This window comes from Chlorocebus sabaeus, chromosome 20 (genome assembly GCF_047675955.1).
Source record: "Chlorocebus sabaeus isolate Y175 chromosome 20, mChlSab1.0.hap1, whole genome shotgun sequence".
NCBI classification, from domain to species: Eukaryota; Metazoa; Chordata; class Mammalia; order Primates; family Cercopithecidae; genus Chlorocebus; species Chlorocebus sabaeus.
The window spans coordinates 8048780-8109827 of NC_132923.1; the positions used below are offsets into that span (position 1 = coordinate 8048780).

A 61048-nucleotide genomic window follows, 5' to 3' on the forward strand; every position below is an offset into this window, starting at 1 on the left:
AAGCCCCTTAGACTGTATGTTTTTAATAAACAAAAACCCTCGACCACTCTTCTTTTCTCTCCTGGGCTGCTGAGGAGAAATCCTGTATTGTGAGACACTAAGAGGGGGAGGGAAAGAGGGTTCGCCTAGCCATGAAAGCATCTTCACAGCCTGACTCACAGGTTGGTCACAAGCCTGGCAGGTGATGTAGTAGAGAGAATGGAGAAGCACAATCAGAGGGATACCAGGCTTCTGGGGATCCGTCTGCGAGTGAACTGAGGGAAGGGAGTGAGATCCACAGGAGGCTAGAAAAGGCACGCTGGCTGGGTGGGAACGAGGCAGCAAAGACAGGAGTGAAAGGAACAATGGGAGGAAGAGGGACATAGATGGAGTGTGTATATATGTGGATTCAAGATCATGTCTGGGTCTACAACTCTATTTCCAGGCTCCAGATTCACACCTCTTCCTCTCTGCTTCTTTCGTTCCCCAGGTTAGGTGCTTTGCACACATCCCTGCCTCATCCAAGAGCTGTCCTTCATTTCCCCCCAAGGACAGGGCTGCTGTCCTCCCCTAGCGACCTTGATGTAGAGGTACAGCCTGACAGAGACTGTGAAATGGCCCCACCCCCACCCTCTGTCCCTTCTCTGGGAGTCACCTGGGTGGTGGTCCTGTCCCTGCTTTGCCGCCTCAGTCACTCTGAGTCTTGGCCCCGCCCCGCCGCCCCCGCCTTCAGCACTAGGGACAGCGACCAGAGCTGCGGTCTGGACCCTCGCCCCCTTCAGCGTCCCTATTTTTTCCTGACAGTCATGCTGAACTAGGCAGGTGCTAAGAAGGAGGTGTGGGGATGGGAGATAGCAGAGCTCGGCTTCTCCCTCAGACTGGCCCCGATACTTAGAATATAATTTCCCAGATCTCCAGCAAGCAGGACTGGAGGAGGCAGGGGTCCCAAACTCCGGTACTTCCTGTGGTCCGGTTGGGGTCCCGGGTTCCTGAAAGAGGAAATCCAGGTCTCTGGAAATCCCCTGATATCTGCTTGCCCCGTCTGGTGCCCCCAGCTTGCCAAGGCACGGAGGACCTCCGGCAGGGGATACCCGCCCAGGAATTCCCAGGCTAGATTGGAGGAAGTGACTCTCCCGCCCCACCAAGGGATCCCTGGGCTGGAAATGAAGTGACCGTGGAGGGTGGTGCGGGCCGGGTCCCGGTGTCGCTGCCCGCGAGGGTGGGATTGATGTACCCTGCCCTCCCGGCCGAGCCCCCAATACCGGAAGTCGCTGTAAGGGTGGATGATCCAGGCCCCCGCTGACTTCACTCTCTCCTGCTCGATTTCCACTGCTTTGTGGCTGCCGAACACCCGAAGGGAGAACTTGTTGACCGTAGGTTGGAGCAGCGTCCCAAGATGCCTTCTCTTAGGCTCAGACTCAGATCCGGGGATCGGACCTGAGGCCGCGGTCGCAGGCCGGGGAGCAACGGGAGGCACCTTGGGGGCCTCCAGCCCAGGGGTCGCCCCTTCGCTGGCCCCCGCAGCCGGCCCCTGCTCCGCCTCCATGGCGCCCACCCCGCTTACACGCTCGGCCTCCTAGAGCCCTATGTGGCCATCAGGTACCCCCAACCCCTCCAGAGTGGGAGTCGGCGCAGCCCCGCGGGTTCCAGCGGAGGCGTCGTAGGCTCGGAACCGCCGGCGCGCGGGGCGGAGGGGGTGTGCGCTAGACTGGCGGGCGGCGGGCTGGCTGCGCGGCGCCCCCTGGCGAGGGCAGCGCGAAGACCGGGCGGGGCTGGGAAGCCGGGATCCTGGAGGAACTCCGAGACGGGCGTGGCTTAGCAAGGAAGGCGGGGCGCGCAGCCTGAGCCAGGGAGAGGCGTGGCCTAGTGTTAGCCTTTCATCCACTGAGAGCCAGGGAGGAGGAGCCTCCTGCAGTGGCGGGAAAATCGGACGCGGATGTGTAGCTTGAGGGATTTGGGACCAATGGAAGAAGTGGAAATGGCTTTTGGGATTCTTCCCCACTCTCGCCCAGGGACTTCTGTCCTGCTTCCGTCTTCTCTCAACACTGTCCTAGGCATATTCTTGTCTTTTTGGTCTCCTCCGAACTGCTTCCCCAAGTATTTAATTCCCTAATTCATTCTGTCAGCCTTCACCAAGTGCAACTCTGTCTGTCATTGAGTGGATATAAAAGTCCTACTCTTAGCATCTCCATGTAGTAATGGAAAACAACACAAAACAAAACAAAAACAAAGGCCTAGCCACAAAGCCACTGCTCATCTGTGCCCAAGGACAGACAGGTAAATTGCAGCGCTATGCGAAGTGCTATAAACTCCTAAATATCTCAGATTCTTCCCTTCATCTCCAATTCTTCCCTTCATCTCCAATTCTTATTGCCACTGCCTCATGTCAAGCCCTAAGGATTTTTTCACCTAAATTACTTCAGAAACCTCTAAAAGAGTCTTCGACTTCTTCCAGGCTAATTCTTCTTCCATTCCCTGCCAGTTACTTTCCTAAAATCCAACTATGGCTATGTCACTTGCTTGAAGTCCATCAGGCTTTCCCATCTTCTACCGGGGTACATTTAAGCTCCTTAGCATGGTGTACCAGGCCCCAAAAATTTGGACCTAGTTTCAACAGTCTGTCTTCTGACCGTCCCCCTCGTGAAAGCCAGAGCCCCAATCATGCTGAAAGACTTTGTGCTGCCTTGTCTGTATGCTTTTGCAAATATTTTCTCTGCCTGGTATTCTCTTCCAATTCACTTTCAAACACTTGGTTCAGATCTCACCTTCTCTAGGAAACCTAGAAACACATTTCCAGCTCTCCTTTCCCCAGGTAGGGTCTATTCTAGAGCCTTCTTTTTTTTTTTTTTTTTTTGAGATGGAGCCTCCCTCTGTCGCCCAGGTTGGAGTGCAGTGGCCGGATCTCAGCTCACTGCAAGCTCCGCCTTCCAGGTTTAGGCCATTCTCCTGCCTCAGCCTCCCGAGTAGCTGGGACTACAGGTGCCCACCACATGGCCCGGCTAGTGTTTTGTATTTTTTAGTAGAGACAGATTTTCACCGTGTTAGCCAGGATGGTCTCAATCTCCTGACCTCGTGATCCACCCGTCTCGGCCTCCCAAAGTGCTGGGATTACAGGCTTGAGCCACCGTGCCCGGCCTATTCTAGAGCTTTTTTACAGCAGCCAGGGCACCACTGTTTTGAGCAGCTCATGTCACAGGGATACCATTATTATTATTATTTTAAGAGATGAGGTCACACTATGTTGCCCGAGCTGGTTTTGAACTCCTGAGCTCAAGTGATCTTCCTGCCTTGGCTTCCCAAAGTGCTAGGATCACAGGCGTGAGTGTGGTCTCATTATTTATTTACAGGTTTGTCTCTCCTGTTAGATTGTGAAACTCTGAGAAACAGGAACCTTGCACCTGGCACAATGCTGGACACATAGTGGACATTCAGTAAATGCTTGTTGAATGAATTAATAATCTAAGAAAATGTTCCAGGACGAGGAAGTGAAATCTTTACTTCTCTCTCCCCGACTCTTCATTGATTGTCCTTCATCTTCTATTCCAGAGAACTTCTCTAAACTATGTCTGGTTATCTGATCTAACTTCCATCTGACTATCCTTCATCCAGCTCCTCTCTAATATTTCCTGACTTTATTTATTTACTCATTCTAGAGTCAGGGTCAGCTCTGTTGCTCAAGCTGGAGTGCAGTGGTGCGATCATGACCCACTGCAGCCTCAAAGCAATCTTCCCACCTCAGTTTCCTGAGTAACTGGGACTACAGGTGTGAACCACTTTGCTCAGCTCCCTGACTTTAATATAGTTATTCTCAGATTATATTATTTCTCTTCCAATTTACCTTTCTGACCACTTCTCAATTCCTTCTGTAGAGTAACTACTTCTCCTTCTCATTTTCTTTTCTTTTATTTATTAATTTATTCATTTATTTTTTGAGAAAGAGTCTCACTCTGTCACCCAAGCCGGAGTGCAGTGGCACAATCACGGGTCACTACAGCCTCGACCTCCCCAGACTCAGGTGATCCTCCTGCCTCAGCCTCCTGAGTAGCTGGGACTACAGGCGGGAGACACCATGACTGGCTAATTTTTATTTTCATTTATTTATAATAAATATTTATTTATTTATTTATTTATTTATTTATTTTTTAGACACAGTCTCACTCTGTTGCCCAGGCTGGAGTGCAGTGGCACCATCTCGGCTCACTGCAACCTCCGCCTCCCGGATTCAAGCGATTCTCGTGCCTCAGCCTCCAGAATAGCTGGAATTACAGGCACCCACCATCACACCTGGCTAATTTTTGTATTTTTAGTAGAGACGGGGTTTCACCATGTTGGTCAGGCTGGTCTTGAACTCCTGTGCTCAAGTGATTCACCTGCCTGGGCCTCCAAAAGTGTTGGGATTACAAGCATGAGCCACCACACTTGGCCTAATTTTTGTATTTTTTGTAGAGTCTGGGTTTCGCCCTGTTGTCCAGGCTGGTCTCGAACTCCTGCGCTCAATTGATCCACCCGCCTTAGCCTCCCAAAGTGTTGGTATTAGTATTACAGGCGTGAGCCACCTCACCCAGCCTTCCTGTTCTTTTTTAAGATTTAGTAAACTGGCCAGGCACGGTGCCTAATGCTTGTAATCCCAGCACTTTGGGAGGCCGACGGGGGAGGATTGCTTGAGCTCAAGGGTTCAAGACCAGCCTGGGTAACAAAGTGAGGCACTATCCCTACAAGAAAAAAAAAAAGCTGGGCGTGGTGATGCGCGCCTGTAGTAAACATATGTGTGTGTATACATATATGTTTTGTTTTGTTTTGTTTGAGACAGAGTTTCGCTCTGTCACCCAGGATGGAGTGCAATGGCATGATCTTGGCTCACTGCAACCTCCGCCTCCCGGGTTCAAGCGATTCTCCTGCCTCAGCCTCCTGAGTAGCTGGGATTACAAGTGCATGCCACCACGCCCAGCTAATTTTTGTATTTTTAGTAGAGACGGGGTTTCACCATGTTGATTAGGCTAATCTCGAACTTCTGACCTCGTGATCCGCCGGCCTCGGCTTCCCAAAGTGTTGGAATTAGACTTGAGCCCCCGCGCCCAGCCTTAGTAAACTTATATTTCTCACACATTATGTAAGCCACTTTAGGATACAGTTCTCAAGTGAGTCCCCTTTTTCGGCACCCGATTCTCTAACCCTCCATTGCTCAAACCTTTCCCCCATGGCTGTGACCCCACCCCGAGTCGTGCATAACTTTTGCTGATGACAAAAGGTGGCAGACTTTTGTTCTGGGGATAGGTAGGTGAAGTGTTTTAAGAAATGGTTATTTTCAGGCTATGCAGAAGAATGAGACTTCACCATCAAGCCTCACTAGAGTCGGGCCTGCAGAGCAGCAACACTGTATTGACAATGACAATTCTTTCTTTTAAACTCTAAACCTAACTAAGCCACACGTCTCCATGCAAAGGGTAAAAGATTGAAGAGGGAGTGGGAAAGGACAGGAGGCGGGGCATACCGGGCCTGGAAGGCTTCCAGCTTGTCCCTGTGGACCCTCCTCGCCCCTATGAACTTCCGCCCCCAGTACCTCCGAGGTTCTGACAGGCTGACGCCTGCCAGCTACGTGAGCACGTGGTGGCGCGCGCGGTCCTGGGGGCGGTGCCCAGGGGGTAGCTGGGAAGCGACGCAAGACGTGAGTCCGTGCGTGCGTGCTCGCTCACGGCGGCGGCGGCGGAGCGGAGAGGCCAGAGCCGGAGACCGAGCTGGGATCGGGCCCCGGGCGGGGGCGGTGCGAGCGGCGCCAAGCAGATCTTAGGGGCGGGGACGGAGCCGGGGCGGGCGGGACTGAAGCGGAGCCCGGGAACGGGGCGGGAGGTCCCAGGGTCCCGGGTTGGGGGTGTGGAGCAGCACTTCGTCGCCGCGGGGGTGCCGGGACTCCGGCCGCAGTGCCGCCGCCATCACGGACTTCCTGTGGGACAAGCGCACGGGCCTCGCCGCCAGAACGGTGAGCGCGCGGGTTGGCTGACCGCGGGGCCGCGCGAAAAGATGGCGACCGCGGGGCGGGCGGGGTTAGGCTTGGATTGGGGGCAAGGGACGGGGGCGAGATTCGGAGAGCAGGAGAGTTGAGACCTACGAAGCGGCGAAGTAGGGAGATGAGGGGAAAGGAGGTCGGCCTGCATTAGATGTACTGAGAAGACCTGTAGGAAACTTGGGCGGAGCCAGACTAGAAGGGGTGATAGAGTAAGGATGGGAGTGGTTCCAGAGATGTGAAGGAGTGGAATATCAAAGTTGGACTCAGGGGTCCAATCAAAGCTGGAGGAGAGGAATACATCACCGTGTCACTTGGAGCATGCAGGAAGAGTTTGCCTGTAGGAGTTCTGGATTTTCTGAGTAAGAAAGGAAAAAGCAAAAGATTTCGAACTTTAGAAAGGTAGGCTAGTGATGCTTTGAGGGGAAAGCGCTCTGAGGCCGTTTGATGGTAGTATGTGGTGAGATGGCATTTATGTGACTATGCTGATTAGGATGGCTGTGCTGGGAAAATCTTGTGTTTGCATCTTGGTATGCTCCCGGCCCCAGTTACACCAAGAATGCATCAAATACCACCCTCCTCAATTTGGGGAGGTTGGAAAGAAGTGATACAGAATGGTGGTCAGACATTGGAATCATTAAACCTTTTGCATACCCGATTCTCATGCACCACCACCAAGACTTCTGTCCCTGGGCCTGTTTCATTTTATTCTGCCTTCTTATTCTCATCTTCCTGGATTGTGACAGTGATTTTTTTCTTTTTTCCTTAAAGGAAAAAAAGGATTTGTGAACCATCCCTTTCCAATTCCATTAACTGGAAGGTGGCCAGCTGTCAGCTAAGTAGGGCTGATATTAATAAAAAACCACTTACTGGCCAGGCGCGGTGGCTCACATCTGTAATCCCAGCACACTGGGAGGCCAAGGCGGGCGGATCACCTGAGGTTGGGAGTTCGAGACCAGCCTGACCAACATGGAGAAATCCTGTCTCTACTAAAAATACAAAATTAGCCGGGCATGGTGGCGTATGCCTGTAATCCCAGCTACTCGGGAGGCTGAGGCAGGAGAATCGCTTGAACCCGGCAGGCGGAGGTTGCGGTGAGCCGAGATTGCGCCATTGCACTCCAGCCTGAGCAACAAGAGCAAAACTCCGTTTCAAAAAAACACACACACACACACAAAACAGTTATTCTCTACATCTCAAGCACAAGAGTGGAGGGGCCAGATGGGATGCTGACTGTATTTTGTGGCCTACTACATTAAAACCTCTCAAGGTAGAGTTGGCCAAAGATGTGAGAGATGATTAAGTTAATTCAAAGGGCCCGACCCAGATCCTTGGAACTGATAGTATTTGGCGTTTACCTGGTATATGTAGAAACCTGGGAGACTGGATTCCTACCCTCAGGACACTGATAGTCTACTTGGGGAGATAAGACGTACTCTTAGTGAGTGTACAACATTTATCATAACTGTAAACCAAAGCTTTATTGACTTGTGAGGAACTCAGCATCACACAGATCTATATCTTAGATCCTGACCGGGGATACAGTGTGGCAGTCTCTATGGTCGTCATACACTTCCCGTTGTAATTAACTGTGTCCTGGACCTGAAAGTCTTCATGGAGCTGTGTGTGAAGAAAATAAAGATAGAACACTTGAACTGGCTGGGTGCGGTGGCTCACGCCTGTAATCCCAGCACTTTGGGAGGCTGAGGTCGGGAGTTTGAGACCATCCTGGCCAACATGGTGAAACCCCATCTCTACTGAAAATTAAAAAATTAGCCAGGAGTGGTGGCGCGTGCCTGTAGTCCCAGCTACACAGGAAGCTGAGGCAGGAGAATTGCTTGAACCCGGGAGGTGGAGGTTGCAGTGAGCTGAGATTGTGCCACTGCACTGTAGCCTGGCCACACAGGAAGGCTCCGTCTCAAGAAAAAAATAACACTTGAACTGAGTGGAGGGTAATGAGGGATGGGTTTGGGGGCTTTCTAGAGTTTCAGCCAGAGTTAGTAGGTGGCTATACTCCAATAAGGAGGAATTTTAAGTACAGAGGAAGACTGAGGAAGTTGTTCGTGGTAAAAAGAGGCAGAAATAAAAGAGGGGAAAGCAGCTTAGCATCTTTGGAGCAGCCAGTCCTTGGAGGAGACTTCTGAAAACTCGGAACTTTCCTATTTCCGCTTTCCCTTCCCTTCCAGATGCCTCATCCTCGAAGGTACCATTCCTCAGAGCGAGGCAGCCGGGGGAGTTACCGTGAACACTATCGGAGCCGAAAGCATAAGCGACGAAGAAGTCGCTCCTGGTCAAGTAGTAGTGACCGGACTCGACGGCGCCGGCGAGAGGACAGCTACCATGTCCGTTCTCGAAGGTGAGGCCTCAGGAAGAGATACTCAAATACAGGGTCACTCACTCATTATTTGTTCAACAAATATTAGTTATATGCTAAAACCGTTGCATTAAATAGTTAGCTGAAGGTAGTGTCGGGATAGATAACCAAAGAAGCCATTTGGGCTGCAGTGTTAAGTGTTAGAATACATAATGAGGAACTGAGGATGTACCCAGCGGGTTTGGTTGGAGTGGGACAGGATGTGTAATTCAGAGAATACATTGCAGAGAAAGCGACATCTATATATGTCTGGAGGACAAGTAAGAGTCAGGTGGGGGAAGTGTCTTTGGGCAGAGGGAAAGCATGTGCAAAGGACTGGGAGCTACGGGTAACTAATAAGCTGACAGATAATACAAAGTTAGATCTTTGTGTTTTTAATATTTTATTTTTTAAATTTTTAAATATTATTTATTTTTGAGACAGTTTCACTCTGTTGCCCAGGCTGGAGTGCAGTGGCAAGATCTCAGCTCACTTCTACCTCTGCGGACCCAGGTTCAAGCGATTCTTGTGCCTCAGCCTCCCAAGTAGCTGGGACTACAGGCATGCGCCATCATTCCTGGCTAATTTTTTTTTTTTTTTTCTTATTTTTAGTAGAGACAGGATTTCACCATGTTGGCCTCGAGCTCCTGACCTCAAGTGCTCCACCTGCCTTGGCCTCCCAAAGTGCTGGGATTACAGGCGTGAGCCACCGCGCCTGGCCCAGTTTTAATATTTTAGTGGCATGTTCAGTGGAAAGAATGGGTTAGGGATGGTTTAGAGCAAGGGTGGATTTCAGTCAGGAAAGCTTGAGGAAAAAAAAATGGCTCTTTGTTTCTTTGTATCACTGCAGTGGGAAAAAGGCCCCAATAGGGAGTGGTTCTGCAGATGCCTTTTTAGAGGTTTTGGTGACATGGCAGATGCACTTGTTACCTCACTTCTCTGGTCCCTTGGTCCTCTCAGTGACTCAACAAAGTGTCTGAGAACAGTTTTCTTTCTTTTCTTTTTTTTTTTTTGAGACAGAGTCTCGCTCTGTCGCCCAGGCTGGAGTGCAGTGGCGCGATCTCGGCTCACTGCAAGCTCCGCCTCCCGGGTTTACACCATTCTCCTGCCTCAGCCTCCCGAGTGGCTGGGACTACAGGCGCCCGCCACCTCACCTGGCTAGTTTTTTGTATTTTTTAGTAGAGACAGGGTTTCACTGTGTTAGCCAGGATGGTCTCGATCTCCTGACCTTGTGATCCGCCCATATCGGCCTCCCAAAGTGCTGGGATTACAGGCTTGAGCCACCGCGCCCGGCCGAGAACAGTTTTCTAGCGTTACTCTTTGTCCTCACTAAGGCAAGACTTTGTCACAGGGTATGGTAGGGAATGTGGTCTGAACAGATACGCCTAATTGGTTTTTGTTATCCAACAGCAGTTATGATGATCGTTCATCTGACCGGAGGGTGTATGACCGGCGATACTGTGGTAGCTACAGACGCAACGATTATAGCCGGGATCGGGGAGATGCCTACTATGACACAGACTATCGGCATTCCTATGAATATCAGCGGGAGAACAGCAGTTACCGCAGCCAGCGCAGCAGCCGGAGGAAGCACAGACGGCGGAGGAGACGCAGCCGGACATTTAGCCGCTCATCTTCGGTGAGTGCCAGCCCAGGCCCTTCCTCTCCCCACTCTTCTGCAGGCCCTCTAGGACTCTGGTAAGTGAGAAGTATCCTTGTTCTCAGCTGAACATTGGGGCATGAACACTGAGGTGGGCACTGAGTTTGCCTACCCTCTTAGGAGCTCTCCGACTCTTGAAGGGCCCTGGAATCTGCTTTGGAGATGGATGGGCACGGAGCATTTGTGACCCCCAGTGCTCTCCCTGGCATGTTGGGCTTATTGTGCTGGGAGCAGCTTCTCCGCCCCAGCGGCCTCCACTCTTTAATGGGGACCTTGCTTGTGAACTGCCTTTTTCCCCCAAGCCCTGGGCTCTGTAGCCCCCTTGGCAGGCGGGCTTGGGTGGGGGCAAGGGGAGATCTGTGTCTGCCCGGAAGGGCATTGTGTAGAGCATGGGGTTGTGGGTGACATTGGCAACAACACCACTTCCCTGCTCTGCCCGTGCCTCTCCCTGTTCCTGTTTTGGGTTTGGGGACTTGGGATTATGCGCCGCTCTCTCTTCTCACACCGATCCACCTTACTGCATCTGACGTGTTCCCTTCCACTGTCCCCCATCATCGTCTGTCCCCCCTGGCTGGGCGCCTGTGACCGGTGACCCCTCTACCACCCACCCCGCCTCCCTCCGGCCCCCGCTCCGACACCTGGCTTGCTCCGACCCCCCCTGCCCCCCGACAGCAGCACAGCAGCCGGAGAGCCAAGAGTGTAGAGGACGACGCTGAGGGCCACCTCATCTACCACGTCGGGGACTGGCTACAAGAGCGATGTACAAGCCAAATCGTAACAATCCTATAGCCTGTAATGGTCCCATAGCCATCCTAACGTCCCAAGCCAACCTGAGTCACAGCCTCTTGCCTTTTCTCAGTGGTGTTGTTTATCTGGGTGGTTTGAGTTGCTGTTGAGAATTGACCTCTGTTGTCCACTCCCAGCTCTCACGGCCCCTGGGTTAAAGGTGGTGGGAATCACGCAGGGGTTTTCTTCCCCTGTGACCATCTGTATCTGTTCCCCTTCCTTCATCTCCACCCCAGGTTGCTGTCCCCATTTTTCTTCCAACTCAGCTCATTCCCCACCTTCTCTCCCTCCCTCTCCCCGACCCTGCTCTCTTTCATTTCAGATGAAATCGTTAGCACCTTAGGAGAGGGGACCTTCGGCCGAGTTGTACAATGTGTTGACCATCGCAGGTAACTGTCAGTCCCTCCCTACTATGTGGGGATAAAGAGATGGTGGGGGTTATATGGGGCTATTTTGCTAATTAACCTAAGGTAGGATTTCTTAGTCCCCCTACAGCCCTGTTCATTTTGAGACATTCTTGAGAACCCAGCAAAAGCCTCTCCTGCCAACTTACAGGGGTGGGGCTCGAGTTGCCCTGAAGATCATTAAGAATGTGGAGAAGTACAAGGAAGCAGCTCGACTTGAGATCAATGTGCTGGAGAAAATAAACGAGAAAGACCCTGACAACAAGAAGTAAGCAAGCAAGAAAGTATGTAGGGAGGCCGAGAGGCCCAGCCCCTACACAGGAGAGACTTCTAGATCTGGTTTAGGCAGACAGGGGAATCCTAGACCTTCTCGTCCATTCATCTTTTGTTCATCATCTTAGAGTAGTAGAACATCAGAGTAGGAATGTGGGGGCCTATGACATGCCTTAATCCATTGCCCTTGTTTTCAGGGAAGTTAGATTGCTCTGTAGTTTGACCCTAGCCTAGAATGGGTTCTGTAGAGATATACACTGGACATAGCCCTAGGACTGAGCATCAACCTCATCGAACAACGAATTAAGCTTTTATAAGTAGAACTATGCTGATAAGGCCACAGACATTTATGCAGTAATATTTTGTTCACATATATTCACAGTCCAAAAATAGAATAAGGACATTAAGCCAAGATATGAGGCCAGTAGGTATAAACAGGAGCCCAGTGGTAGCTGGTGGTGAATGAATATCAGGAGTTGGGCTGGGGTTGGGGTTTAGGATGGACAGTTTGATGATCCAGGATCTGTACTGTTTGGAACTTGGCACTCAACAGCTCTTCAGTAAATAGTTTTTTGAACTATTTAAAATGATGCAGGAAGATATTTTGAAACTTGACAAGTAGTACCATTCTTCTTGGGTCTTGCAGAGGCTATTCCCTAGCTGAACTGAATTTTGGTGTTAGTATTAACTGGCATGGTTTTACACAAGTTTGTGGAATCAACAGCTATGAAGTACCTCCTTGTTGGAGGGCTGATGGGCAGATGGGAGCTCATCAGACAACCCCCCTTCCCCCATCTCTCTTCTCAGCCTCTGTGTCCAGATGTTTGACTGGTTTGACTACCATGGCCACATGTGTATCTCCTTTGAGCTTCTGGGCCTTAGCACCTTCGATTTCCTCAAAGACAACAACTACCTGCCCTACCCCATCCACCAAGTGCGCCACATGGCCTTCCAGCTGTGCCAGGCTGTCAAGTGTGAGTGGGGTGGGCTATAATGGACTCTCGGGCATCCCCTCCCTTCGTTGGATCTCTCTGTCGGTTATGCACTGGTGAAGCCCCTAAACAGTCAGCTCTCTGTTATCTGCAGTTGTTTTACTGTCATCTTGAAATGTCTTCTGACTTAGCTCCTTGACTAATGTCTTTGTCGTCACTGACTGCTCTTACTCTACACCTAACCTAGCAGCAGCTAGAAGAGAAAGCCTTTGGAATCAAAGCACTTAATTACCCTCCCCTTGTCCTTTCCTCCCCATCTTGGGAAAGCATCAGTCAGACAGCAAATATAAAGAGACAAAAATACACTCCTTAGGCTAAAGGCTTACATGTGTCTGGGATGAGATGTTCATTCAAAGCAAAGCAGATGTGAACACAGAGTATGTAGTTCAGCTAAGGGGCAAGGTGGGGAATTCAAAGAAATACATTATTCCTCTGGAGTCATCAAAACAATACAGTTTCACAGAACTGAGTTCACATAATGCCAGCTAGACACATGTCAAAGTGTATACACACTATAACTCAAAGCAAACTTTTTTTTTTTTTTTACATCAGTTGAGATACATATGTATCTTATTGTAGATAGAGCAGAGCTTCTTAGACCAGGCATTCCATTTAGACGTAGAGCAGAAAGCAGCCCTTTTGTGATTCTGGACCTGTCTCCTCACTGGCTTTGCCCTAGGTAACCAGGCCTGGGGTCAGCTGATACCAGTTAGCTCTGGCCACCTGCACCAAGCCTGACCTAGCCTTCTCCCCTACAGTCCTCCATGATAACAAGCTGACACATACAGACCTCAAGCCTGAAAATATTCTGTTTGTGAATTCAGACTATGAGCTCACCTACAACCTAGAGAAGGTAAGATGGATAAGGTCTGCCCTTGGTTACTGGGGGTAGGCAGCTGGGCCACTTTGCCTTCTGCCGAGCCCTTTCTTTTCTCCCTTTTTATTTTGTCCTCCCACATTTTCTCCCTGTCTGGTTCCAAGTGGGTAAAACTAGATAGGTTGAAAGGGAGAGATCTCTTAAGACTTAAATTGGGAGATAACTTGTACAGAGGACTTCAGATAACTTTCCAGTAGAGTGAAAAATTTTAAGGTTCTGTTTGGACTGACTGACTGATTTATTTATTTATTTGAGATTGGAGTCTCGCTCTGTTGCCCAGGCTGATGTGCACTGGCATAATCTTGGCTCACTGCAACTTCTACCTCCCAGGTTTAAGTGATTCTCCTGCCTCAGCCTCTGGAGTAGCTGGGATTGCAGGCACCCGCCACCATGCCTGGCTAGTTTTTGTGTTTTTAGTAGAGATGGGGTTTTGCCATGTTGGCCAGGCTGGTCTTGAACCCCTAACCTCAGGTGATCTACCTATCTCGGGCTCCCAGAATGCTGGGATTACAGGTGTGAGCCAAAGCGCCTGGCCTGGACTTCCTTTTTGAGATGTATATTTCTGTGAGGTAGGAAAGCTTGGCTCCCTTGACTAACTGGAGATGATGGAAATCTCAGACCTAAAGAAGCTCTCCCTCCCTTGACACCTTTGCTGCATGTTATATATTTTCAGAGAAACCCCTTTGCTACATGTTACATTTTTTTCAGGAAAACCATTTGCTACACGTTACATGTTTTCAGAATAACTATATCCGGCACTTGGGTGTAGTCTTCAGATGTTTACAGATGTGCACGCTGTTCTATAATCATTTCTTAATCCTTTTGCTCCCCTACTTCTAAAAGTATTATGCTGGATGTGGTGGAAGCTGTAAAACAGGAAATTTCCCAGGGCTTGTGGGGCCAGGCAGGAGATCACAGTAGCTTTTTTAAGGCTCAGAAGCACGGTAGAGAATACTGGTGGAATCTCAGTCTGGGTGCAGAGGTTCATCCTCTTCCTCCTCTGCTCCTAGAAGCGAGATGAGCGCAGTGTGAAGAGCACAGCTGTGCGGGTGGTAGACTTTGGCAGTGCCACCTTTGACCATGAGCACCATAGCACCATTGTCTCCACTCGCCATTACCGAGCACCAGAGGTCATCCTTGGTAAGGGAGGGCAAGGCTGTCCAAGTGTGTGAGATGATGTGGTGAGGGTGGGGCCACCTAAGCCTCATAACACCTTTTCCCTCCCATTCTCACCCAGAGTTGGGCTGGTCACAGCCTTGTGATGTATGGAGTATAGGCTGCATCATCTTTGAGTACTATGTGGGATTCACCCTCTTCCAGGTAAGTGATGGGATATCTTACTTGACCACCTGGCATTATTCTACCTGGTTGCTTTGTTGTCTGCTGAGGACCTGCCTATTCAGTTCTCCACATTGCCCACCTTCCTGGCAGCTGGTCCTCAGCATGCCCTTTTCAGTCCCATGCTCAGTTCTGTTTTTGTTTCCCAGACCCATGACAACAGAGAGCATCTAGCCATGATGGAAAGGATATTGGGTCCTATCCCTTCCCGGATGATCCGAAAGACAAGGTGAACCTTGAGTGGGCACTAGTTAACCCTTTTCCTTTTCTCTCCACAGAATTGGTCTATTTCACATCAGTTTCTTTTTTCTTTGATGCCTCCTGTCCCCCCAGTTACTTTCAGATGGGGAAATAAGGGAATTGTAACAAGGGTGACCTTCTGATTCCTCAACCTCCCCTTCCCCTCTAGAAAGCAGAAATATTTTTACCGGGGTCGCCTGGATTGGGATGAGAACACATCAGCTGGGCGCTATGTTCGTGAGAACTGCAAACCGCTGCGGGTGAGCCAGGCTCGGGATAAAAAGTGCCCACCATCCAGAAGTCACTTCTTAGGGTGGTTTGCCCCTGGAATGCTCTTCACAAGCAGAGGGTTAGGAAAGGAGGGGAGGAAAGCTGAAAGAAGACATCTTTGGTCAACAGAGCAAACATAAGAGGGAGTGGTTTTGTGGAGGGAAGGAGGTTAGACAGCCTAACCTTGAGACAACCAGAGATCAAAGCAATGTCCTGGATTCTTTAGGTCAGACAGAAAAGAATAAACTACCTTTGAAGAGCTTACATTTTAATGAGGAACTAAAGAAGATTCATGAAGTTGACAAGGATATACAAGTAGAAAGAACTTTCAAAGATTATGGAGTAATTGTGCTAGTGGGAAGGTAGGTTGAGCTATAATATCAGAAACGTTGGTCCTGGTGTGGTCGTGGTTAGGTAGCCTTCAAATTGGTTGCAAGCAGAGCCTTGGTTCTCCAAGAATGAAAGGTAGGGTCTTGAAGAAGGCAGGGTTTATAAGGCATCCTGCCTCACCTTTTCCTGCCCTCCTCCACCAGCGGTATCTGACCTCAGAGGCAGAGGAACACCACCAGCTCTTCGATCTGATTGAAAGCATGCTAGAGTATGAACCAGCTAAGCGGCTGACCTTGGGTGAAGCCCTTCAGCATCCTTTCTTCACCCGCCTTCGGGCTGAGCCACCCAACAAGTTGTGGGACTCCAGTCGGGATATCAGTCGGTGACGATCAGGCCCTGGGCCCCCCTGCATCTTTTATAGCAGTGGGTGTCCAGTCCAGGACACTGGTGCTTTTTTATACAAGAGAACGAGCCAGAGTTCACTCCCTCCTCTTGGCTGGCTGTATACCTGTGAATATGTGAAATAGTGTAAATATGAAAGAACTTGTACCTATCACTTCAACCCCTGCCTTGTACATAATGCTCTTCCATCCACACAGTTTCCACCCTCACGTGCCCCCTCATATGGAGTTGGATGGGGACCGAGTGAGGTAACCAGGTGGCATCTACCCAATGTTTTATAAGGAATTTTGTACAGTCTTTGTGAAATAAAATAACGTGCTTCATTTGACCCCCATCCCTGGAGTTGGAGGTTTGGGAATGCTGGGGTGGAGGGATGAAACGATTGGCAAACTTTCTTGAGTTTTGGGTATGAAGGGAGTCCTTCTTACCCTCCAAAATTAAGCAGAGCCAGGCTACAAGTTTATTTCCCCTGTCCACCTTACAGGGGAGGATAGCGATGGGTGGGGCATTTCTTTCAGATTAGAATAGAGAAGTGTTATATGGTGGCACTTCTCGGATGTGGAATCATGAGAGTTGGGAAAGATCTGACTCCTAGAGTCTTTGGGCCGCGCCCCAGTATAGAGCCAGAAACCCAGGTTGAAAACGTTCTTAACCTGACTCCTAGGGTTTTGGCAGGGCCGGTCAGAAGGCTCCCGTCGTCCATTTCGAGAGACTAGGAAGGCCGAATTCCTACATGAGGCCTGCTGGGAAGTGTAGTTCGTTAGTGGAAGGAAGTCACATGGAAGAGGGGCGGTACTTGGTTGTGGGCACTGGGTTAGAGATATCACGTGGGGGCACTTCCGTCTTAGCTTTTGGCCAAGACGCAGGCGCAACCCACGGCTGCTGCGGGGATCCTTGTGGCCTTTCCGGTCGGTGGAACCAATCCGTGCACAGAGAAGCGAGGCGAACTGAGGCGAGTGAAGTGGACTCTGAGGTCTACCACTACCGCCACTGCTGCGGCAGGGGCGTGGAGGGAAGAGGGCCGCGGAGGTCGCAGTTGCAAACATGGCTCAGAGCAGAGACGGCGGAAACCCGTTCGCCGAGCCCAGCGAGCTTGACAACCCCTTTCAGGTGACTTGCGCCGGTCGGCCTCTTTTGGGCAGTCAGGTTGATTCTTCCCGGTTCTGTAGGGTCGGGCTGCCTTGTATCCCCATTAGTGACATTTGATCCTGGGAAGAGCCGCCACGTGGGGTGACAGCGACTCTAGACCAGTGAGCACTCTGGGGGGCGGGCCCTGCCCCTTAATGGGCTGGTGCTGGCAGTGTTGGATGATGGATTCGAGGTAAATGTTGTCCCAGTCCTGGGACAACGGCGTGACCCCGAAGGTGCAGTACTTGGAGCCACAGGCAGTTTGGGAATGCTCCCCGGGAATTCCCCTAAGTGGCACCGGGCGCCATCTGAGCCCCAGGTCTCTGCCCTCAGGACCCAGCTGTGATCCAGCACCGACCCAGCCGGCAGTATGCCACTCTTGACGTCTACAACCCTTTTGAGACCCGGGAGGTGAGCTACTGGAGAGCACAGGAATTCAAGGAAGGGGAGGGTTTGCCAGTGAGACAAGTCAGCCTGGGTACAGGAGACTTTTCTGCATGCACAGGAAGGAAGAGGCACTGTGATCTTAGTTCCCTGAGAGAGGCTAGTCAGCCATGGGATGTCTCATCCTTCTAGGGCCACCAGGGCCACCAACCCAAATGATTTGAGCTCTAAAAGTCAGTCCTGGGAACATCTGGAGGCTGGCAAGGCTTTAACCAATGTTCTGTATGGGAAGGCTTTCTTGAAGAAAAAGGTTGGGGCTGGTTGGAGTTTAGGTTAGGTGTGCAGTTTGAAAGCAAGGAATGAGGAGGACTACACCTGTTTGTCCCACTGGATTAGAAAATGGTGAGTTGTAAGAATTTAAGGGGTTTTCATGGTACTTAAAACTTAAAAAAAAAAAGGCGGGGGCGGGGGAGCCAAGCATGGTGTGCAAGCTTATAATCCCACTTGGGAGGCTGAGGCGGGAGGATTACTTGAGCCCAGGAATTTGATGGAGACCATCCTGGGCAACGGCGAGACCCCCATCTCTTGAACTGTTTTAAAAATTGGCTAGGTGGCCGGGCGCGGTGGCTCACGCCTGTAATCCCAGCACTTTGGGAGACCGAGGCAGGCGGATCACAAGGTCAGGAGATCGAGACCATCCTGGCAAACACGGTGAAACCCTGTCTCTACTAAAAATACAAAAAAAAATTAGCTGGGTGTGGTGGTGGGCGCCTGTAGTCCTAGTTTCTCGGGAGGCTCAGGCAGGAGAATGGCGTGAACCTGGGAGGCGGTGGAGCTTGCGGTGAGCGGAGATCGCGCCACTGCACTCCAGCCTGGGCAACAGAGCGAGACTCCGTCTCAAAAAAAAAAAAAAAATTGGCTAGGTGTAGTGGCACATGCCTGTAGTCCTTGCTACTTGGGAGGCTGGGATGGAAGGACTGCTTGAGCCCAGGAGTTTGAGGCTTCAATGAGTGATAATTGCACCACTGCACTCCAGCATGGGTGGCAGAGAGAGACCCCCACACCCCATCCCCAGAAGAAAAGGAAAAAAAAAAAAAACAGTTAAATGGCGAGATGTGGTAGACGAGTGATTTGAGTCCTTGCTAAGGAAGTGGATATGAGGGATGATAAGGCTGCTACAGGTCATCATAGGGTTCTCTGACAGAAATTCAACAGAAGAACTAGCTTCCTAACAAATGGGGGAAAGGCTGCTTCCTTACATCATGAGTTCTGGGTCTAAAGGTATTCAAGCAGACTCTAGATTCCTGTGTTATGAGGGACTAGATGATCACTAAGGTCTTTTTCTCAACAGCCACCACCAGCCTATGAGGCTTCAGCCCCTGCCCCATTGCCTACAACCTCAGCTCCCTCTTTGCAGCCCTCGAGAAAGCTCAGCCCCACAGAACCTAAGAACTATGGCTCCTACAGCACTCAGGTACTGGAGGTGTGCAGGTGAGGGCTGGGGAGAAGGGCCAGTCCTCGGGCCCAGGGCTCACATCTCTGTCTGCTCACACTGGGCAGGCCTCAGCTGCAGCAGCTACAGCTGAGCTGCTAAAGAAACAGGAGGAGCTCAACCGGAAGGCAGAGGAGTTGGACCGAAGGGAGCGAGAGCTGCAGCATGCTGCCCTGGGGGGCACAGCTAGTAAGTAGTAGAGTGGGGAAGAGGATCTAAGAGTTTGGGAGGAGCAAAAACAGGTCTTAAGAGCCTGGGCTCGGCCGGGCACAGTGGCTCACACCTATAATCCCAGCACTTTGGGAGGCTGAGGTGGGTGGATCACGAGGTCAAGAGATCAAGATCATCCTGGCCATCATGGTGAAACCCTGTATCTACTAAAAATACAAAAAAAAAAAAAAAAAAAAAAATAGCTGGGCATGGTGGTGCACACCTGTAGTCCCAGCTACTTGGGAGGCTGAGGCAGGAGAATCGCTTGAACCCGGGAGGCAGAGGTTGCAGTGAGCCAAGATAGCACCACTGCACTCCAGCCTTCTGACAGAGTGAGACTCCATCTCAAAAACAAAACAAAACAAAAAAACTAGACTCTGGAGTCAAACTGCTGAGTTTGAATTTTGGAGATACTGCTTACTAATCATGAGCTTTTAGGGAAGTTACTTAATCTTGAGTGCCTCAGTTTCCCTATTTATAAAATGAAAACCATGTTTGCATCTGTTTGACAGGGTTGTTGTGAAGGTTAAACAAGATATATGTGAAGTGCTTGGCACAGTGCTTGGATGTTTTAAATAATAATAAACAGTATTAGTTTTTCCACTCTCCCTTGTCTCCTTGGACCCCAAATTGGAGATAAAAGAGAGGATCCAGGGCTGGATGTGTTGCCTCACGCCTGTAATTCCAACACTTTGGGAGGCTGAGGCAGGCAGGTTGCTTCAGCTCAGGAGTTAGAGACCAGCCTGGACAACATAGTGAGATCCTGTCTCCAAAACATTAAAGAAAAGAATTAGCAGGGCGTGATAGTATCTGTCTGTAGTCCTAGCTCTTCAAGAAGCTGAGGTGGATGGCCAGGTGCCGGGGCTCATGCCTGTAATCCCAGGACTTTGGGAGGCTGAGGCGGGTGGATCACCTGAGGTCAGGAGTTCAGGACCAGCCTGGCCAATGTGATGAAACCCTGTCTCTACTAAAAATACAAAAATTAGCTGGGCGTGGTGGCACGTGCCTATAATCCCAGCTACTCGGGAGGCTGAGGCAGGAGAATCGCTTGAACCCGGGAGGCAGAGGTTGCAGTGAGCCAAGATCACGCCACTGCACTCCAGCCTGGGCAACAAGAGCGAAACTCCATCTCAGGAAAAAAAAAAAAGAAAAGAAACTGAGGTGGGAAGGTTGTTTGAGCCCAGGAGGTTGAGGCTACAGTGAACCGTGATCATACCACTACCTTCCAGCCTGAACAACACAGTGAGACCCTGTCTCAAAAAAAATAAAATAAAGAAAGAAAGAAAGAGGATCCAGGGATGGAGAGAAGGGCCAGTGATTCCTTTGTTGGTCTCTGCCTTACTTCTGGGGTCCCTCTGTTTTTCTTGTGCCTTACAGCTCGACAGAACAATTGGCCCCCTCTACCTTCTTTTTGTCCAGTTCAGCCCTGCTTTTTCCAGGACATCTCCATGGAGATTCCCCAAGAATTTCAGAAGACTGTATCTACCATGTACTACCTCTGGATGTGTGAGTAGTGAGAAGCCTTTTGGAGGAAGTTACAGGTAGATCTCTTAACTGCTCTGGGGTCTGCTCACCAAGAACCAAACACTTCACCTCTATTTAGAACTCACCAGCCTGCTAGCAAATGTTCTTGCCCTCTCCCCACTTTTTATTGTCCCTATGCATGGATATATTTTGAATTCTTTAGATGTCTTTGGGCTGGGCATGGTGGTTCACGCCTGTAATCCCAGCACTTTGGGAAGCCAAGGTGGGTGGATCACCTGAGGTCAGAAGTTTGAGACCAGCCTGACCAACATGGAGAAACCCTATCTACTAAAAATACAAAATTACTCTTGCGTGGTGGCGCATGCCTGTAATCCTAGCTACTCGGGAGGCTGAGGCAGGAGAATCACTTGAACTGGGGAAGTGGATGTTGCAGTGAGCCGAGGTCATGCCATTGCATTCCAGCCTGGGCAATAAGAGCAAAACTCCGTCTCAAAAAAAAAAAAAAAGGCCTCGCACGGTGGCTCACACCTGTCATCCCAGCACTTTGGGAGGCCGAGGTGGGCAGATCACAAGATCAGGAGATTGAGACCATCCTGGTTAACACAGTGAAACCCCATCTCTATTAAAAATACAAAAAATTAGCTAGGCGTGGTGGCGAGCGCCCAGCTAATTTTTTGTATTTTTAATAGAGATGGGTTTAATAATCCCAGCTACTCGGGAGGCTGAGGCAGGAGAATGGTGTGAACCTGGGAGGCGGAGCTTACAGTAAGCTGAGATTGCGCCACTGCACTCCAGCCTGGGCAACAGAGCGAGACTCCGTCTCAAAAAAAAAAAAAAAAAAAAGTTTTTGCAAGGGGATCACACATTATTGAGATTTGCTTTCTCCATCTCCCCTGTTAAGGATTCCATGAAGGCGCAGTTGCCTTCCTTTCTTTGCTCTGCCATGTTTGGTGAATTAGTTACAGGGTGAGCATAGATGAGTAGTAGTCTTCATTGCAGTCCAGAAGGACTCCTCATCCTGTCCCTCTGCCCCTTAGGCAGCACGCTGGCTCTTCTCCTGAACTTCCTCGCCTGCCTGGCCAGCTTCTGTGTGGAAACCAACAATGGCGCAGGCTTTGGGCTTTCTATCCTCTGGGTCCTCCTTTTCACGCCCTGCTCCTTTGTCTGCTGGTACCGCCCCATGTATAAGGCTTTCCGGTAAGTGTGTTAGTGGTGGGAGAATGATGGAGACCTGGGATGGGCCCCACATCTGCCCATCCTTCAGTTCTAATTCTTCTCCCACCCTCCCCATTTTTTTCCTCTTTGTAGGAGTGACAGTTCATTCAATTTCTTCGTTTTCTTCTTCATTTTCTTCGTCCAGGATGTGCTCTTTGTCCTCCAGGCCATTGGTATCCCAGGTTGGGGATTCAGGTTTGTGAGGCTGTCATCCACCCTCACCTTTCCCTCTAGACCAAGCCAGCACTGGGTGCTGGGATAGGAGTTGTTCAGAAAAAGGAAATGTGGTTTTAATCCTTGGGAGGTACTAGTTTAATGGGATATAAGACATACTTCCAGGATAGAGTGCAGACAGCACTCTTGACTCATGTAGATTGAAGGGAAGAATGCTGCATTTGGCTAATCCGAGGTGGCCTCCTGGAGGAGACACAGAACCATAGTTGAAAGGAGGAAGAAGAATCCCCAGATGAGTGCCTGGAAGAGCTTGGAGAGCTCAGGGCTAATGGTTCAGAAACTGGAATTAAACTATGAAGAGAGTAGATATAGTTTGGGATTGTGGTGCTTGGAATACTGCCAGATTGACAGGGGAGCCACTACTGATGGGAAGGGTAGGAACAGGGGATGTTGGTGGCATAACCAGTGGAGAAGCTGAGGAGCCCCACTTCACTGGCACCTCCTTCCCCTCCTTACAGTGGCTGGATCTCTGCTCTGGTGGTGCTGAAGGCCAACACAGCAGTAGCCGTGCTCATGCTGCTGGTCGCCCTGCTCTTCACTGGCATTGCTGTGCTAGGAATTGTCATGCTGAAACGGGTGAGGGCTGTGTTGAAGGTGGGGCTGGGAGGGTGAGATCATGGGTCCCCAGGGGCCTGGGTGGAACATTCAGGAGCAACCAGCACAGGTCAGGCTGCTGGGTGGTTCTCAGCTAATGGACCTCTGGGGTGTGTGTTTCTGTGTGTGAGTGTGTATGCTGAGCAGCAGGCTGCTGAGTGGTAGTGATGCTGTTAGGCTGGGGTGGGGAACCAGTGGCTGGAATGTGCTGCAATGTCTTTGTCCTCTACTTGCAGATCCACTCCTTATACCGCCGCACAGGTGCCAGCTTTCAGAAGGCCCAGCAAGAATTTGCTGCTGGTGTCTTCTCCAACCCTGCGGTGCGAACCGCAGCTGCCAATGCAGCCGCTGGGGCTGCTGAAAATGCCTTCCGGGCCCCGTGACCCCTGACTGGGATGCCCTCGCCCTGCCACTTGAGGGAGCTGACTTAGTTCCCGTCCCTAAGGTCTCTGGGACTTGGAGAGACATCAGTACCTGATGGCTCCTCCGTAGTGCTCCCACTCCTATGGCCATGACTGCTGAACCTGACAGGCGTGTGGAGAGTCCACTGTGACCTAGTCCCCCCATCAGGCCACACTGCTGCCACCTCTCACACGCCCCAACCCAGCTTCCCTTTGCTGTGCCACAGCTGTTGCTTCGGTTATTTAAATAAAAAGAAAGTGGAACTGGAACTGACATCCCCGTTTCCTGAATCTTCATTGGGAATTAGGCCTTATGAAAGAGGAGAGTGTGGAGTGAGGTGGGAAGGTCGGACCCGGCTTTAGTGTAAACTGGGAGATAGGAGCGGCAGGGCGGTGGAGCCCCGGTGGCTAGCGCAGGAAGGAGGTGGGAAGTCCACGGAAACGTGAAACCGGGAGACGCCAGGGAGCCCTGCTCCCCACCCCTCTCCATTAATGACGGGGAAGAGCCACCGCCTCTGCCGGGAATGCCAAGGAATACGCGGGCCTGGAGCCTGAAAAGCTGGGTGGGGCTCAAGTGGACGCCCAAAGGATCATTAGCAGCCTAGCCAGGGTCCAGAGAGGAAGCGACCGGTGGAGGCAGATCCAACTGCCTAGCCCTGCCGCGGGATCCCCCAACCCCGACCCCCAACAGGGTCTCAGTCCCGAACTACAACTCCCGGGGTGCACCGCGCCGGCCCTCGCCGCCACGCCCCTCCATCCCGCACCATCCCCATTCCCATCCCCCTCTAGTCCCCGACCTGCGGCAGCCGGAGCTCAGGGAGCGGAGCGTGGTGGGGAGGCAAGCGGGACAAGCGACACAGGAGACAGCGGCGCCGCGGCCTCTCCCCACCAGGCGGCCCCGGATCCCACTGGACACCCTGAGGGCACACCGACCCCTCCCCTCTTCTCTAGACTTCTTTCCATCCTTCCCACTTTTACCCTCCCCATCCTTCCCTGGGCTCTGAGCCACTGCCCCCTCCTCACTCCTGGACTGGCCCTTCTCGGTGCCCCTCTTTCCTAGGGAGATGCGATGAGCCGGTGCCCTCGCGTCCTCATCGTCGCCCCGGGCACGGTGCCCGTCCAGTGCCCGTGGTGGGGAGGGAGCACTCCGCGGTCCCTCCGTGACGCCCCTCCCTTGGCTTCCCCCACAGCTGGCGTCCCTCTGCCATGCCCCAGGGGACCCAGCCAGGGGGTGGGCTGTAGAGCGAGGGAGGTGGAGAGGAGAAAGGACGGGGCCTTGGGCACCTCTGAGATGCTCCCAAGTGCCAGGGAGGGCCGAGCGAGGCGCAGGCAACCGGGCAGCAGGCATGATGCCCTCGCCTAGTGACTCCAGCCGCTCGCTGACCAGCCGGCCCAGCACCAGGGGCCTTACCCACCTCCGCCTCCACCGACCCTGGCTGCAGGCCCTGCTTACGCTGGGGCTGGTCCAGGTGCTCCTGGGCATCCTGGTGGTCACCTTCAGCATGGTGGCCTCTTCCGTCACCACCACTGAGAGCATCAAGAGGTCCTGCCCGTCTTGGGCTGGGTTCTCGGTGAGTTGGGTGCACAGTTGTTGGGTGCACAGTTGTTGGGTGGGGGAGGCTCCTCGGGCCCCACCCTCCACACCAGCTGCAAGTCCACATCCTCGCCTCTCCTCCCTCTCCTGGTCCTCTGCCTCCTTACAGGGCTGGGTGCATCCTGTGGTGAGGGGCTCACTCAGGAGCCTCCCCTGCCAGGCTGAGCCTGTGCCCACTCTGTCCCCAGCTGGCGTTCTCCGGGGTGGTTGGCATTGTGTCCTGGAAGCGGCCATTCACTCTAGTGGTAGGTGCCAGGGTCCAGTGCCCACTGGGAGGCAGGTGCCCAGCACCCAAGGGGAAGCCCATTTATGCCCTCAAGAAGGGAACTGGCTCCCCAGTTGATGCCAGCCGGGTGGGCACGAAGTGTCTGTGAAGGAGGGGGACTCTGTCCGTGGCAGAGTAGTAGTCATGAGGGTCCCAGCCCTGAGTCTGCACCCTGTTTTCCCCAGATCTCCTTCTTCTCCTTGCTTTCGGTGCTCTGTGTCATGCTTAGCATGGCTGGCTCTGTACTGTCCTGTAAGAATGCTCAACTGGCCCGAGACTTCCAACAGTGCTCTCTGGTGAGATTTGAGGAGGGAGAGCTGGAAAGAACTGGCCTGGGGAGGTGTGCGGGACACCTGAGTTTGTCCTGACTGAAGCTGCCTCACCCTCCCTGCTCCACTCAGGAAGGAAAGGTCTGTGTGTGCTGTCCCTCTGTTCCCCTCCTCCGGCCCTGTCCAGAGTCGGGGCAGGAACTGAAAGTTGCCCCTAACTCCACCTGTGATGAAGCCCGAGGGGCCCTCAAGGTGAGCTTGTACCCCACAAACATCCTCCTGGTTCTCACTCTTGCCTCCCTTCCTGGGGTACTCACAGGCCCATAATGTATGGGACTTAGCCCTCTCCTGATTCCTCTCCTCATTTCCCTTCCCCAGAACCTGCTCTTCAGCGTCTGTGGGCTCACCATTTGTGCCGCTATAATCTGTACCGTCTCTGCTATTGTCTGCTGCATCCAAATCTTCTCCCTGGACCTCGTGCATACGGTGAGAGGGGAGTGGGGGCCAGGGCCACGCAGGTATGGTAGGGGCAGGGGTGTGTGTGCTGAGACTTGCCTGAGGGAACAATGGCTACAGATCTGGCTTTTGAGCACCAGGGGCAATGGGTTATCTATTATCCTCATCTATTGGAGGAATGGATGTTTAATGGGGAGAATGAGAAGGGGAGATGGCAGGGAGTGACTTAAGTATGTGATGTCTATCTGGGACCAGGAGAGGGGGCTTTAGAGAATGGGACTGGATGGTGGGGTAGAGTCAAGAAAGTCCTAGGCTGGGCACGGTGGCTCATTCCTGTAATCCCAGCACTTTGAGAGGCCGAGGCAGGCAGATCACCTGAGGCCAGGAGTTCAAGACCCACCTGAGCAACATGGCGAAACCCTGTCTCTATTAAAAACACAAAAATTGGGCCGGGCGTGGTGGCTCACGCCTATAACCCCAGCACTTTGGGAGGCTGAGGCAGGCGGATCACCTGAGATCAGGAGAATGAGACTATCTTGGCTAACATGGTGAAACCCCGTCTCTATTAAAAACACAAAAAATTAGCCGGGCTTGGTGGCACGCACCTGTAGTCCCAGCTACTCGGGAGGCTGAGGCAGGAGAATGGCATGAACACGGGAGGTGGAGCTTGCAGTGAGCTGAGATAGTGCCACTGCACTCCAGCCTGGGTGACAGAGCGAGACTCCGTCTCAAAAAACAAACAAACAAAATATAAAAATTAGCCAAGTGTGGTGGCAGGTGCCTGTAATCCCAGCTACTTGGGAGACTGAGGCAGGAAAATTGCTTGAACCTGGGAGGCAGAAGCTGGAGTGAGCTGAGATGGTGCCACTGCACTCCAACTTGGGCGACAAGAGCAAGACTCCATCTCAAAAAAAAAAAAAAAAAAAATTAGCCTGAGCTTGGTGGCTCATGCCTGTAATCCCAGCACTTTGGGAGGCCAAGGCAGGAGGATCACCAGATATCAGGAGTTTGACACCAGCCTGGCCAACATGGCAAAACCTTGTCTCTACTAAAAATACAAAAATGAGCCAGGCGTGGTGGCTGGCGCCTGTAATCCCAGCTATTCAGAAGACTGAGACTGGAGAATTGCTTGAACCTGGGAGGCGGAGGTTGCAGTGAGCTGAGATCGAGCCATTGTACTCCAGCCTGGACGACAAGAGCGAAACTTCGTCTCAAAATAATAATAATAATAATTAGCTGGGCATGGTTGCATACCCTTATAATTCCAGTTACTCGGGAGGCTGAGGCACAGGAATCGCTTGAACCTGGGAGGTAGGGGTTGCAGTGAGCTGAGATCATGCCATTGCACTCCAGCAACAGAGTCAGACTCTGTCTCAAAAATAAAAAAAAGAAGGTCCTAGATGGAGGTGAGGCTAAAGGGTGGACATTCCTGTGAAGACACAGTGGGTGAAGCTTCTGGATGGAGGTGGGGCCATAAAGAAGAGGAATTTGTGGGTGGGCAAGGCCAGAGCTAGAGGTACAGGGTGAGTGTGGGGTTAAGGAGAGCTGATTTGGGGTGAGGGAGGAGCCAGAACTAGAGCTTCTCTCAGGGGATAGGGCCAGAAAAAATAATGTAGATGAGAGAGGAGTTTGGGGTCCTAGAAGGAGCTGTATTCCTAGCATCCAGACTTGCTGACCTGCTTGCTTCCCCAGCAGCTGGCCCCTGAGCGGTCAGTCTCAGGCCCACTGGGACCTCTGGGCTGCACGTCTCCGCCCCCAGCCCCTCTCCTACACACCATGCTGGACCTGGAGGAATTTGTCCCGCCTGTGCCCCCACCACCCTACTATCCCCCAGAGTACACTTGCAGCTCAGAAACAGATGCACAGAGGTAAGGCCTGGTGAGGTCTTGCTGGGAGAGCTAAGGAAGGGGACTGGGGCTGGGCCTGGATTGCTGGAGAGAGGGATCTTTGTGGAGTGGGAGTTATTTCTCCTACATTGACCCTCTTCCTCATCTGCCAGCATCACGTACAATGGCTCCATGGACAGCCCAGTGCCCTTGTACCCTACCGACTGCCCCCCTTCTTATGAGGCAGTCATGGGACTACGAGGAGACAGCCAGGTGAGAGCACAGCACGGCTTGGGGCGGGCTGGGGAGCTGGGGTCTAGCCTGGAAAGCTGAACAGGCTGTAGCCTCTGGATACAGACAGTAACAGTGGTCAAGGTCTTTACAGCACCAGCATGCCCACTGTCGCTTTTGATCTTCCCTAGAGCCTGGTGAGGTGGGTGGGTTAGAAGCTATCATTTCTGCCATACAGACCTGGAAACTGAGGCTGCACAATTAAGTGACTTATACAAAGTGACAAGGCTAGTCTGGAACCTGAGTCTCCAGAGCTCTGTCTAGCACGTGGGGGTGTTCAGTGTGTAGGGTTGAACCCTTGATCCTGTGTCTTCTGCAGGCCACTCTTTTTGACCCTCAGCTTCACGATGGCTCCTGCATCTGTGAGCGAGTGGCCTCCATTGTAGACGGTCAGCAGGGCGTAAGGAGGGGTGGACAAGGGTAGTGCTGCCAGGGATAGCTGGGGTGGGTAGGGACAATAGAAGGGGAAAACAAGGCGGAGTTGGTGGTTTGGGGACAGAGGAGGGCTGTGGCAACTTGGAACCCTGGACTTATTTGTCTCCCGTGAGATAAAGCTGGAGGCACAGTGGCCCCTAGAGGCTGGGCTTGGGAAAACAGCAACTGCCTGGGCAGGGCCCAGCCAGGCTGGTGCTACACAGCGCCCCCTGCCGCCCACAGTGTCCATGGACAGCGGGTCTCTGGTGCTGTCAGCCATTGGTGATCTCCCTGGGGGCTCTAGCCCGTCGGAGGACTCGTGCCTGCTGGAGCTTCAGGGCTCCGTGCGCTCCGTGGACTACGTGCTCTTCCGCTCCATCCAGCGCAGCCGTGCCGGCTACTGCCTCAGCCTGGACTGTGGCCTGCGGGGCCCCTTCGAGGAAAGCCCCTTGCCACGGCGCCCCCCACGGGCCGCCCGCTCCTATTCCTGCTCTGCCCCTGAAGCTCCACCCCCACTGGGTGCCCCCACAGCTGCCCGCAGCTGCCACCGGTTGGAGGGCTGGCCGCCCTGGGTGGGACCCTGCTTCCCCGAGCTGAGGCGGCGGGTCCCCCGGGGAGGGGGCCGCCCAGCCGCAGCTCCGCCCACCCGAGCCCCTACTCGTCGCTTCAGCGATAGCTCAGGTTCCCTCACCCCCCCGGGGCACCGGCCTCCTCATCCGGCATCCCCACCACCGCTGCTGCTGCCTCGGTCCCACAGCGACCCAGGCATCACCACCTCCAATGACACTGGTGAGTCCCCTCCCCCACTGCCCAGGCTCAGGAGATGGTAGGCACTGGGAGTTAGGTGGCCAGTGATGCCCACCAGGATTGGGGCACTGTTGAGGTCCCTGAGGAGGAAGAAAGGGCGAGTTCACTCCTCTGGTAGACACTTCTCGGGTACTCACCTCCTAGGGACAGAACATCCATAGCATGATCTCGGCTCACTGCAACCGTGTTTCCTGGGTTCAAGTGACTCTCCTGCCTCAGCCTCTCCAGTAGCTGGGACTACAGGCGTGCGCCACCATGACTGGCTAATTTTTGTATTTTTTAGTAGAGACAGGGTTTCACCGTTTTGGCCAGGCTGGTCTTGAACTCCTGACCTCAAGTGATCCACCCACCTCAGCCTCCCAAAAGGATTTGTTTTTTGAAACCAGTTCCACAGCTCTCAGCTTGGTCCACTTATCTGTCCTCCCCAAGCTTCAGCCCCCACTTGTAAAACATGTATAATAATAGTACTTCAGGCTGGGCACAGTGGCTCACACCTGTAATCCCAGCACTGTGGGAAGCTGAGGTGGGTGGATCACCTGAGGTCCGGAGTTCCACATCAGCCTGGCTAACATGGTGAAACCCTATCTCTACTAAAAATACAAAAATTAGCCGGTTGTGGTGGAGCACCTATAATCCCAGCTACTAAGAGAGGCTGAGGCAGGAGAATCGCTTGAACCTGGAAGGCGGAGGTTGCAATGAGCCAAGATCATGCCACTGCACTCCAGCCTGGGTGACAGAGACACACTCCATCTCAAACAAACAAACAAAAAACATGTATAATAGTAGTACTTCAGTCATAGGCATCATACTCAAAGATGCTGAGAAAGGAGATAGTGGCCAGGCGTGGCTGTTCACACCTGTAATCCCAGCACTTTGAGAGGCCAAGGCAGGTGGATCACCTGAGGTCAGGAGTTCGAGACCAATCTGGCCAACATGGCGAAACCCCCATCTCTACTAAAAATTCAAAAATTAGCCGGGCCTGGTGGTGGACGCCTGTAATCCCAGCTACTAGGGAAGCCGAGGCAGGAGAATTGCCTGAACCTGGGAGGTGGAGGGTGCAGTGAGCCAAGATTGCGCCACTGCACTCTGGCCTGGGCAACAGTGAGACTCCATCTCAAAAACAGTAAGAAAGGAGATCGTACTGGGGTACGCTCAGCACTGCGCGCCAGGTGCTGAACACCACCACTGCAGTCCCTGTTGTGGTGGATCGTACCATCTAGGTGCTGGCTAATATGGACAGAGATGCTGGCCGTTTGATTGAGGATGGAGCACGGGAGCTGTGAAAGCTCCTCTGGGTTTGAGTTCCCACAGGAGGGTGGGTGTGTCCACAGAACACTCCCACTCACTTCCTGTCTCCCTTTCTTCTCCTCAGCTGACTTCAGGGACCTTTATACCAAAGTGCTTGAGGAAGAAGCCGCTTCTGTTTCCTCTGCAGATACAGGTCAGCCATGTGGTTTTTACCCCAGGGGTGAGGGATTGGGCATGGCTGCCCGGCCCCCTCTCCACCCCACAATACCATTCTCTTATCTCTGTTTCTCTGCAGGGCTCTGCTCTGAAGCCTGCCTCTTCCGCCTAGCCCGCTGCCCTTCCCCCAAGTTGCTACGTGCCCGGTCAGCTGAGAAACGGCGCCCTGTGCCCACCTTCCAAAAAGTTCCCCTGCCCTCGGGCCCTGCACCTGCCCACTCCCTGGGGGACCTAAAGGGCAGCTGGCCAGGTCGGGGCCTGGTCACTCGTTTCCTCCAGATATCCAGGAAAGCCCCAGACCCCAGTGGGACTGGAGCTCATGGACATAAGCAGGTGGGAATTCGGGGAGCCAGGAAAGATGTTTGGGAAAGCACGGAGCTTCAGGTTGGGCCTTACTGATGATGCCCTTTCTCGTGTCCCTGTCCAGATGCCCCGGAGCCTGTGGGGCCGGCCTGGCCGAGAGAGCCTCCACCTTCGCAGCTGCGGAGATCTGAGCTCTGGCTCTTCCCTGCGGCGTCTCCTGTCTGGCCGCAGGCTGGAGCGTGGTACCCGCCCCCACAGCCTCAGCCTCAACGGGGGCAGCCGGGAGACTGGGCTCTGACCTGGGCTTCTTGTCACACTGAACACATCCAGATGAATGCTGGGGCCACAGGCACCAGCTGGTTGGGACCAGCAGCCCCCAGCATCCTCTTGCACTGGCTGGCACAAAAAGAAACCTGCTGTATACCTCCCAAAGTGTCCCTTTCCCTCCTACCTCTGGGGTCTCTTACTGCTTGCCTCTACTGCTCTGGACTGGGAGAGCTTTTGTCCTGTGCTGCATGGGTATTTAGGCTGTGGGGGAGATGCCCCTGCTTATAGCACTGGAGGAGGAAAACAAATTCTTGTTTCCCCAGCATGAGAGTGGCTCTTTCTCATTTGCAAGGGCACTATGGTCAGGGCAAAGGCATGGCCCAGGTGTTTAAGTACAGGGGGACGTGTGCCTATGCAATGGGGTGGTAAGGCAGGCACAAAGAGTCCAAAAAATCTAGGTGGCCTCTCAGCTCTGCCACCTCTAGCTGCATGACCTTGGGCAAGCTATGTAACCCCAATTTCCTGATCCATTAAAGATTGTGAAGGTAGAATGTTTGTAAAGCTCTGAACAGTATGTGAGCCTTCAATAAATTTCAATTTTCCCCTTATTTTCTTGATCATTCTTTATCACCAGTGAAATTTGTTCTAGTGTCTCTCATATTTAAGAAAACTCTTTCAGGGCTCGGTATGCCTATAATCCCAGCACTTTGGGAGGCCGAGGCAAGAGGATCACTTGAGCCTAGGAATTCAAGACCAGCCTGGGCAACATAGTGAGACTCTGTCTCTACACAAAACAGAAAAAATTAGCCAGGCATGGTGGGACATGCCTGTAGTCCCAACTACTCGGGAGGCTGAAGTGAGAGGATCACTTGAACTTGGGAAGTCCAGGCTGCAGTAAGCTGTGATTGAGCCACTGCACTACAGCCTGGGCAACAGAGCAAGACCATGTCTCAAAAAAAAAAAAAAAGAAACTTTCAAGACACTCTCCAACCACTAATTGTAACTCTGCTCCTTTTCACAGCAATAGGTTTTCCTTTTCTTCCCTCCACTCTTAAACATCCATTCTCTCCTCACCCACCCCCATCAGACTCCTTCCCCTATCTTTCCCCAGCCACTGCTCTGACCAAACTTTCCAGTGACCAAAGTGGTGTCAGACCCAGTGACCATTTCTCTGCCTGCATCTCACTTGACCTCGAGGCAGCAATTAATACCCATAATCGGCATCTTCTTGAATTTGTCCCTTTGAAAAGTGAAATACTGGCTTTTATACTTTCTCCTGCTGACCTGGTTAGCAGGAGGGCCCCAGGGCCCTCACCTAAGCCCTCTTTCCTACCTCCACTTTTTCTGTAGGTGGTCCTACTATTAAGGTCCATGGCTTTAAATACCATCTTTCTATGTGTTAATGCATAACTCCAGCCTTGACCTCTCATGAGCGCCATCCAACTCAGCATATCTGCTTGGATGTCTAATGGACATTTCAGATTTAACATGGCCACAACTGAACTCTTTTTTTTTTTTTTTTTTGAGACGGAGTCTTGCTCTGTCACCCGGGCTGGAGTGCAGTGGCTGGATCTCAGCTCACTGCAAGCTCCGCCTCCCGGGTTTACGCCATTCTCCTGCCTCAGCCTCCCGAGTAGCTGGGACTACAGGCACCCGCCACCTCGCCCGGCTAGTTTTTTGTGTTTTTAGTAGAGACGGGGTTTCACTGTGTTAGCCAGGATGGTCTCGATTTCCTGACCTCGTGATCCGCCCGTCTCGGCCTCCCAAAGTGCTGGGATTACAGGCTTGAGCCACCGCGCCCGGCCCCACAACTGAACTCTTGATTCCACCCTAGCATCTGTTATTTTTCCACTGTTCCCATCTCAATGGTACCTCCATTACCCACTTGCACATTCCAAAAGCTCAGGAACCATGGTGACTTATTTTCCCATATCCAACACAACGAATCCTATCCTGAATTCATCCATGTCCCACCACCTCCCCAGCTACCTAGCTCCAGCCACCCCCTCTCCACAACCTCTGAATCAGTATTTCACTTTTCCCAGCAATCCATTCTCCACTCAGCAAAATGATAAAGCATGTCATATCAAGGCTCTGCCTCAATTTAATGGCTTCCCATTATATTTAGAATTATCTCCAAACTCCCAGAGACTACGGTCAGCTACAGTCTGGTCCACTTTCTATTCCAGCCAAATTTCCTCACAGCACAAGGATGTTTGCACCTGCTGTTTTCCAAGCATGAAACCTTCGGCCCCTATATCTGGTGCTGTCATCTAATGTCAGGTTTTAGCTCCATTCTTACCATTTCAGTAAGCACCCAATCCCCATCCCAGTCATTCTATCACATAGCCATGTTTTTTTGTTTGGTTTTGTCTTTCTTTGAAACAGGGTCTTGCTCTGTTACCCAGGCTGGAGTGCAGTGGTGTGATTTGGGTTCACTGCAACCTTCCACCTCCTGGGTTCAAGCAATTCTCCTGACTCAGCCTCCCGAGTAGCTGGGATTACAGACACCCGTCCCCATGCCTGCCCAGCTAAGTTTTGTATTTTTACTAGAGACAGGGTTTCACCATGTTGGCCAGGCTGGTCTCAAACTCCTGACCTCAAGTAATCCGCCTGCCTCGGTCTCCCAAAGTGCTGGGATTACAGGTGCGACCCACCGCGCCTGGCCACATAGTCATGGTTTGAGCATGTATGACTATCTAACATTATTTTTTGTTTATATATTTGTGTCGTCCCATAGAATGTTAAGGTCCCAAGATCAGGGACTTGCTCATTGCACTGGCTCTAACACTCAGTATGTCCTCAACAAACACTTGTTAAGATACTACGTGGCAGGGTGGGGCCTTGTAAACAGCTTCAGGACCCTGTGCTTGTAGGAGCAACGTGGTGCCCTACAAGGAAGACAGGGAGGATGCAGGAGCACTGCCCAGAGATGGCGTCAGGCTGCAAGACTTCTTGAATAATTCACCATCATAACAACCCAGCCTCAGGAAGGGCTGGGGCACAGCCAGGACGAAATATTAGGAAGGAGGCGGCGGACACTGGGATTCCCACGGGGCAGCTTCTGGGCACTGGACGTTCCCTAACCTGAGGCGCTCTAAAGAAGAAAGTTACGAATCCTCTGAACTTCGGTGGGCTGAACTCGCTGTGGGAATTCAATCGCCCCCATCCACCACTGGGGCAAGAAATCGCCGACACGCGTGTGTAGTTCTCGCGTTCGGGGCCCTCTCCCTTTCCAAATACGCTTGCGCCCCATCTGGGCTACGGCTAGCCAGCGAGAGTTGTCCGTCTTCAACTTGACCAATGAGACTTGTGAAAGGGCTCTGAGTCCCGCCTCTGGACGAGAGACCGTCTCTTTTCCAAGCGATGCCCCGCCCCGCCTCCCCAGGGGTGCTTTTGTCCCGGCTGCGGGTGGTGGGGCTGCATCCTGGCTTCCGCGTTTTACTGCGCGCGGCCCGTCTCCAGTCCCGCCCACGCGCCTTTGCAGCCTGTGGTGGGATTTCCTTTTGCCTCCGGTTGGGGCTGCTGTTTCTCTTCGCCGACGGTAGGCGTAATGAATATTTCGACCTTTGGATCTTAGCTGTCCCCTCCCTGCGTTCCCACTTAACCTTTTTCACCATTATTATTATTATTATTATTATTTTTTTTTTTTTTTGACGGAGTCTCGCCGTGTCGCCTAGGCTGGAGTGCAACGGCGCCTTCTTGGCTCACTGCAACCTCCACCTCCCGGGCTCAAGCCATTCTCCTACCTCAGCCTCCCAAGTACGTGGGATTACAGGCACCCGCCACCACCTACGGCTACTTTTTTGTATCTTTTGGTAGAGACGGGGTTTCACCATGTTGGTCAGGCTAGTCTCCAGTTCCTGACCTCGTGATCCGCCCGCCTCGGCCTCCCAAAGTGCTGTGATTATAGGCGTGAGCCACCGCGCCCGGCCAACCATCATTATTATTTTTAACGGTAAGGATGGTCAAATTTTACTAATGAAGAAGAGATTATAAAATCTTCAAGTCCGCCGGGCGCGGTGGCTCAAGCCTGTAATCCCAGCACTGTGGGAGGCCGAGACGGGCGGATCACGAGGTCAGGAGATCGAGACCATCCTGGCTAACACGGTGAAACCCCGTCTCTACTAAAAATACAAAAAACTAGCCGGGCGAGGTGGCGGGCGCCTGTAGTCCCAGCTACTCCGGAGGCTGAGGCAGGAGAATGGCGTAAACCCGGGAGGCGGAGCTTGCAGTGAGCTGAGATCTGGCCACTGCACTCCAGCCTGGGCGGACAGAGCAAGACTCCGTCTCAAAAAAAAAAAAAAAAAAAAAAAAAAAAAATCTTCAAGTCCTTATATCCACTTGCTTTTTGAGGGGTGGAGTGGGAAAAAGGTTATATAATTCATGCATTCTTCAGACATGTGACAAACATTCACGGAGCACGGCTACGAGCGCCGGGGTTGGGATGCACACTGGAGCTGCAGATGGGTGCCAGGATGGACTGGTTGCTACCCTGCCTGCTGACGATCAGGCCATTGTTTTTGATGAACTGGGCGCTATAACTGCCATTAAGCCATTTATACAATTAATCACAACAGTGATAAGAGCGACAAAGGAGCTACTCGGGAGTCCAAGTCGGGAGGACCGCATGAGGCCCAGATTTCAAGACCAGCCTGAGCGATAGAGCAAGACACTGTCTCAAAAAAGGCACGGCGAGAGGGGTGGTAGTGACAAAGATGTGAAGGCCAAGAGTTTGTGTTACAGGAGGTGTGGGGTTGGGGCCGCCTGGGGAGAGGTTCTTAGAGAAAGTTACATCCGGGCTGAATTCTGAAAGAGTAAGTGTTAACTAGGCTAAGTGGTGGGGAAGAGTGGGGTGTGCTGAAGGAAGGGATGAAAAACCTGGCAAATCCATGGCAGGAGTAATTGGATGCTGGTATCCCTCCACACTCGCCTTCTACAGTCTGATTTCTAAGCAGCAGCTAACGTGATCATTTAAAAATACACATCTGGGCCAAGCGCAGTGTCACATGCCGGTAATCCCAGCACTTTGGGAGGCTAAGGCAAGTGGATCACCTGAGGTCAGGAGTTCGAGACAAGCCTGGCCATCATGGTGAAACCCCGTCTCTACCAAAAATACAAAAATTAGCCGGGCATGGTGGTGCGCGCCTTTAATCCCAGCTACTTGGGAGGCTGAGGCAGGAGAATCACTTGAACCCGGGAAGTGGAAGTTGCAGTGAGCCGAGATCAAGGCGCTACTGCACTCCAGCCTGGGTGACAGAGTGAGACTCTGTCTCAAAATAAGTAAATAAATAAAATAATAAAAATACACATCTGATCTTGTCACTTCTCTTGCACCAAGTTCTACAGTGAATTTCCATCTTAGAATATAAATCAGATTACTGTGGCCACCAAGACCTACATAATCTGGCCTCCAGCTTCCTTCTCCAAGGTCTCTTTTTACTGCTGTCTGTCTCACTCACATTGCTCCAGGACTTTCTACACTTTCACTTTATTTTTCTTTGTTTTCTTTCTTTCTTTCTTTCTTTTTTTTTTTTTTTTTTGAGACGGGGGTCTTGCTCTGTCACCTAGACTGGAGTGCAGTGGTGTGATCACGGCTCACTGCAGCCTCCGCCTTCTGGATTCAAGCAATTCTGCCTCAGCCTCCTGAGTAACAATACAGGCGGGCGCCACCAGGCCCAGCTAATTTTTGTACTTTTAGTAGAGACAGGGTTTCATCATGTTGTCCAGGCTGGTCTTGAACTCCTGACCTCAAGTGATCTGCCCACCTTGGCCTCCCAAAGCACTGGGATTACAGGCATGAACTACCGTGTCTGGCCCACTTTATTTTTCTTCTTAGCTATCACCTGAAATTATCTGGTTTTTTGTTTGTTTGTTTGTTTTGTCTGCCACCCCCACTACAACATAAACTCCATAACCACCTGGGACTTTATCATCTTATTCACTGCTGTATCCCAGAATTGAGAACAGTGACTGGCACATGGTAGACACCCAATTAATATTTGTTGAATGTGTGAATCGGAGAGGGCATAGTAGGGGCGCCTAACCCGGTCAGGGGTGTCAGGAAAATGGTTCTGGTAACAGTGATAGTAAGGCTAAGGCTTTAATGATGAGGAAGAGTAGTTACTCATTTTTTTTCAAGATGGGGAAGAAGAAAGGTTCAAAGCAGAGAGGACAGCAGTGGCAAGATGGAGTGTGGCCTCTTGGAGGAGGTGATTCAAGCATGTGGCCAGTGGAGAGGTGGCTCATGCCTGTAATCCCAGCACTTTAGGAGGCCAAGTCAGGCAGATTGCTTGAGTCAGGGAATTTGAGACCAGGGTGGGCAACATATGGAGACTCCATTCCTACAAAAAAAAAAAAAAAAAAAAAAAGACTCCCATCTTTTGTAAAGATGGAGTCTCTCTGTGTTGGTTAGGCTGGTCATGAACTCCTGGCCTTAAGGGACCCTCTTGCCTCAGCTTAAAATGATGGGGTTAGCCAAGCATTGTGGCTCACGCCTGTAATCCTAGCACTTTAGGAGGCCAAAGCAGGCAGATTGCTTGAGTCAAGGAATTTGAGACCAGGGTGGGCAACATATGGAGACCCCATTTCTACAAAAATATATATATTTGTAAAGATAGGGTCTCCCTGTTTTCGTCAGGCTGGTCATGAACTCCAGGCCTTAAGGGATCCTCTTGCCTCAGCTTCTTTTTTTTTTTTTTTTTTTTTTTGAGATGGAGTCTTGCTCTGTTGCCCAGACTGGAGTGCAGTAGTGTGATCCCGGCTCACTGCAAGGTCCGCCTCCCGGGTTCAGGCCATTCTCCTGCCTCAGGCTCCCGAGTAGCTGGGACTACAGGCGCCCACCACCACGCCTGGCTAATTTTTTTTTGTATTTGTTAGTAGAGTCAGGGTTTCGCCATGTTGGCCAGGCTGGTCTCAAACTCCTGACCTCAGGTGATCCACCCGCCTCAGCCTCCCAAAGTGCTGGGATTACAAGCTTGAGCCACCGTGCCTGGCTGCCTCTGCTTCTTAAAATGATGGGGTTGGCCGAGCACATTGGCTCATGTCTGTAATCCTAGCACTTTGGGAGGCCGAGGCAAGTGGATCACATGAGGTCAAGAGTTCGAGACCAGCCTGGCCAACATAGTGAAACCTCGTCTCTACTAAAAATACAAAAATTAGCCAGGCATGCTGGTGGGGGCCTGTAATCCCAGCTCCTTGGAAGGCTGAGGCAGGAGAATCGCTTGAACCCAGAAGGCGGAGGCTGCAGTGAGCTGAGATTGTGCCATTGCATTCCAGCCTGGGCTTCAGAGAAAGACTCTGTCCCAAAAAAAAATAAAGAAAAAAAAAGATGGGGTTACAGGCATGAGCCACCACACCAGGCCTCAGCTAACTCTTTTTCAAGTGCTATACAAAGGGGACGGAGGAACGCAATCGTGGCCACCTAGTATGCTCCTAGTGGCTACTGCAGTGAGGCCTAGGTGTTTGAGGAGAGGCACCTAGGGCGGTGGCTCTCAGGTACCCCCAGGGGCATTTTGGAAATTTGTGGGGCATCTTTAATAGAGACAATGATTAGGAGGCATTTGAGAATTTAGTGGATGGAGCCCAGGAAAGGTACAAATTCTGCAACATATAGTACATTCCTGCACAAGGAAGAATTCACTCATTTCACCTGACTCTAAAATCAAATATAAATCAGTAGGACTTTATTACAAAATATTGCAGAAAAGTTTCACGAGAATTTTTTGTAGAAAAAGCCCAATCAGGGCAGGACGCGGTGGCTCATGGCTGTAATCCCAGAACTTTGGGAGGCTGAGGCGGGTGGATCAGCTGAGGTCAGGAGTTCGAGACCAACCTGGCCAATATGGCGAAACCCTGACTCTACTAAAAATACAAAAATTAGGCCGGGCGCGGTGGCTCAAGCCTGTAATCCCAGCACTTTGGGAGGCCCAGACGGGCGGATCACGAGGTCAGGAGATCAAGACCATCCTGGCTAACACGGTGAAACCCCGTCTCTACTAAAAAAATACATAAAACTAGCTGGGCGAGGTGGCGGGCGCCTGTAGTCCTAGCTACTCGGGAGGCTGAGGCAGGAGAATGGCGTAAACCCGGGAGGCAGAGCTTGCAGTGAGCTGAGATCCGGCCACTGCACTCCAGCCTGGGTGACAGAGCGGGACTCCGTCTCAAAAAAAATAAATAAATAAAATAAATACAAAAATTAGGCAGGTGTGGTGGCGTGCTCCTGTAATCCCAGCTACCCAGGAGGCTGAGGCAGGAAAATCTACTCAGGAGGCTGAAGCAGGAAAATCGCTTGAACCCGCGAGGTGGAGGTTGCAGTGAGCTGAGATGGTGCTACTGCACTCCAGCCTCGGTGACAGAGCAATACTCCGTCTCAAAAAAAATAAAAAATAAAAAGCCCAATCAATCAGGCCAGGTGCAGTGGTGCTCCCCTGTAGTCCCAGCTATTTGGGAAGCTGGGACAGGAAGATCACTTGAGGCAAGGAGTTCAAGGTTACAGTATGATCACGCCTGTGAATAACTGCTGCACTCCAGCCTGGGCAAAACAGAGAGACCCTGTTGCTAAAAAAAAAAAAAAAGAAAAGAAAAAAAAAATAAAGAAAAAGCCTGGGCTCTATAGCTCAAGCATGTAATCCCAGCACTTTGGGAGGCTGAGGTGGGAGGACTACTTGAGCCCAGGAGTTCAACACCAGCCTGTACAACACAGGAAGATCCCATCTTTATTTCCTGCTGACAGGTCAAAAATTAAAAACAATTAAAAAATTAAAGACAGCCATTTGTCTCTACAAAAATGAGCACAAACTTGGAGTCCCAGCTATTCAGGAGGCTGAGGTGGCAGGATCACTTGAGTCCAGGAGATTGAGGCTACAGTGAGCCCTAATTGCATCACTTTACTCCAGCCTGGGTGACAGAGTGAGACCCTGTCTCCAAAAGAAAGAAAAATTTTAAAATCTCAAACATTTAGAAGGAAGCTTAAATAGAAAATATTGTCTTGAGGCTGGGCGCGGTGGCACATGCCTGTAATCCCAGCACTTTGGGAGGCTGAGGCGAGTGGATCACAAGGTCAGGAGTTTGAGACTAGCCTGGCCAACATGGTGAAACCCCATCTCTACTAAGAACATAAAAATTAACTGGGCATGGCGGCGGGCACCTGTAATTCTAGCTACTCGGGAGGCTGAGGCCGGAGAATCGCTTGAACCTGGGAGGCAGAGGTTGCAGTGAGCCAAGATCGTGCCACTGCACCCCAGCCTGGGCAACAAGAAAAAAACTCTGTTGCAAAAAAAAAAAAAAAAAAGGCTGGGCGTGGTGGCTCACACCTGTAATCCCAGCACTTTGGGAGGCTGAGGAGGGCAGATCACGAAGTCAGGAGATGGAGACCATCCTGGCTAACGCGGTGAAACCCCGTCTCTACTAAAAATACAAAAATTAGTCGGGCGTGGTGGCAGGCGCCTTTAGTTCCAGCTAGTCCTGAGGCTGAGGCAGGAGAATGGCATGAACCCGGGAGGCGGAGCTTGCAGTGAGCCCAGATCTCGCCACTGCACTCCAGCCTGGGCAACAGAGCAAGACTCTGTCTCGAAGAAGAAGAAGAAGAAAAGGCCAGGTGCAGGCCGGGCGCGGTGGCTCAAGCCTGTAATCCCAGCACTTTGGGAGGCCGAGACGGGCGGATCATGAGGTCAGGAGATCAAGACCATCCTGGCTAACACGGTGAAACCCCGTCTCTACTAAAAAATACAAAAAACTAGCCGGGCGAGGTGGCGGGCGTTTGTAGTCCCAGCTACTCGGAAGGCTGAGACAGGAGAATGGCGTAAACCCGGGAGGCAGAGCTTGCAGTGAGCTGAGATCACGCCACCGCACTCCAGCCTGGGCTACAGAGCGAGACTCTGTCTCAAAAAAAAAAAAAAAAAAAAGAAAAGGCCAGGTGTGGTGACTCATGCCTGTAATGCCAGCACTTTGGGAGGCCAAGGCGGACAGATCACCTGAGGTTGGGAGTTCGAGACCAGCCAGACCAACATGGAGAAACCCCATCGCTACTAAAAATACAAAATTAGCTGGGCCTGGTGGCACATGCCTGTAATCCTAGCTACTCAGAAGGCTGAGTAGGAGAATCGCTTGAACCTGGAGGCAGAGGTTACAGTGAGCCGAGATCATGCCATTGCACTCCAGCCTGGGCAACAAGAGCGAAACTCTGTCTCAAAAATAAAAAAGGCCGGGCGCGGTGGCTCAAACCTGTAATCCCAGCACTTTGGGAGGCCGAGGCCGGCAGATCACGAAATCAGGAGGTCCAGACCATACTGGCTAACACAGTGGAACCCCATCTCTACTGAAAATAGAAAAAATTAGCTGGGCGTGGTGACGGGGGCCTGTAGTCCCAGCTACTTGGGAGGCTGAGGCAGGAGAATTGCTTGAACCCAGGAGGCGGAGGTTGCAGTGAGCCGAGATTGTGCCACTGCACTCCAGCCTGGGTGACAGAGAGATACTGCGTCTCAAAAAAAAAAAAAAAGAAAAGCAGACTGGGCGCAGTGCAGTGTAATCCCAGCACTTTGAGAAGCCAAGGCAGGAGGATCCTTTGAGTTTAGGAGTTTGAGACCAACCTGCACAACACAGCAAGACCCTGTCTCTACAAAAAATACAGAAATTAGCCAGGTGTGGTGATCTGCGCCTATAGTCCCAGCTCTTCTGGAGGCTGAGGTGGGAGGATTACTTGAGTCCGAGAGGCAGAGGTTGCACTGAGCTGAAATCGAGCCACTACACTCCATCCAGGGCAACCTATGGAGACCCTGTCTCAAACAAACAAACAAAAACTTGCTCAGTACCTGGCCAAAAAAGAAGAGGCTCACTATTCAGAGGGAAAGAGGAAGGAGATGGTTGGACTTCTAAACTCAACAGAGCAGGAGAGGCAAATGTAGAATGTGCTCAGGAAATATCTGTGAGATGAATGAACGTGAGGGAAGTAAGGTACTAGATATTGCCCTACCCAGAACAAATCCTGTGCAACATTTCCTTGAAAAGTGAGAAGTCTGGAAGGGGTGGGTGCTGATATAGTGAAGCAACTAATTCAATTCTACAACTTGACAGCCACACCTGTGCCAGGCTGTCTACAAGGATATTTAGAATGAGTAAGACATTCCTTCAAGGAACTCCAGGAACACAGGCCTAACATGTTGCAATGTTTAGTGTCAAGCAGTGCACTAGAGACACATTATCACACTCAAACTTCACAACAATTCTCTGAGGTAGGAATTATCACTCCCCTTTCATAGATGAAACAGAGGCTTAGAGTGCTTGATTTATTGAAGGTCAAACAGCCAGTAAATGGTGTAGCCAGGATTCTAACCTTGCCATCTCACTAAGACTGTACTTAATTACTGGAGGGACCGGGTGTGGTGGCTCATGCTGTAATTCCAGCACCTTAGGAGGCTGAGGCTGGTGGATCACCTGAGGTCAGGGATTCGAGACCAGCCTGGCCAACATGATGAAACCCCATCTCTACTAAAAATACAAAAATTAGCTGGGCATGGTGGTGGGCTCCTGTAATCCCAGCTACTCAGGAGGCTGAGGCAGGGCAATTGCTTGAATCAGGGAGGCTGAGGCAGGGCAATTGCTTGAATCAGGGAGGTGGAGGTTGCAGTGAGCTGAGATCACACTGCACTCCAGCCTGGGCAACAGGGCAAGACTCGGTCTCAAAACCAAAAAAAAAAAAAAAAAGAGGCCGGGCGCGGTGGCTCAAGCCTGTAATCCCAGCACTTTGGGAGGCCGAGACGGGCGGATCACGAGGTCAGGAGATCGAGACTATCCTGGCTAACACGGTGAAACCCCGTCTCTATTAAGAAATACAAAAAAAAAAAAACTAGCCGGGCGAGGTGGCGGGCGCCTATAGTCCCAGCTACTCGGGAGGCTGAGGCCGGAGAATGGCGTGAACCCGGGAGGCGGAGCTTGCAGTGAGCTGAGATCCGGCCACTGCACTCCAGCCTGGGCGACAGAGCTAGACTCCGTCTCAAAAAAAAAAGAAAAAAAAAGAAAAAGAAAAATTACTGGAGGAACCTAGAAGAAGAAATGATCAATTTTGCTTGGGGTGTATCTAGAAAGACTTCACTGAGGTCATTTAAAGAACAAAAAAGATGGCTGGGGTCCAGCACAGTGGCTCATGCCTGTAATCCTAGCACTTTCAAATACCAGGGCAGGCAGATCACCTGCGGTCCAGAGTTCGAGCCTGGTCAACACAGCAAAACCCCGTCTCTACTAAAAATAAAAAAATTAGCTGAGCGTGGTGGCAGGCACGTGTAATCCCAGCTACTTGGGAGGCTGAGGCAGGAGAATCACTCGAACCCAGGAGGCGGAGGTTGCAGTGAGCTGAGATCACGCCACTGCACTCCAGCCTGGGCAACAGAGCGAGACTCTGCCTCAAAAACAACAACAACAAAAAAATACAAACAGCAGACAAGTAGTTCCCAGGTGCCTACCAGGTGGTCAGGCACTGCACTTACCTCACTGACTGCAGTAACCACCCTTTGAGGTGGTGGCATTACCTCCATTTTCCAGGCAAGGAAATAGACTGAGAGCTGGGGTTAGTCAGGTCATGACTGTGTGTGCCACTCCCGCTAAATCTCATTTGATGTGGTTCATGAGGCCACAGCACGACAACTTCCTCCTTGTGTCCACTGAGGATACGGCTTTGTACAACACTTTCTGGTTTCTGAACTACTTACAAACCTCCCTGTCCTGTGAGAAAGGAAGAACAGTTATTACCATCTGCATCTGATGATGAAACAAAGGACGCTGCAGAGGAGCCGCACTAACCACTCCTTCCCTCCAGTCCTGTCATCCCACTGCCGGTGTCCCACCCTCCTTGCACCCTGCACTTGACCCGCTAATAAGCCCCCTCACTTTTTCCTCTGTGAAGCCACCCTAGATAATTCCCCACCCACGAATGGTCCCTCCTCATCTCAGAGAGCTCTCTGTGCACACCTGTTACCGTTTCTGTCTTTATCTGTAAATATCTGTGTGTCTGACTTCCATGCCTCACACGCCTCTATAGGGCAAAGACTGTGTCTTAAACATCTCGGTATTGTCAGTATTTGCACGGTGAAGTTTTTTTTTTTTTTTTTTTATCATATCAGCTTTATTTGTACCTTTTCTGACATTTCTATCAAAAAAGCAGTGTGCCTGCTGTGGTTCCCGTTCTCTGGGATTTAGAAGCCTCTACCTCATTCTCCACCCAAATCTGTGTTCTAGGCTCTTCCTAAAGTTGTCACCCATACATGCCCTCCAGAGTTTTATAGCGCATATGATCTGTAACAGATGGGAGGAAGCCAATTGCCCTTTAGAAATATGCCTGCAATTGCCTCACTTCCTGTGTCATGTGACGCTCCCAGTCATCACATGACCCATCCATGTCAGGAAGCCGGAATTACTTGCAGGGCTAACCTAGTGCCTATAGCTACGGCAGGTACCTGCATCCTTGTTTTTGTTTAGTGGATCCTCTATCCTTGAGAGACTCTGGACCCCTGTGGTCTTCTCCTCATCCAATGACCCTGAGGTGATGGAGTTTTCCAGAAAGGTAAGAGAGAGCTCCCAATCAGCATTGTCACAGTGCTTCTGGAATCCTGGCACTGGAATTCAGTGAATGACAGACTCTCTTTGAATCCAGGGCCATCATGGCTCTTTGAGCAAGGCACAGATGGAGGGAGGGGTCGAAGTTGAAATGGCTGGGAAGAGTGGTGGGGAGCGTCCTGATTTGGGGTGGGCAGAGAGTTGTCATCAGAAAAGTTGCAGGGAGAGCTGCACCCAGGTGTCTGTGGGCCTTGTCCTAATGAATGTGGGAGACTAGGCCATGGGCACCCAAAGGCAGCTAAACTCTGCCCAGGAGAGTAGTTGAGGGGAGGAGAGGGGCTTGCTTTTCAGCCACTCCTCATTCTGTCCTCAGGAATGTCCCAAGCCTTCGGGTAGGGTAAGCATCATGGCCGCCAGCCTCACAGGATTGCTTCTACTTCAGGCAGTGTCATGGGCATCAGGTAAGTGAGTCAAGGCAGTGGCGAGGTAGCACAGAGGCTCCCTTCTGCCTTGTAGTCCTTTGGTAGCCTTCCAGTACTCTGGCAGTAGACTTTTAATAGGTGCTCAATAAATCCTTTTGAGTGACTGAGACCAACTTTGGGGTGAGGATTTTGTGTTTTTTTTTTCTTTTGAGACAGAGTCTTACTCTGTTGCCTGGGCTGGAGTGCAGTGGTGTGATCTTGGCTCATTCCAACCTCTGCCTCCCAGGTTCAAGCGATTCTCTTGCTTCAGCCTCCCAAGTAGCTGGGATTACAGGTGGCCACCACCATGCCCTGCTAATTTTTGTATTTTTAGTAGAGACGGGGTTTCACCATACTGGCAAGGCAGGTCTCGAACTCCTGACCTCAGGTGATCCGCCCACCTTGGCCTCCTGAAGTGCTGAGATTATAGGTGTGAACCCCTGCCCTGGCCAAGGGGTGAGGAATTTGAAACCGTGTTCAGTCTGTCCTAGTGGACGTGTCCATTCTCCACGTCTTCATCAGACCTCACCTCTGCTTGTACTCCCTCCTTCCCAGGTGCCCGCCCCTGCATCCCTAAAAGCTTCGGCTACAGCTCGGTGGTCTGTGTCTGCAATGCCACATACTGTGACTCTCTTGAGCCCCTGACCTTTCCTGCCCTCGGTACCTTCAGCCGCTATGAGAGTACACGCAGTGGACGACGGATGGAGCTGAGTACGGGGACCATCCAGGCTAATCGCACGGGCACAGGTAACCATTACACCCCTCACCCCCTGGGCCAGGCTGGGTCCTCCTAGAGGTAAATGGTGTCAGTGATCACCATGGAGTTTCCCCCCTGGGCACTGACACCCTTATTCCCTGTGGATGTCCTCAGGCCTGCTACTGACCCTGCAGCCAGAACAGAAGTTCCAGAAAGTGAAGGGATTTGGAGGGGCCATGACAGACGCTGCTGCTCTCAACATCCTTGCCCTGTCACCCCCTGCCCAAAATTTGCTACTTAAATCGTACTTCTCTGAAGAAGGTGAGGAGGAAGGGGACAAGGTGACATAGCGCCATTGACACTTTTTTTTATTTTTTAATTTTTTTGAGACACAATCTCACTCTGCTCACTCTGTCGCCAAGACAGGAGTGCAGACAGCATGATCTCCACCCACAGCAACCTCTGCCTCCCAGGCTATGGTGATTCTCCTGCCTCAGCTTCCTGAGTAGCTGGAATTATAGGCATGCACCACTACCACCTGGCTAATTTTTGTATTTTTAGTAGAGACAGGGTTTCATCATGTTGACCAGGCTAGGCTTCAACTCCTGACCTCAAATGATCCACCTGCCTTGGCCTCCCAAAATGCTGGGATTACAGATGTGAGCCACCGAGCCCAGCCAACACGTTTCTCTTTTTTTTTGAGAAAGAGTCTCACATTGTTGCCCAGGCTGGAGTTCAATGGCACAATCTCGGCTCACTGCAACCTCCACCTCCTGGGTTCAAGTGATTCTCCTGTCTCAGCCTCCCGAGCACCTGGGATTATAGGTGCCTGCCACCATGCCCGGCTCATTTTTTGTATTTTTAGTAGAGACGGGGTTTCACTATGTTGGCCAGGATGATAGCAAACTTCTGACCTTGTGATCTGCCCGCCTCAGCCTCCCAAAGTGCTAGGATTACAGGCATGAGCCGCCAACACTTTTCTTTACCCTTTCTTTGGACCCTGATTTCTGCCCATCCCTGACATTTGGTTCCTGTTTTAATGCCCTCTGAAATAAGATTTCCCTGCTTATCATCTGCTAACTATTATGGACTCAGGCTCAGAAAGGCCTCTGCTTCACCCAGGTGCCAGCCTCCACAGGTTCCAACCCAGGAGCCCAAGTTCCCTTTGGCCCTGACTCAGACACTATTAGGACTGACAAGTGATAAGCAGAGTCCCATACTCTCCTATTGACTCAGACTACCATATCTTGATCATCCTTTTCTGTAGGAATCGGATATAACATCATCCGCGTACCCATGGCCAGCTGTGACTTCTCCATCCGCACCTACACCTATGCAGATACCCCTGATGATTTCCAGTTGCACAACTTCAGCCTCCCAGAGGAAGATACCAAGCTCAAGGTAGGCATTCTAGCTTTTTCAGGCCCTGATGGCCCTGATGTCTGGGGGTTGAGAAGCTGTAGGGTAGGTCTGCTTGTAGAGACGTTTTGTCCCCTTCTATTTTGTCCTGGGGGTGGGAGGGTGGGGGCTGATGGCTGAACCGGATGCACTGGTTGGGCTAGTATGTGTTCCAACTCTGGGTGCTTCTCTCTTCACTACCTTTGTCTTTAGATACCCCTGATTCACCGAGCCCTGCAATTGGCCCAGCGTCCCGTTTCACTCCTTGCCAGCCCCTGGACATCCCCCACTTGGCTCAAGACCAATGGAGCAGTGAATGGGAAGGGGTCACTCAAGGGACAGCCTGGAGACATCTACCACCAGACCTGGGCCAGATACTTTGTGAAGTAAGGGATCAGCAAGGCTGTGGGATCAGGACTGGCCTCCCCTTTGGTCATGCTGATCTGTGTCCCAACTCTCAACCTCATTCCACTTCCAGATCTGCCTCTCCTCAGCTCACCTTTCTACCTTCTGGGCCTTTCAGATTTGGGCCTGTCAATCTTGCCCACTCCATCAGGCTTCCTGTTCTCTCGGTCTGGCCCACTTTCTTTTTCTTCTTTTTTTTTTTCTGAGGAGTCTCTCTCTCTGTCACCCAGGCTGGAGTGCCGTGGCGCCATCTTTGCTCACTGTAACCTCTGCCTCTCGAGTTCAAGCTATTCCCCTGCCTCAGCCTTCCAAGTAGCTGGGATTACAGGCGCCTGCCACCATGCCCAGCTAATTTTTCTGTTTTTAGAAGAGACGGGGTTTACCCAGGTTGGGCAGGCTGTTCTCTAACTCCTGACCTCAAGTGATCTACCTGCCTCGGCCTCCCAAAGTGCTGGGATTATAGGCGTGAGCCAACATACCCAGCTGGTCTGCTCCACCTTCTTGGCTGGATCACTCATGACCTTTCTCTTGCCAGGTTCCTGGATGCCTATGCCGAGCACAAGTTACAGTTCTGGGCAGTGACAGCTGAAAATGAGCCTTCTGCTGGGCTATTGAGTGGATACCCCTTCCAGTGCCTGGGCTTCACCCCTGAACATCAGCGAGACTTTATTGCCCGTGACCTAGGTCCTACCCTCGCCAACAGTACTCACCACAATGTCCGCCTGCTCATGCTGGATGACCAACGCTTGCTGCTGCCCCACTGGGCAAAGGTGGTAAGGCCCAGACCTGCATGGTGCTCCAGTGACCTTCAAATCTATCCTCCAAATGACTGGCTCCCAAACTTAGAGCAATTTCTCTACCCAACTGTGGATTCCTAGAGCACCATTCCCCTGGACCTCCAGGGCGCCATGGATCCCACAGTTGTCACTTTAAACCTTTCTAGGGGCCAGGCGAGGTGGCTCACTCATGTAACCCCAGCACTTTGGGAGGCCGAGGCGGGCGGATCACCTGAGGTCAGGAGTTTAAGACCAGCCTGGCCAACGTGTTGAAACCCTGTCTCTACTAAAATTAAAAAAAAAAAAAATTATCTGGGCATGATGGTGGGTGCCTGTAATCCCAGCTACTCGGGAGGCTGAGAGGGGAGAATCAGTTGAACCCGGGAGATGGCGGTTGTGGTGAGATGAGATTGTGCCACTGCACTCCAGTCTGGGCGACTGAGACTCCATCTCAAAAAAAAAAAAAAAAAAAAAAACCTCTCTAGGCTCGGGGCGTTGGCTCATGTCTGTAATCTCAGCACTTTGGGAGGCCAAGGTGGGTGGATTACTTGAACCTAAGAAATTCAAGACCAGCCTGGGAAACATGGTGAAATCCCATCTCTACAAAAAAACCAAAAACTATATATGTATACACACACACACACAAATTAGCTGGGTGTGGCACCCATGTAGTCCCAGCTACTCAGGAGGCTAACGCGGGAGGATCAATTGACCCTAGAAGTCAAGGCTGCAGTGAGCTGTGATTGTGCCACTGTACTCCAGCCTGAGTGACGGGGTGATATCCTGTCTCAAAAACAAAAAAAATATCTCCCCAAACCTCTCTAGTTGCATTCTTTCCATCACCCATTGCCAGAATTCCTACAAGAGGAATTGAAAGTTCCAGAAGACTGTGTGCAAGGTCCAGGGTCACTTGCTCTTCCTTTGCAGGTACTGACAGACCCAGAGGCAGCTAAGTATGTTCATGGCATTGCTGTACATTGGTACCTGGACTTTCTGGCTCCAGCCAAAGCCACCCTAGGGGAGACACACCGCCTGTTCCCCAACACCATGCTCTTTGCCTCAGAGGCCTGTGTGGGCTCCAAGTTCTGGGAGCAGAGTGTGCGGCTAGGCTCCTGGGATCGAGGGATGCAGTACAGCCACAGCATCATCACGGTAAGCCACCCCAGTCTGCCTTCATGCAAAGCACACCTCAGACCCCTTAGTAGTCTCACCAAAGACTGACAGACCTTTCCTGTCCAGCTTTCCCCAGCTAGCCTGCCCTTTTGGGCAACTGGGGAACTATGATTCCCTGTCTTGCCTTTCCTTCACAGGTCTGCACAGCTCACTGCCCCCTTTTTTTTTTTTTTGAGACAAAGTTTGGCTCTGTCACCCAGGCTGGAGTGCAGTGGCACGATCTCGGCTCATTGCAAGCTCTGCCGCCCAGGTTCACGTCATTCTCCTGCCTCAGCCACCCAAGTAGCTGGGACTACAGGTGCCTGCCACCACGACCGGCTAATTTTTTTGTATTTTTAGTAGAGACAGGGTTTCACCGTGTTAGCCAGGATGGTCTCGATCTCCTGACCTTGTGATCTGCCCACCTCAGCCTCCCAAAGCGCTGGGATTGCAGGCGTGAGCCACCATGCCCGGCTCATAGCCCCTTTTGCAAATACTGACGCACTTGCACCTGCCTCAGACTTCTCAGATCCCCTTGAGATGCCTCAATCTTCACACCCCCAACTCCTTAGCAGCTAAGGAATGTGCCCCTCACAGGGCTGAGCTACCCACAGCCACTTCTCCCTCATGTGACCCTTACCTACAGTCTCTGGGGACCCCCAGTATTGAGCCTTTGTCTCTTTGCCTTTGTCCTTACCCTAGAACCTCCTGTACCATGTGGTTGGCTGGACCGACTGGAACCTCGCCCTGAACCCTGAAGGAGGACCCAATTGGGTGCGTAATTTTGTCGACAGTCCTGTCATTGTAGACATCACCAAGGACACGTTTTACAAACAGCCCATGTTCTACCACCTTGGTCACTTCAGGTGAGTGGAGGGCGGGCACCCCCATTCCATATCAGGCTTATCATCTCCTACATCAGATGGCTTACATCACTCTACACCATGAGGGAGCAGGAAGGTGTTTAGGGTGGAACCTCGGGAGAGGCACACCCATCCCCTTTTGCACCATGGAGGCAGGAAGTGACTAGGTAGCAACAGACAACCCCAGTGCCTGAGGCTGGACTGCGATGTAGAAAAGCAGGGTCAGTGCCCAGCAGCATGGCTCCAGGTCTAGAGACCCAGGGCAGAGCTTCTGCAGGAGTTATGGGGTGGGTATGTGGGTGGGTGACTTCTTAGATGAAGGTTTCATGGGCGGTACCCTGAGGGACTCTGACCATCTGTTCCCACATTCAGCAAGTTCATTCCTGAGGGCTCCCAGAGAGTGGGGCTGGTTGCCAGTCAGAAGAACGACCTGGACACAGTGGCACTGATGCATCCCGATGGCTCTGCCGTTGTGGTCGTGCTAAACCGGTGAGGGCAACAGTGGGGTCTGGGAAGTGGGCTGAAGACAGGGTCGGGGGCCTTGGCAGGATCACACTCTTAGCTTCTCTTCCCCACTCCCTAGCTCCTCTAAGGATGTGCCTCTTACCATCAAGGATCCTGCCGTGGGCTTCCTGGAGACGATCTCACCTGGCTACTCCATTCACACCTACCTGTGGCGTCGGCAGTGATGGAGTGGATACTCAAGCTCAGCCTGGGCATTAAAAGGACAGAGTCAGCTCACACGCTGTCTGTGGCTAAAGAGGGCACAGCAGGGCCAGGGTGAGCTTACAGCGACATAAGCCCAAGGGCAGTGGTTTGGGTGATTCACTTTCCCCTCTAGGTGGTGCCAGGGGCTGGAGGCCCCTAGAAAAAGACCAGTAAGCCCCAGTGTCCCCCCAGCCCCCATGCTTATGTGAACGTGCACTGTGTGCTGCCTGCTTTGGAAACTGGGCCTGGGCCCAGGCCTAGAGTGAGCTCACTGTCGTACAAACACAAGATGAGGGGTGAGGGTAAGGAAAAGAAGAGACTAGGAAAGCTGGGCCCAAAACTGGAGACTGTGTTTCCTGGAGATGCAGAACTGGGCCCGTGGAGCAGCAGTGTCAGCATCAGGGCGGAAGCCTTAAAGCAGCAGCAGGTGTGCCCAGGCAGCCAGATGGTTCCTGTGGGACTAGCCAGGAAAAATGGCAGCTCTTAAAGGAGAAAATGTTTGAGCCCAGTCAGCGTGAGTGGCTTTATTCTGGGGGGCAGCACCCCGTGTCCGGCTGTACCAACAAAGAGGAGGCACAGGGCCCTCTGGAATGCACAAGAGTAGAAAAACCAGTCCTGGGAGCGTGAGGACAAATCATTCCTCTTCATCCTCCTCAGCCATGCCCAGGGCCCGGGTGCCTGGGGCCCGAGCAGGTGTTGCCCGCTGGATGGAGACAATGCCGCTGAGCAAGGCGTAGCCCACCATGGCTGCCAGTCCTGCCAGCACAGATAAGATCTGGTTCCGGCGCCGGTATGGCTCCTCCTCAGGCTCTGGGCCTGCTAGTGTCTGGCGTGGTGGTGGTACCTCAGCTGAGGGTCAAGGAAGGAAGGTGAGTTAGGGGAACTAGTTCTCGGATCCCTGCCCACTCTCCCCAGGGCTGCCCCTCCCATCTGCCCCTTACCTCCATCCCAGGGGAAGTAGAGACTGAGGATGTGGGTACAATAGGCACAGAGGTTGTGCAGCCCCCGCAGGTGGGCCTGCAGCTTCCCACTGGGCAGCTTTGCCTGTAGCAGCAGGGCCAAGTAGCTAAAGACGAAGGCGTCCAAGGAGGCAGGGCTGGAGCAGAGAGAGAAGGGTGGGATGGAGGAGAAGCACTGGGGCAGAAGGGGTAAAGATGGAGCTGGAGGAAGAGTCAGCCCTGGGAGGTGGGCTCTGGGCAGCAGGCGGCCATCAGGGAAGGACAGGACACACAGTTCTAGACGTGGTATTGGGAGAGATCCCCAGGTGGCGCCAGCCTGGCCCTGAATAGGACTCCATCCCAGGACTGCATAAAGGGCACATTCAGTGCCCCACAGCTCTTCAGGCCCCTCCTGTGCCTGGCTGCCCTCCCCCTACCCTTTTGTACCTCTGAGAAGGCTCTGGCCCCACACACAGCCCCACTGGCAGCAGGGCCAGTATCTGTCCCAAGGACCTCCTGTCCAGAGCCTGAGCCCACCCCAGCCCCAGCCCCAGCTGCTCCATCTGAACCTGTATCTTCTTCCAAGCCACCCATTACCCTCTTGGAGTCAGACTCACGCATCTCCAAAGAAGACTTCTGAGAACCCAGGCACTGAGAGAGCAGGGTCAGACACTCCCGAGCCTCTCGGTACAGCTGTAGGGACGACACAGGTAGGCTTGCAGCTGCGGGAACAGTTCCACCTCCCCACCTAAGCACTCCCATTCCTGGCCAGCATCCTTGGGGCTCATCTCATACAACAGCCCCCGGTCTCAGAGCTACCTCCTTCTCCAGCTCTTCCTCGTCCTCAGGCATGTGCTCCCCACTCAGCAGCTCTAGCCGTTCCATGTACTGCCGCTGCATGCAGCCAGGCAGGAAGAAGTTGAGGGGAAAGGGCATAGCCTCTGCATACCACTTCCGGGTCACTTCCACATAGTTTTTGGTGTCTATCCAGAAAGTATGTACCTGGATTGGGTAGGCAGGAAGAAATAGGCAGGTCTGAGCCAGTGTACCTGTCTGATTCAGGGTGGGCTTCTGACCCCCATGCTGTCCTGAGTCTCTGTGTGGGTCTATGTGTGCCCGACCCCTCCCCTGCTAACCATGGATGCTGGGAGGTCTGGGCACACTCACCAGCACCGGCAGCAACTTCTCCTCCAGGAGAGACATGAAGGCCAGGGTGTCTGCCTGTTGCTGAGCTGACAGATCATAATCAGCATTGTACTTCTGTGGAGGAAATATCCATGGCGTGGACACTGGGGGGCTGCAGGGGCACTTCACCAGGGAAGAAGGAGTCCTGTCTGGTACCCCCCTCATTGGCCTGAGTGTAGTGGAGGTAAAGCAAGGAACTTTTCCTGCCAAGGCTCCCTTGCCTGGGCCCAGCCAGTAGCCTGTTGCTGTTGGCAAAAAACCTGGGCCTTGGAGGCGCAGGACCCACTGGCCGTCAAGGTCCTGCGCCCATTGAGGAGACGGAAGAAAGGTGGGGCTCCAAACTAGGAGCAGCTCCCAGAAATTCCATGGAAAGCTGGAAGGACGCCTGCTGACGGCAGCTTTCTAACAGTAACTTCCCCGACCCAGACACCACAAAGCTAGCACAGCGGAGCTCAGATGCAGGCTGGGACTTGGTCCATGCCTCAGGAACCAGGGAAAGCCATCCTCACACTCCCTGGATCCAGGGAACCCACGCCCAGGGCCCCCCAGCTGGTTCCCTCAGTGCCCAGCTTTTGGCTATTTATTCCACTTCATTCCATGGCCCAGACACCACTACCACATACACATTCCACCCATACCCCCAGGTCTCAGCCTGCCCTACCTTCCCAGGCTCCAGTCCCTGCTCCTCAGCATCCCCCTCCACATCCTGAGTAAACTTTGTCCCCAGATAACCTCTTGAGCATGATCCTTAAATCTCCCTGAGCCTCAGTTTCTCCTGTGTGGAATGGGGGTAAGAATCTTTCTCTCAATGCCCCTGTGTTAGGAAGTAATTTAGAATACTTTGGAAACTGGAAAAGCTCTGTTCACACCTAAGGAATTAGGGCAGTGGCCCTGGCCCTGCCAGGAACTTTGACTTTTATCTGGATCCTCTCTTTTCAGGCTTCTCAATTAATTCCCCAGGTCCTTAACCTTTGGGAAATTAGAAATGAGGAAGAGCGTCCCACTTCTGACACTGTGTTCCCTCTTGGAACCTGACCATCAATGCTAGAAGAACCCTTGGAAAACATGCTGGCCCAGCCCTCTAGTTTTACAAATAAGGGAGTGCCAGCCCTGACAGGTTATGTGGCCTGCCCAAGATCACATAGTCGATGGCAGAATAAAGAGCATAGCCTAGGCCTCCCCACTCCTCTAGTAATGCTCTTTCATCTTCTCCAAACTGGCTGTAAGCCTTGTTCATCCTGAGCCCCATATCTAGCCCAACCTAGTCCCTGAAAACAGGGAAGTGGCCCTTAGAAATCTCTCTCCAGTGCCACCATCAGAGGCCAACTGCTGTCTTCTACTCTCCTTCAGCCTGTGCTCCTCCTCTCCCTCCCTGCCTGACAGGCAGAAGGTACTGTGCCTCTGGATATCCCCACAGTGCCCTGAGCTTCATCTCTTGCTGACTGCTTGAATACATGACAGTGACACTGTGTGTGTCTCCGCCAGCAGATTATTGCTCCTTGATGCTCTGGGTCACCTCCATCTAGTATGGCATATATCTGGTGCTCAATAAATGTGTATTGTACAGAATTGACTGAACTTCTCTTACTGGCAGCCCCCTCTATCCAAGTCACCTACCTCTTTTCGAAGGTGCAGAGAAGTATACCAACCAGGCCCTTAGCTGCTTATCCATAGATAGTTGCAACACATTTCTGCCTATCTTCTGCTTCTCCTCTTGTACACACCCTTCCTAACCCCCAAAGGATACTGGGTACCTGAAGGGCTCCGCCAGGGGTTGCTGATCTTGTGCAATATGGTGCACAAGAAACTTTTAAGAAAAAAGAAACTTTCAAGACACTCTTTCCAACCACTAATCGTATCTCTGCTCCTTTTCATAGCAATAGGTTTTCTTTTTCTTCCCTCCACACTTAAACATCCATTCTCTTCTCTCCCACCCCCATCAGACTCCTTCCTCAGTCTTTCCCCAGCCACTGCTCTGAACAAAATTTGAGTGATTAAAAGTGGTGTCAGACCCAGTGACCATTTATCTGCCTGCATCTCACTTGACTTTGAAGCAGCAATTAATTTCCATAATCAGCATCTTGAATTTCTCACTTTGGGAACATTGCTCTTCTACTTTGTGCTCTGGTTATCCTTTACAAGCTTTTACCCCTCTCCCAAACTGGTTAACAGTGGAGGGCCCCAAGGCCCTCACGTAAGCGATCTTCTTTTTTTGTGTTTTTTCTTTTTTTTTTTTATTTTATTTTTTTGAGACAGAGTCTCGCTCTGTCGCCCAGGCTGGAGTACAGTGGCGCAATCTCAGCTCACTGCAAGCTCTGCCTCCCGGGTTCACGCCATTCTCCTGCCTTAGCCTCCCGAGTAGCTGGGACTACAGGGGCCTGCCACCACGCCTGGCTAATTTTTTGTATTTTTAGTAGAGACTGGGTTTTACCTTGTTAGCCAGGATGATCTCCATCTCCTGACCTTGTGATCCGCCCGCCTTAGCCTCCCAAGTACTGGGATTACAGGCGTGAGCCACTGCGCCCAGCCGTCTATTTTATTTTATTTTATATTTTATTTTTGAGACGGAGTTTTCCTCTGTCGCCAGGCTGGAGTGCAGTGGAGCGATCTTGGCTCATTGGAACCTCCACCTCCCAGGTTCAAGCGATTCTCCTGCCTCAGCCTCCCAAGTAGCTGAGAGTACAGGCATGTGCCACCACACCCAGCTAATTTTTTGTATTTTTAGTTGAGACGGGGTTTCACCTTGTTAGCCAGGATAGTCTCGATCTCCTGACCTAGTGATCCGCCTGCCTCAGCCTCCCAAAGTGCTGGGATTACAGGCATGAGCCACCGTGCCTGGCCATCATTTTTTTTTTTTTTTAAACCGAGTCTTGCTCTGTCACCCAGGTTGGAGTGTTTAACGGTGTAATCTCGGCTCACTGCAACCTCCGCCTCCCAGGTTCAAGCGATTCTCCTGCCTCAGCCTCCGGAGTAGCTGGAACTACAGGTGCATGCGACCATAGTCGGCTAGTTTTTGTATTTTTAGTAGAGACAGGGTTTCACCATGTTGTCCAGAGAACTCCTGACCTCAAATGATTTGCCCGCCTTGGCCTCCCAAAGTGCTGGGATTACAGGCATAAGCCACCTCGCCCAGTGTAAGCCCTCTTTGCTACTTCCACTCTTTCTGTAGGTGGACCCACTACTAAGGTCCATGGCTTTAAATACCATCTTTCTATGTGTTAAGGTATAACTCCAGCCTTGACCTCTCATGAGCGCCATCCAACTCAGCATATCTGCTTGGATGTCTCAGTATTTCAGATTCAACATGGCCACAACTGAACTTTTTTTTTTTTTTTTTTTTTTTTAAGCGGAGTTTTGCTCTTGTTTCCCAGGCTGGAGTGCAATGGCGAGATCTTGGCTCACTGCAACTTCTGCCTCCAGGGTTGAAGCGATTATCCTGCCTCACTCAGCCTCCCGAGTAGATGGGATTACAGGCCCCACTACCTGTTGTTTTTTTTTTTTTGTATTTTTAGTAGAGACAGGGTGTTGCCATATTGGCCAGGCTGGTCTGCAAATCCTGACCTCAGGTGATCTGCCCGCCTCAGCCTCCCAAAGTGCTGGAATTACAGGTGTGAGTCACTGCGCACGGCCACATAACTGAGCTCTTGATTCCCACCTCAGCACCTTTTTTCCACTGTTCCCATCTCAATGGCACCTCCACTACCCATTTGCACATTCCAAAAGCTCAGGAACCATGGTGACTTCTCTTCCCATATCCAATACAACCAATCCTATCCTGAATTCCTCCACGTCACACCACCTCCCCAGCTACCTAATTCCAGTCACCCTCTCTCCACAACCTCTAAATCAATCTTTCACTTTTCCCAGCAATCCATTCTCCACTCAGCAAAATGATGATAAAGCATGTCATATCAAGGCTCTGCCTCAATTTAATGGCTTCCCATTGTATTTAGAATCATCTCCAAGCTCTCAGGGACTATGGTTAGCTACAATCTGGCCCACCTTCTATTCCAGCCAAATTTTCTCACAGCACAAGGACATCTGTACCTGCTGTTTTCCATGCACGAAACCCTCAGCCTCTATATCTAGTGCTGTCACCTAATTTCAGGTTTTAGCTCCACTCTCACCATTTCAGTGAGGACCTAATCCCCATCCCAGTCATTCTATCACATAGCCTTTTTTTTTTTTTTTTTTTTTTTTTTTGAGACAGGGTCTTGCTCTCTCACCCAGGCTGGAGTGCAGTGGTGTGATCTGGGTTCACTGCAACCTACCACCTCCCGGGTTCAAGCGATTCTCCTGCCTCAGCTTCCTGAATAGCTGGGATTACAGGTGCCTGCCACCACGCCCGGCTAAGTTTTGTATTTTTAGTAGAGACGGGGTTTTGCCATGTTAGCCAGGCTGGTCTCCAACTCCTGACCTCAAGTGATCCACCTGCCTCAGCCTCCCACAGTGCTGGATTTACAGGCATGAGCCACTTCTGCCAGCCACATAGCCATGTTTTGAGCATATATCACTATCTAAAATTATTTTTTGTTTATACGTTTGTGTCGTTCTATAGAATATAAGGGCACAAGATCAGGGACTTGCTCATTGAACTGGGTCTAATACACAGTACTTCCTCAACAAACACTCATTAAGATACTAACATGGCAGAGTGGGGCCTTGTAAACAGTTTCAGAGCCCTGTGCTTGTAGGAGCAACGTGGTGCCCTACAAGGAAGACAGGGAGGATGCAGGAGCACTGCCCAGAGATGGCGTCAGGCTTCACGACTTCTTGAATAATTCACCATCGTAACAACCCAGCCTCAGGAAGGGCTGGGGCATGGCCAGGACGAAACATTAGGTAGGAGGCGGCGGACACTGGGATTCCCACGGGGCAGCTTCTGGGCACTGGACGTTCTCTAACCTGAGGCTCTCTAAAGAGGAAGGTCAGGAATCCCTCTGAACTTCGGTGGGCTGAAATCGTTGTGGGAATTCAATCGCCCCCCGCCACCACCGTCCACTAAGGGTGTGCTGGCGGGAAAGCGGTGAGACGCATGCGTAGTTACCGCGTCCGGTACCCTCTCCCTTTCCAAATACGCTTGCGCCCCATCTGGGCTACGGCTGGTCAGCGAGAGTTGTCCGTCTTCAAGCGAACCAATGAGAGTTGTGGGCGGGCTCTGAGTCCCGCCTCTGGACGAGTGACTGTCTCTTCTCTGAGTGAGACCCCGCCCCGCCTCCCCAGGGCTTCTTTTCTCCAGGCTGCGGGTGGTGGGACTCCATCCTGGCTTCCGTCCCTATTGTGCTGGGCCCCAGTCTCCAGTCCCGCCTACGCGCCTTTGGAGGCTGCGGTGGGATTTTTTTTGCCTCCGATTGGGGCTGCTGTTTCTCTTCGCCTACAGTAGGCGTTATAAATATTTCGCCCTTTGAATGTTAGCTCTCCCCTCCCAGCGTTCCACTTAGCCTTTTTCATCATTAGCATTATTTTTAATGGTAAGGATGGTCAAATTTTACTAATGAAGAGATCATAAAGTCTTCAAGTCTTTGTATCCACTTGCTTTTTGAGGGGTGGAGTGGGAAAAAAGTTATATAATTCATGCATTCTTCGGACATGTGACAAACGTTCGCGGAGCGCGGCGATGAGCCCCGGGGTCGGGATGCGCACTGGGGCTGCACGTGGGAGCCAGGACGGACTGGACTGGTCCCTACCCAGCCCGCTGACGATTGGCAGGCCACTGCCTTTCATAAACTGGGCTCTATAACTGCCATTAAGCTGTTTGTACAATTAATCACAACAGTGATAAGAGCGACAAAGGAGCTACTCGGGTGGCTGAGGCGGGAGGATCTTTTGAGCCCAGGAGTTCGAGATCAGCCTGGGGAATAGAGCAAGATCCTGTCTCAAAAAAAAAAAGGCGGGGCCGGGCGCGGTGGCTCAAGCCTGTAATCCCAGCACTTTGGGAGGCCGAGACGGGCGGATCACGAGGTCAGGAGTTCGATACCATCCTGGCTAACCCGGTGAAACCCCGTCTCTACTAAAAAATAAAAAAAAAACTAGCCGGGTGAGGTGGCGGGCGCCTGTAGTCCCAGCTACTCGGGAGGCTGAGGCAGGAGAATGGCGTAAACCCGGGAGGCAGAGCTTGCAGTGAGCTAAGATCCGGCCACTGCACTCCAGCCTGGGCCACAGAGCCAGACTCCATCTCAAAAACAAAACAAAACAAAAAAAGGGGGGAGAAAAAGTGACAAGATGTGAGGGCTATGCGTTTGTGTTAGAGGAGATGTGTGGGGTGGGGAGGTGGCGGAGGGCGAGGTTGTTCTTAGAGAAAGTGACATCGGAGTAATTCTGAAAGAATAAGTGTTAACTAGGCTAAGCGGTGGGGAAGAGTGGTGTGTGCTGAAGGAAGAGAAGAAGAACCTGGCAAGTTCATGGCAGTCTGTAATTGGATGTTGGTCTCCCTCCACACTTGCCTCCTACAGTCTGATTTCTACACAGCACCCAAAGTGATCTCTTAAAAATACACATCTGATCTTGTCACTTCCCAGCACCAAACTCTACGGTGAATTTCCGTCTTAGAACAAAATTCAGACTCCTTACCATGGCCACCAATAAGGAAGGAGACAACTACTGCTCCTGCTGCCCTCGTTCCCCCACCTTGCCTCGTTCAAAGACAGGAGAAAAGAAAGAGAGAAACAAAAGTAAGATAAATAGCCAGACAACCTTGGCACCACCACCTGGCCCTAGGAGTTAAACAAAGTAATAATAATAACATCAACCCCTGGCCTAAAGTACTTATGTTATCTGTAAATTCCAGACACTGTATGAAAAAATCATTGTAAAACTTTTTGTTTTGTTAGCTGATGCATGTAGCCCCCAGTCACATTTCCCACGCTTGCTCGGTTTATCACGACCCTTTCAAGTGGACCCCTTAAAGTTGTAAGCCTTTAAAAAGGCCAAGTATTTCTTTCTCGGGGAGCTCAGCTCTTAAGACATCAGTCTGCCGACGCTCCCGGCCGAATAAAAAACCTCTTCCTTCTTTAATCCGGTGTCTGAGGAGTTTTGTCTGCGGCTCATCCTGCTACACCAAGACCCTACACAATCTGGCCTCCCAATTTCCTTCTCCAAGGTCACTTTTTACCACTATCCATCTCACTCACACTGCTCCAGAACACTCTATGCTTTCATTTTATTTTTCTTTCTTTCTTTCTTTTTCTTTTTTTTTTTTTTTGAGACGAAGTCTTGCTCTGTCTCCCAGGTGGTGTGATCTCCGCTTACTGCAACCCAGAGCAATGGGGTGATCTTGGCTCACTGCAGTCTCCGCCTTCCAGGTTCCAGCAGTTATGCCTCAGCCTCCTGAGTTCCTGAGTAGCAGGGATTACAGGTGCGTGGCATCAGGCCCAGCTAATTTTTGTATTTTTAGTATAGAGATGTATTTATTTATTTATTTTGAGATGGAGTCTCGCTCTGTCACCCAGGCTGGAGTGCAGTGGCGCGATCTCGGCTTACTGCAAGTTCCGCCTCCCAGTGCATGCCATTCTCTTGCCTCAGCCTCCCAAGTTGGTGGGACTACAAGCGCCCGCCACCACGCCCGGCTAATTTTTTGTATTTTTAGTAGAGACGGGGTTTCACCATGTTAGCCAGGGTGGTCTCGATCTCCTGACCTTGTGATCCGCCTGCCGCGGCCTCCCAAAGTGCTGGCATTACAGGCGTGAGCCACCACGCCCGGCCTTTAATAGAGATGTCATCATGTTGTCCAGGCTGGTCTCGAACTCCTGACTTCAAATGATCTGCCCATCTCAACCTCCCAAAGTGCTGAGATTACAGGCAAGAGCCACCACACCTGGCTCAGTATTTGTTTTATTTTTGTTATATTTATTTATTTAGAGACAGGGTCTTGCTCTGTTGCTCAGGCTGGAGGGCTGTGGCAGGAACACAGCTCA

The 61048-nt window shown here is 51.7% G+C and overlaps 5 protein-coding genes and 1 pseudogene across 16 annotated transcripts in view; 4 read left to right on the plus strand and 2 right to left on the minus strand.

Annotated features, from left to right (window-relative positions):
- HCN3 (hyperpolarization activated cyclic nucleotide gated potassium channel 3) overlaps positions 1–1913 on the minus strand; it is a 12111-nt gene extending 10198 nt beyond the window's left edge. For 2 of the 3 annotated variants that reach the window (XR_493921.3, XM_007976853.3), the window contains exon 1: positions 1242–1913. Coding sequence is in view for 1 of the 3 variants with exons in the window: in XM_007976853.3 (XP_007975044.2) it covers positions 1242–1525 (284 nt within the window). In the remaining 2 variants the exon portion in view is untranslated. The remainder of the gene's footprint in view (positions 1–1241) is intronic. The other variant, XM_037997818.2, reaches the window with a different exon arrangement.
- A 3739-nt stretch (positions 1914–5652) lies between these two features.
- On the plus strand, positions 5653–16233 carry CLK2 (CDC like kinase 2). Of its 6 annotated transcripts, none has more exons than XM_037997820.2 (13): positions 5653–5956; positions 8167–8336; positions 9744–9972; positions 10666–10753; positions 11102–11168; positions 11335–11451; positions 12264–12430; positions 13207–13301; positions 14336–14465; positions 14563–14645; positions 14813–14892; positions 15073–15163; positions 15707–16233. In XM_037997820.2, the coding sequence occupies exons 2-13, from the start codon at positions 8167–8169 to the stop codon at positions 15887–15889; spliced, it is 1500 nt and encodes a 499-aa protein (XP_037853748.1). In that variant the 5' UTR covers positions 5653–5956; the 3' UTR covers positions 15890–16233. The 6 variants fall into 6 exon arrangements, with proteins under 6 accessions (XP_037853748.1, XP_037853749.1, XP_037853751.1 ...); XM_037997821.2 differs by having other exon boundaries at positions 10669–10753; XM_037997823.2 differs by having other exon boundaries at positions 9747–9972; positions 10669–10753.
- Positions 16234–16578: 345 nt separating this feature from the next.
- Positions 16579–23322, plus strand: SCAMP3 (secretory carrier membrane protein 3). Of its 2 annotated transcripts, XM_037997826.2 has the most exons (9): positions 16579–17015; positions 17367–17444; positions 18769–18891; positions 18978–19098; positions 20497–20625; positions 21642–21801; positions 21913–22014; positions 22512–22629; positions 22884–23322. In XM_037997826.2, the coding sequence occupies exons 1-9, from the start codon at positions 16950–16952 to the stop codon at positions 23028–23030; spliced, it is 1044 nt and encodes a 347-aa protein (XP_037853754.1). In that variant the 5' UTR covers positions 16579–16949; the 3' UTR covers positions 23031–23322. The 2 variants fall into 2 exon arrangements, with proteins under 2 accessions (XP_037853754.1, XP_037853756.1); XM_037997828.2 differs by lacking the exon at positions 17367–17444 and having other exon boundaries at positions 16741–17015.
- Positions 23323–23804: 482 nt separating this feature from the next.
- On the plus strand, positions 23805–31612 carry ENTREP3 (endosomal transmembrane epsin interactor 3). Of its 3 annotated transcripts, none has more exons than XM_007976859.3 (12): positions 23805–24619; positions 24831–24887; positions 25093–25203; positions 25309–25428; positions 25555–25662; positions 27325–27500; positions 27632–27731; positions 28069–28138; positions 28407–28952; positions 30343–30411; positions 30514–30767; positions 30862–31612. In XM_007976859.3, exons 1-12 carry the CDS (start codon positions 24395–24397, stop codon positions 31033–31035), a joined length of 2010 nt encoding a protein of 669 aa, XP_007975050.2. In that variant the 5' UTR covers positions 23805–24394; the 3' UTR covers positions 31036–31612. The 3 variants fall into 3 exon arrangements, with proteins under 3 accessions (XP_007975050.2, XP_007975053.2, XP_007975051.2); XM_007976860.3 differs by having other exon boundaries at positions 23806–24619; positions 27328–27500; XM_007976862.3 differs by lacking the exons at positions 24831–24887; positions 25093–25203; positions 25309–25428 and having other exon boundaries at positions 27328–27500.
- A 12760-nt stretch (positions 31613–44372) lies between these two features.
- GBA1 (glucosylceramidase beta 1) lies at positions 44373–51520 on the plus strand. 2 transcript variants are annotated; one of them, XM_073008316.1, is made up of 11 exons: positions 44373–44559; positions 44926–45013; positions 45569–45760; positions 45885–46031; positions 46978–47111; positions 47322–47494; positions 48049–48286; positions 49217–49441; positions 50144–50307; positions 50677–50793; positions 50888–51520. In XM_073008316.1, exons 1-11 carry the CDS (start codon positions 44542–44544, stop codon positions 50991–50993), a joined length of 1602 nt encoding a protein of 533 aa, XP_072864417.1. In that variant the 5' UTR covers positions 44373–44541; the 3' UTR covers positions 50994–51520. The 2 variants fall into 2 exon arrangements, with proteins under 2 accessions (XP_072864417.1, XP_072864418.1); XM_073008317.1 differs by lacking the exon at positions 49217–49441 and having other exon boundaries at positions 44435–44559; positions 50888–51045.
- Position 51521: 1 nt separating this feature from the next.
- Positions 51522–53766, minus strand: LOC119623473 (metaxin-1-like; annotated as a pseudogene).
- Positions 53767–61048: the final 7282 nt, after the last annotated feature.

Excerpts from the sequence above, each read along its gene's own strand:
- CLK2 (XM_037997820.2), top strand. The coding sequence starts at position 8,167 with ATGCCTCATCCTCGAAGGTACCATTCCTCAGAGCGAGGCAGCCGGGGG. Across the intron at positions 8,337-9,743 it reads TACCATGTCCGTTCTCGAAG|CAGTTATGATGATCGTTCAT; the intron begins GTGAGGCCTCAG and ends GTTATCCAACAG. Across the intron at positions 12,431-13,206 it reads GCTGTGCCAGGCTGTCAAGT|TCCTCCATGATAACAAGCTG; the intron begins GTGAGTGGGGTG and ends TCTCCCCTACAG.
- SCAMP3 (XM_037997826.2), top strand. The coding sequence starts at position 16,950 with ATGGCTCAGAGCAGAGACGGCGGAAACCCGTTCGCCGAGCCCAGCGAG. Across the intron at positions 17,016-17,366 it reads AGCTTGACAACCCCTTTCAG|GACCCAGCTGTGATCCAGCA; the intron begins GTGACTTGCGCC and ends CTCTGCCCTCAG. Across the intron at positions 19,099-20,496 it reads TGCCCTGGGGGGCACAGCTA|CTCGACAGAACAATTGGCCC; the intron begins GTAAGTAGTAGA and ends TGTGCCTTACAG.
- ENTREP3 (XM_007976859.3), top strand. The coding sequence starts at position 24,395 with ATGATGCCCTCGCCTAGTGACTCCAGCCGCTCGCTGACCAGCCGGCCC. Across the intron at positions 24,888-25,092 it reads AGCGGCCATTCACTCTAGTG|ATCTCCTTCTTCTCCTTGCT; the intron begins GTAGGTGCCAGG and ends TGTTTTCCCCAG. Across the intron at positions 30,412-30,513 it reads TGTTTCCTCTGCAGATACAG|GGCTCTGCTCTGAAGCCTGC; the intron begins GTCAGCCATGTG and ends GTTTCTCTGCAG.
- GBA1 (XM_073008316.1), top strand. Across the intron at positions 47,495-48,048 it reads TGGGCCAGATACTTTGTGAA|GTTCCTGGATGCCTATGCCG; the intron begins GTAAGGGATCAG and ends TTCTCTTGCCAG. Across the intron at positions 49,442-50,143 it reads ACAGCCACAGCATCATCACG|AACCTCCTGTACCATGTGGT; the intron begins GTAAGCCACCCC and ends TCCTTACCCTAG.